We start from the raw sequence: 72089 nt of genomic DNA, 5'->3' as shown, positions 1-72089 counted from the left end.
GCGGAACACGTGGAATGGGGAACAACAAGTGTAAATGTGGGTGTTACATGGGAAGTACCACAGTAAAATACTTGCAACACCCAAACGCGTTCTAACATCACGTATTCATGGAATCGAACCGGGCTCACCGGCGCGTGGAAAAAGATGTGCTAATCCGGAAACACGTCTGCCATGCAAAAGCAGGCATATGCGTCACGGCATACTAAAAACAATGCTTAAAAAGGGCGTGAGAAAAACCAGTGCGTGTATACTGCTACGATGAATGTACCATTTTTCGCAGCAGTGATCGTGAGACACCGCAGGAGGAGGAGGATAGCCAGAGCATGAATTTTTTTACCGAGGACCAGCCTTTTTGGGATGTCTGATGACCAGATCTATGGCAGGCATAGGTTTCCACCTCATATCTTATTATACCTGGTCACAGAGTGGGAAGATGACCTCACATCACCCACTCTGTGCTCCCAAGCACTGAGCCCCTTGGAAAAGGGGCTCAATGTACTGCATTTTTTTTGCCACTGGGTCATTTCAGCAGACAACTGCCATAGTCGGGGGCATTTCACAGGCCACACAGTCATGCTGCCTACACCAGGTGTTGGCAATCATGATTTCAAACCCATCAGTCCGCAGGCACATATTCATGCCCAGAACACCCGCAGAAAGGCAGGCCATGGTCCAGGACTTTTACGGGGTGGCACACTTCCCTAAATGCTTCGTGCCATTGATTGCACCAATGTGGCCCTACATCCACCTAGGGCCACAGAGCACATATATCACAATCGCAAGCACTGGCATTGCAACAATGTGCAGGTTGCATGTGATGCAAAGGGAGTCATTACCTCTGTATATGCAAACTATCCAGGGGGTACCCATGATAGTTTCATATTCAGAAGGCCACCCCTACACCGGGCCCTGGAAGCTGGGGAGGCATGGCATTGGTGAGTAGAAATGTCCCTGCAAATGCATGCATATCTCACACAGACAAAACCACACCACTGACAACCCATCTCACCTCCACAGGGGACAGTGCCAACCCTCTAGGCACCTACATGACGATGCCAATACGAAACCCCACCACACCACCCCAGGGAAGATACAACGCAGCCCATATTGCAACTAAGGCCATAGTGGAACACACATTCAGAGTGCTAAAGTCACGCTTCCGCTCCCTTGACCACTCTGGTGGAGAGCTACTATATGCACCACCAGTACCGTGCAGGATACGTGTGGCAGCATGTTTCCTGCACAACATTGCAACACGGTGTGGCGTACTGGTGCACATGGTGGTGCCCACCACATCCCCAAACACATGCACGTCACCTGAGTATGGGAGGGGAAAAGGCACGTGGCAAGGCTGCCTGTACCCAGCTTGTTGCACCATTTTTAACTTAAAATGCTACCCCTGTGGACTGTACACAACCCTGGCACATTCCAGGTGACAATCAATGATGACAAGGGGACAATCATCTGTCCCAACCTTAACACCCTGAGAATATGTCCTTGGAAGTGCTACATTGTGTGCATCCCTTAGTACTAAAAGTATCTCAATCAGTTGTGCACAAAAGGAACACATGAGAGATGGAATATGCCACTAACACCATGCCAAAGTACACATCTAAATGCTGGTATGTCACCTAAACCCTACCATACTTCAAGTCACCTGGTTGACACACCATGCCATGGCATGCAATGTCCAAACTGAGAAATAAATGCCCAACACATAACACTACTGTCACAAAGCGCTCAACAATCAATGGAACAAGTTCAGAAATAACTCACTCTCACTCATCAATCTAATAATGTACACAGGAACATCAATTGGCCAGTACAACATACCAGAAACACAGTACCCAAGAGGGAATCTGTCTGACTGTGACCATACATAATTGCACATGTGCCTCAATGTGTAGTGACCTGCACATGACACCCTTGTATATTTGTGAGGCTATGCTAACCAAAGGGGGCAAGAAAGCGCATACGGCAGGAAGGCTAACAATAATGGAGGTAGTCAAGCCAATACATGAAGATGGAACATGAACAAATGATGGATCTCAATGTACAAACAAAAAGGGATACTAACCATGCACTGGCCAAACAATCATGAATCCCACTAGGGGTGTATACACAGGTCGGACTTGAGACTGCCCACAGATAGAATGGAAGCCCATTGCCTCTGTGCAAGTTACTTTTACATGCTGCTCTCCTTGCAAGCCCATGTAAAGGGGAAGCAGGAGTGGCATATGTGTCTGGAATTTATAGTGGATGCCCTCGGCTGCCACACAAAGCAACACACTGTCACATAAATGCACAAAACAAAACTGCATCAGAGGGAACTTGCTGACTACTGTCCCAGAGCATGTACAATGGATGTGACATGACATGACATGTAATTCACAAACTCAATACACACAAGTGTCACAAGGTGCTACGATGCAAGGGTGCTGAAATAGAGTGAAGCCAGATACACCCATCCCATGAGGCCAGGTCACATTGACATCACGCGAGTGAATAGTCACGGTGAAGGTGATGCCTGGGGTTGAAAATGGGAGCGGGCAGTGCAGTACATTGGAATGGCATAACAATAAAATACAATGACATAATCAGCAATGAAAATGCGGTGGACTGGTGGAAGTAGAAGTGCAGACATCAGGTGTCAATTGCTGGTAGAGGGTTGTTGGGATACAGTAAACAGCCACCAAGTGCGGGGGATGGCAGGAAGGCAGTGCATGGGTACACAAGGTGGCTCAGAGGCCCGTGTCAGAGATCAGAGTGTGGGCAGGTGACTAGTGCATTCTCTCAGTCATCCAGGACTCCAGCAGGGAAGAGGAGGAGAGAAAGCACAACACATGAGGAAGCATCAGAAGTGCCTCCAGACCCGGAGAAGGTTCACCTCCAGTTCCATTGAGGCAGGCAGGCTGGACCAGAGGGAGGCCCCAGCCAAAGATAGACATTAACCACCAACTAATTGCTATGAGAATAACTGACACTGACGGAGTAGGAAATGGATGATCAAAGACCATGAGAAGGGAATGAATTTGGAAGATGGAGTTGAAGGAACTGTGGCACCAGGACCCATAATGCCCTGTGGACAATGCACATGGATTGGAAATTAACAGTCGTGGCCACTGGGAGCCAGTTCCATCATCACAGCCCTAGGGCGATACACTACCTGGCCCCAAGACAAAAGGACAATTCCCACAGTCCAGGTCTGAATGAGTTGCAGAGGGAACTTGGTAGAGGCTGGTGCAGTACCCCTCCATAGATGTGAACAGTTTTCTGGAGACAGGGAGCTGCTGGGGGAAGGAAAGGAAAGGAAGAATACTCCTGAGGAGGTGCAGCTGGCAGGATGACCCTCTGAGAGATGTCAAAGATGTCCAGAGTGAAGGCGAGTGTGGAGTGGAAGACTGTCACAGGCTATCCGCTGTCACAGGTTGGAGCTGGAAGAGGGCCAAGAGAGGCTGGACAGAGAGTGACATGAAAGGAGTTAGCAGGTGTGATGATGGGGTTTGTCCCGGTGTACAGCGCATCATGCGTATGCAGTCTGCAGGACAAGCACGTGTCAGTCCACCATAACATGGTTCACCCATGGCAGTCATGTAACTGCAGGCAGAACTGCCAGAAAATCATTACACTTCATCCAAGCAACATACACATGTCCTGGACACACACTCATCACCACTCACCAGACATTCCCCCATAAATTGGCAGGTCTCCCATGCCTTGGATTTGCTCCACATCAATCATATCACTAATGATCTCTGCATGAGGAGTGAGTTTTTCGTCCTCTTGTGGTGGCCCACCTCCATTCACCAGAGTAGAGGCGTAGTTGGCACCCAGTTTATCTTTGGTTCAGTGCCGGAGGTCATTCTAACGCTTCACTGCCACAGAAGCTTTGCGCCTCTCAATGACCAAGGCATTCATATTATCTGGGACACACTGCCAGTGGGCCATACGCGGGGCAGGCCTATGTGTGCTCCCTGCCTGCATAAGCAAGTCATGTTCATGTTCGTGTTCCCGCACATAGTCCATGAGGATCTGGAGTGCCTCATCACTAAAGCTCCACTCCCTCGACATGTGGGTCTCGTGTGCCGTGTCTTGGGACTGAGCCTTTTTGCCTACTGCATGCTTTGCCTTCTTGCAAGGTTGTGCAGACCCTGAGTGGGTGGGACCATTTGTGTCAGTAGGGGCTGGAGCACTGGTGGCCTTTGCTGTGGCATCACACACTGATGGTGTGACCGTATTTGCCCTTACAGGTGGCTATACCTGGGTGCCGGTTCCAGGATGCTTCACAGCATGTCCCTTTCCCTTTGATGCACGGATAGCATCTTCCACTGGGTCTCTGTGGACCGGGGTGGGAAGCACTACAGGCCTGGCTGGTTGACCTGGAGGCAGGGTGGTGAGGTCTGCAGCTGCCCCTGCAGATCCTGACCCTGGTGGGTTTGTACAGCAGTTGACACTGATGAATCTGGACCCTGGGTGCCGGTGCCAGGACGCTTCACAGCATGTCCCTTCCACTTTGATGCACGGATAGCATCTGCCCCTGCGTCTCCGTGAACCGGGGTGGGGAACACTACAGGCCTGGCTGTGTGACCCAGAGCCTAGGTGGTGGTTGCGGCAGCTGCCCCTGCAGCTTCCTGACCCTGTTGGGTGGGGGGCATAGCTCTCCCTGCATGGGCCCCGGACACCTCAGACACCTCGCCCACCTCTGCCACCTCTGCCAATTCCGCCACCTCAATTACCTCCACCATCTCGGCCATCTTTGCCTCCCTTTGCACTTCTTGCCCTCCCAGTCTGCAATGGGAGGTGCAGATATCGATTGTCCTGGGCAATTTGAGTGAGGGGGCAGTGTACGTGATATTAAAGGGTTGTTTGCAATCAAACTGCAAACACAAATGGAAATTGGATCATATGATTTGCAATTTTTAATCAGGAAATGGTGCAGCCTGAAACGTGTTTCGAGATGAGACTCTTCTACTGAGGCTGCATGTTGATTGCACAAAGAAAGTTATAGGCTACATATAGTATTGAAACATACAATATGCCAATGTTCCAGACCCAAAAGTCAAGGCAAGGTTGGCGGTTATTTCAGACCAATGTTGTGGTGCAATCAAAACTACAATTACAAATTATCATCATATTTGTACATGAAAAAGCATATTTTCTTTTTATTTTAAACCAATTTATTAAATATTAACAGAAGAAATCAGTGTAACAAAGAGATCAAGTTGTGCCAGTAGAACAAAGGATATTGAATGTCCAAATTAGTATGCATGTATCCAGTTCATGGTCGATGCAATGAAATAAAGAAAAAAAATAAAGATAGCTAAATTAGCATGAGTTCCAATGTTGGTCATACAATCAAATTTGTGTTGAGAAATGAATACATTTATAAGGTTGTACCTTAGAGTCTTGAAAAACAGGTAAAGGTCACTAAGGAGACACAATTACAGTGTATAAAAGATTATTTATATATTAAAAACCAGAAGGTGCTGAAGGGTAAAATAATGTGAAAACCATGTGAGAAGGAAACTTAACTCACTTACCCATGTATTGATGTACGGTTCAAATAAGTATTGTGACAATTCACGGGCTCAACTGGAAATCAAATTGAATTATATTAGCAAGTTCCATTAATGTTGACCTTTTAATTAACGTCCATGATATATGCATGTATTCATTTGAAATAAAAATGAATAATAAGTAGAAACCATACCTATATTAATGCTGTTGCAGATCACGCACTGGAATAAGCGTGGTAAATCTGGGTGTAGTTACGGATCAAATCAAGTGTTCAATGGGTACGCATTCATTAGTACCAAGAAGAGAAGAGCAACCACTTTCATTAGCACGTAATTGGACCTGTCTAGACAGACTGATGCGCTTGTGAAGACCCTCATACGCTGGCTAGGGGTCTGTGCAAAATAACTATACTTACCAGCGTTTCCGCTGCTAGTGAGGAACTGGAGCCAGCCGAGCGCAGCTCCTGCTCAATATTATAGAGTGTAGGACGCACTCTGCCGGTCAGCAGTGCAACGCTGTGTCCTGTTGTAGCCGCCATCTTGAGAGTACGTATATTGTGCATGCGAGCACAGGAGGATGCTATGGATAATACTGCAAATTCATTGTGCTCAAATTATAAAGGGGCTCATGGTGTCCAGTCAAAGTTTCAAAACAATAGTTTTGAATGTCAAAAGTTCCGACAAAAGTGTCGAAAAAAAAAAGTTTTGAATCTATTATTTTTATATTAAAGGTTTTATTTTAATTTCGTTTTGTAAAATAGGTGTTTAAAAAAAAACTGAGGTTGGGGGGAGGACCCCCCCAAAAATAAAAATAATTTTTTTTGCCACTTTCGTGTCGGAACTTTTGGCATTCGAAACTTTGCCTGTCCTAACTATCACTAGGAACCTTCTGCCATGTCTACAAGCACTGGGAGGACTACAAAGCTAGGAACCACAACAAGGCCCGGTGCTTCCTCCAGGCTGGTGAGAACCAAGAGGGGCGCAGGGGCCATTTGACCACCGACAGCATGCAGGTTCTGGAGTGGTTCTACCCAGCACTGCATGCCCAGGTCATGGAATTGCAGCTCTGGGGTCGACTGGTAAGTGTCCATGTGTTGTTGTCCTCCACAGTGCATGTTCATGTTGATGTGTGGTTGGGGTGTGCAGCTTGACCTTATGTCAGGCATGCTTCTTCTATGCATGTCTGTGTGCATGTCCCATACAGTGCTGCATGGGTGTCCATTCAAGCATGTGTGACATCAAGGGTGTTCCAGTTGCAATATGTGATGCACTGCAGCATCTAACAACGTGCACATGGTTGCATACATGTGTATGGACGTGGCCGTGTGAGCAGTGTGACCCATGGGTGCTGTAGGCAACATCATGGCCATGCATGATGTACATGTGCATGTGTCTGAATAGTGAGTGTGTGATTGGCCAACACTCCTGGATGGATATTACTGGGGCATTTGAATGTGTGCTTGACTCTTGCTGCCAAATTGACATTGAGTGGACTCTGATCTGATGGCTCCATGCCCTGCCTCAGGACTGTCAGGTGATGTGGGTGAATGTGTATGTCCCATTATGCATGTGAGGGGCAAGGCCATTTTGTAGGTGATGACAGTCCCTTGTCCATGGATGTGATTGAGTGGTGTGAAGGACGGTCATGTATGTGCTTGTGTGTTAACTGCATGTACCAGTGTGTTGTGGAGGGTGATTATGTTTGTGGCCTTTGCCAGTGCAATTCATGTGCATATGTTTAGTGCCATACACACAAATGTACAGTACCCTGATGTATTTTTGCTATGTCTCCCTATCCACAGCAATGTTGGAAGAATAGGGCGGAGAAGGTACAGTGGAGCAAGGCAGCTGGGATGCCTCCACCAGGAACAGACGCAAGGCCCAGTCGTGCTCCCAGCAAATATCATCTTTGGGGAGCAAGGAGACTGGAGCCGCATCTGAGAAAACGCCCACAGCGGCTGAAGGGAAGTCCAAGAGGGCAAAGGTGGTCGCGGACTTTTCTGCAGTGGGAGAGACAGGTGAGATCACACAGGGGCAATCCACTGCAGAAGATGGTGGGGAGGCATCCAGGTTGGAGGGGTAGGAGGAGGAAGAGGAGGATGCCGCATCAGCCCAGCCCATGGGTCCCGGTGGGGTCGATGAGGTGGGTGTGACTGGTGCAGTCCAGACTCTGGGGTAGGAGGCAGTGCATGTCGCTGTTGAGGTACCTGTGCCTATTCCTGCCCCAGGGACTGTGACTGCGCCAGTATGCACCTGCGGGCATGCCGCAGGCCGGACCCATCCGCAGGTGGCGGATGTTTTCACATAAATGGAAACACCAATAACTACAGATGTCGCCATTTGGGACAGGGTGGCACCGTTGCTAGCCGGTATCATGAGACGTACAGGCACCATTTGTGATGATGTGCAGGCTTCCAATCAGGGGCTTGCACATCCTCACAATGAGGTTGTGCGTCTTGTGAACTGGCTAGCACATTTCCTGGTCTCGAATTGGGTGCGTGGGCTGGCCACTTCAGTGACCCCCTCCTCGTCTTCATCCTCTGTGTGCCAGTTGTCCTCACTGCCGCCTCCCGGCCCAGATACCACCAGGGCCCCCTGTGAACCTCTCCCAACCCCGGCGGCCTGTCTGGTGGAGATCATATCCCTGCCAGAGTCGAGGTTGTTTAGCCGAAGTGGTCACCACGCAGATCCAGCCGGCAACAGGAGCTGTGGCATTGGAGGGAAAGCAGGCATGTAGGAGAAGGGCATGTGCACAACAGCCCCGGGAGTGGTCATCATCCATGAGGCTGTCTTTAAGGAGCAGGCACCGGGCTATTTGGCAGCAGCAGGCTCGGAGTAGGAGGCTACATTGCTCGTGGCATACTAACTCAGGGAGGCAGGTATCAGCCATCAGGCAGAAGGCAACCATGGCATAAAAGATGTCTTCTGTGTTGGAGCGTTCCGGGCATCAGATTGAGGCAGAGCGGCAGCGGGCACGGGAGGCATGACTCACCAAGGCCAGGGCGGAGATTTCACTGCGTCGGGCAGAGAGGCGGGCTGAGGTCCACAAGGAGACTTGGAGAGAGTAGGTGAGCAGCATGTTGGAGTCCCTGCAAACCCTGGAGGTGAGAGCAGAGGCCTCATAGGGAATTGGAGACAGTGTTTTGTGATGCCCTGGCAGACATATTGAGGGAGCATGGTGAGGAGGAGGACTAGCCTGCTGACCTTGTAAATAATTATTTAGTGACAAGTTTCATTTTTTTTATGATTTGGAGTTTTTGGACAACACTCCACTTTTTGTACATAGTTGTTTCTGTGTGATTTACCTTTTGTTTTCTTTATGATTTGGAGTGCTAATTGGACTTTGCTCCATGTTTCTTTGTACATAGTTTACTGGTATTTTCTTTTTTTTATTGCAGGAAATCATGTTTTATTACATTTGGATGATTTTTTGCGGTTACTTTTATGGACGTGGACCTGTTGTGAGACTTTTCCTTTTTTTATGTACATATTTGGAACTTTAGTTGGGACATTTGAACAATTTCTTTGTTTCAAAATGTCCATATTTTTATTTATGTTTTGCAGTTTGTATGAAATTAATACAACTGGTTACTATATTTTGATTTCAATTCTCACAGTAATGGCTTCATTGACTTTTCTTTCAAATTGTTACTGATTTGTTTGGTGTCACAGGTAAGGACCATTGTTGGTCATGTGTGTGCTTACTTGCATGCATGTGTCATGTTTGCTATCCATTTGTGTGGTGCAGTTACACATGTGCATGACCACTGGATGTGTGTGAAAGGTAAGGTTTGGTATGCACACAGAAGTTTAATTTGCTATCAGATGTGCACCATCACTGTGTATTGGTCCTCATTGTGTTGGGGGGTGGGGGTGGAATGATTGGAGTGTGAAATGTTCGCGATATTTGGCTAGGAATTGCTTGATGCAATGTGACGCAAATGGTGTGATTTGACTTTCACATGCATGTGTTTGTGCTGTTTTCATTGTCTGTACTGTGGTTAGGCATCTTGCACTGGCAGTCACTTTTGGCATTTCTCTGTTTTTGCATTTTTCCACACAAATGCAGCAGTCTCGGTGGCGAGTGCCCTTTCTGATTGCCATGTATTAATTCAGTACTTGAGCCACTCTCTTTGCTTGTGCTTTTGGTACTCCTCTCTCCTGCTGAACTCATGTCGTAATCTGCAATGGTCACGTGGTTGTCCTCTGTATTTGGGCAAAGGTCCCCTTGCACACCACTTGCTCAGCTGCACTGCCTCCATGGCATCCACTACACTTGTAAAAGTTTTATGTATGGCAACAGCCACCTACCTGCACTTCACACCTGCTGTCTGCACTCAGGCTTGAACTTGACACATGCTGGCCGCAGTTTCTTGATTTTCATTATCATTCTATTTGCAATTTCAGGGGTAAAAAACTTGTATCCAGTGTGCTCCTTGATCGACCATTCTCCCAGGTTTCTTTACCTGGATAATCATTGTGGGTTCTACCATTTATCATTTCCATATCCCACATTTCAACAAAACTAAGCCAGTACAGTCCCTCTGGGTCTTGATTTGTATGAATCATTGTACTTTTAGGTCTTAACTGGGGATTACTTGTTGTCCCAGCTCCCCCTATCATATGACAATTAAAATCCCCCACGATAATGACAGATTTATTTTCCTGATTCAGCGTCCAGTTTATCAATATATCGGTGAGCGTTTCCGAGATATTTTCACTCTGTATAGATCCTGGTGGGATGTAAAGGCTTAGCAACATCATTTTCTCTGATATCCCTTCAAGTGGGATTTCTAGCTCGACTGCAATAACAAAATCATCTAATTTAGTGTCAATGCGGCACGATTTTACAATATGTTGAATGCCAACAATTAATCCCCCATACGGTCTACCCCGTGAGCCCTTTTTAGCAGGAGATTGGTATAATGTGTAGCCATTCAACACTTTCAGGGCAGTGAGCCATGACTATTGAAGGCAAATACATGTATAGTTAGTTATATAACACAGCAAGCCTTCAGGAGAAAATAAATGGCTAAAGCCCCTGCAGTTCCATGAGAAGATCGAGCAACCTCATCCTTTATGTAGTACCACTGGAATGGACACAGCCAACCATTGTAGAATATTTTGAATGTCGGTCATCTGGACCTCCATCGCTACTGACTCCTGGGGCACGCTGGGCCAGATCTTGGGTTCTGTTGCCATTCTCCTTGGGCATTCTAGGTCTTCTTTTTCTGGATCAGCATCAGTTTCCACTTCAGCCTCGTAGATTCTCTTTATACATACGCATCATTTTGGCGGTTGCCAGGAATTTACAGTGCATAGCCGATAAGTTAGTATTTAGGCCATTTAGTGGTTCTACATATTCAAAGTCTTCAGATCTCAAGACTCTCAGTTGTGGAATAGAATGCAGTCTGGTCAAGAATTCAGTTCTCGTGAGCCAATCATGTTCATTTTTCTGATATAGGTTCTTAATAATACAAACACGGATATTAATTGGTACTGGCTTCAGTCCGTTACCCATAGATGATGGTGTTTAGATTTCCCTTGGCTGAGGAATTGATCTTCTACTGCCGGGTGTGGAAGAAATCTTGTCTGCTTCCTGCTAAAGTTGCGACGTTATAAGTTCAGGTAATTATTTTTCTTCGCCAATTGTTTCCTTATCCTTCTCGGGAATGAGCCAACTTGTAAGACACCCTGCCCTTTCAGAATTTCGCTTTTTGGCCCGAGTAGCTTCCTTCTTGTTTTTTTTAATGTTTTTATCTGGTGGTAGCGTCTCGGGGAGTGGCGATGTGACGCTACAGGGCCGTTTCCTCATTGCCGCCCTCTTTGCTAATCTCCGTTGTTTACGGAGAAGTATATCACTGAATTTTTTGTCACATTGAGATCTGATTCTGGGTTCACAGTTGGTTCATTAGTCATCCGAATTGCTTCAGAAAGATTATTCTCAGCCTCCTCAATGAGGTTTACATTAGGTAGCTTAAGCGATGCAACGTTTATAGTATTCTCCAATATTTTAGTAAGATCTTTAGTGCAAATTGCAATGAATCCACTGATGACTGTAGCTCAAACAAGGCGTTAGAGCATGAAAAAGAGTGAAAATGTAACTCTGTTTCTGAGATATCTGGATGTGCGACCAAATTTGGAGATACGGATAGTCTGTCCGTAGTTATCGTAGACTGTAGATGTTCTTTCATTGTCACTCCCTGGGCACCATTCTCGACAGGTCTAGCTAATGCAGGAGTCATCGATCTTTGCATCGACAAGCACATCTCCAGGATGGAATTATTTGAAAATCTCTACCTCATTCAACTTGTCTTGGGGGATACTGCCATTTAAGCCGGTTTACTCCCCTTTCTCAGATATGCTCAAACTCTTATCTGTTTGTACATTAGGCGAAAGAAATGATGCAATCGCGCTTATACTAACTGGTTCTTACTTTTTGAGTTTACTTTTGCACCCAACTCTTTCAGCCCTTTATTCTGTTCTTTCATATTTTCCCTTTGCAAGTTGTAGTTTGCTTGTGGAGACTTTTTTTGAGTTAGCATATTCACTCTTTTCAATTTTCCTGCAACAGGGATTTGATTTTCCAAGTTTACTAACTAAGTTACAGACCCACAAAAGCTTAGCAAATAATGGACTAAGTGGTGCCTTGAATTAGCTGCGTGTTTAGAACTCACTGCTGATTTGAGTGCTTCTTGTGTGAATTACCGGGATTAAAGGAATCTCTCCCTCAGTCTCCCGGTTTTACTAGTATTCACACACTGCACTCAAAGCCTGGTAGGTCAATATACACTGCTTCTCGAGTTAATAACAAACACAACAGTAAGTCGCTGTGCCAGACCAGTAATTATAATGGTCTCGGCAGCTGACAGACAAGTCGAAAGAAGCCAAAGGTCTGAGAGGGGAGGGGGGGCTAAGAAGACGACGTGTGTCGGGCTATCAAACTTTAAGAGACACACTCGCAAAATATGGCGTATAGATTGTAGCGCAAGCTCACACAAACACAGGTAGATATTTTACCTTGGTAATATTTTACCTTAATGCCTTCATTACATGTAAGTATCAGAGTCGCTACCCCAGGCGGGCTGCACTGACTCACTGAAACACTGACCAGCTGCAGCAGATTACCCGCTTTCCTCAGCACCAACAGGCACACAGGCACACAGGGGCACACAGGGGCACCAATAGCGGCTTCAAGGAGGGTCCATGAGGGTCCAAGGTGGCACGTCCATGGGGTCAAGCTGCTACTCATCTCGTCTCGTCTTGGTTGGAGGAAAGAACTTAGGTGCTACAAGCAACACGCAAACATACGTGCAGCTGAATCAAACTGCACTGGAAACCAGGCGCTTCTGAGATAAATATTTATATATATAAATATGTATTTATACATTCTAGCATTAGGTAAAAATGAAAATCTTTCTTCCAATCTAAAACAAGGTCAATTGTCTTATGAGTAAAAAATGTTTGTGAAGTGTGTACACCACGTCAGTCACCCTGATCATTCTTCTTTTCAATTGGAAGAGTATGCATCATCCAATGGTTCAATGATTAACACCCAGAAATCGAATATCATGCTAATGCGTACCAACACAAGTAAATCCACGTAGAATTTTAAGTAGAAAATGTAGACGCTTGCTTTTAATATAGTGAATTAATTCAAATATCTTGCACACAATATTAATAATAACTTGACAGATCAACCATATAAAATTGAGATGAAATACAAAATGCAAACACTGACATCCCAAGGTAAATTAACCCAAATCAAGTTTGGAAAATTCTCACATGGCCCAGTTAATAATTTCTATAAACTAAAGTTTGTTCCAGTGATGGCATAGAGAGCACAGGCCAAAATTTCACAGAAAAATCCAAAATGGGAACTGTTAGAAGGCATATATTGGAAAAAGTTATTAACTTTACCAAAAAGTATACCTATAGCAATTATTCAATATGAAAGGGGACTGGTTTCTTTGGGTTCCATGGTAGCCTGGCAATCCATATCGTTGTTTAGGAAATGTGTTATGGCACTGACAAAGCAGACTAACTTAATCCTGCTTCTTTCTGCTGCATTAGAAGGAAAAGACATGATAAATCATTAAATACGTGGTAAATCTATTGCATGACAATCCTATAAAAGGCAGATATTAGTGAGCAATTACTTGTTGAGAGGCCAGACAGGGCAAGAAAAAAAAAAGCTATGGCTGTGGAACTTGTGTGCAACTTGGAATAAGTGCAATAGTTACACAATTTTTAAAACTGGAGAATTTTAACTGAAAGCACTTTACCGAATGCCAATGTATCTAATAAAATTCCCAGATGACAAATATGCTGCAATTTTAATGAGAATATGTCTTAACCTGTGGCCAACAAGAGTACAAAATAGAATTACGATCAAAAACAGCTGAGTTCATTACAACTTGTAGGTTTTGCAATGAAATAGATCACATGGAAACATTAACAAATCTGTTTGTAGAATGCCCACAATTGATCTCATTAAGAATATAATTCTTTCACAAGCATTTTTGCAAATGTATAAAAATAACTCAAGACCAAATGTGGTGCAGTATTTTTAATGTGAATCACATATCTTTAAATATCACAACTATTAATTATCTGGTGGCATTAAAGATTCACACTGAACCTACTGCTTCAAACCTTTCAGGAAACTTGATTTGAAGGGATCTTTAAAACGATGTCTACTCTGATCTAACCATATAACATTCTCAATGTACTACACCCCAGACTCAATGATCAGGAGCGTAGATCCACTTTTGAAGTAAGGTGTCAAATTGTTGAGTGTAATTGTACTATACTCCAGAGTTATTGATCAGGGGCATGACTACATATCGTTTGCTATGTATTCCATTAGTAGTGATACATATTGCTAATAGCTGAGTGCAATATCTCGTGAAATCTCGGAAATGTCTTACTGACCATCTTAAGATGATGTTTTAGAACTATTATAAAATGTCTTGATTACCATTCGCTAAACCCAGTTGAAGCTACATTGGTGTTGTAAACCTAGATTGATGGCGAGATATAAGACTGTTGAGATAGGATCTTAAAATGAAATGAAGATATATATGTATTGTTTTAATGATGCATAATATATCAATTTTAAAATCTGATGAAGACATATATATTTATTGTCTTAGAATGCTGCAAACTTCATATCCTAAAACTGGCTGAAGAATTATTTATTGGTGTTCTTTTAAGGGTGTGTATCTCTTGTATATCTCACTGATATGTTTATCCTGCACTTACTGTTAAATTAATTATTCCAGTGATCAAAAACAATGTTTATTATGTAAATGATTATATTTGAAAGGTTGTGATCAACAACCAAAATAAATAAAGATACAAATGAAATAAAATAAAAAATAAGTGCATGTCATGTTTTTGATAGAAACTTCACAGTTTTATGAGAGGTGATTTTGATTCTTACAGAGAACAGCTTGGGGCCACCAGTTTGGTGGTTTTCAAGGGATACTTATATTTAATGATTTTGAATGGCTGTTCGAAATTGGGGCAACACTGCAGTGATCACTTTGTTTTTCTTTGCTTACAACTTCAGAAATGTTCAGACTGAGCCTGTTTGAGTGCGACATATAAGCTATAGGACTTGGGGAAAGGCACCAACTTGCCACACTGTGGCTCATGCCTCATGTTCACAGAGACCTGGATACAACCTCTATCTTCCTCCTTCCTTCCACCTCCCCTTTGGCACTCACCATCTACCCAATCTTTTCTAACAGCTATACTATCACCTATCCTCCATCTCTCACGAGGTCTGGAAGATAAAAGCTTAAAAAGACATCCTGACCACTAACCCTAGCCTACCTATCATAGACACCTATGTCAGCACAACTTCCAGACAGATTTTCACTGCTATCATCTTTTCTGTCCCCTCTCCAGAACTATGGACTCCTCATTTTATCTCTACTCTCTTTCCTCTCACATCTTCACTCATTAATGGTGGCACTAGATGGGAAGTACTCTTGGTGGGCTTCTCATCATCCAGGTGTATCATTAATGTCTACCACAATGTTACTATCTTGGCTCAGGGTCCTCAACCCAATCTCCTTCTCTTTTAACCGGCACCTTCTGTCCTCATCAAATTCCTTCCCTCATCTGCTACTCCTTCTTCCACTTTCTCTGTCCCCCCCCTCCGACTGGTGTATGACACCCCTGTATCCTTCCTCGGAAAACCTTCAAAAGCAGTGATCCCTTGCATCTAGCCATGCAATTGCTTGATATGCTATAAAACACTCTGCTGACATTTGCCTTCTCCTTGAAGACCTTGACCTCGATATCGTCGCTCTTACCGAGATGTAGTTCAAGCCAGCTCAGTCATTGCGTTTGACGCACTTCTCCCTGCTGTCTATGAAATCATCTCAATGCCATGCCCTAACCGTGCTGGCAGTGGGGTTGCCCTGATCTTCCCTGAGTGGGTCCCCTCTTCTCTCATACCGACCCAGCCATACTCTTCCTACAAGAGCCTGGTTTGCAAATTGGTCATCTCTCTCACTTATGTTTGACCATTGCAACTATCTACAGGCCACCTCGCTCTAGCAACCTGCTCCTCTTGGAATGGCCTCATTTATCCTCCTGTCTCCTCTCATCCACCTCTAAACTCCTTTTCCTGGGTGACTTCAACATCCACCTTGACTCCTCAATCATGGCATCCACTCTCCTCTGTGACCTTTGCACCTCGCTATCCATCTCCATTCTCCCCTCTGGTCCTACCCACTCGGCTGGACACACTTTTGATGCCATCATCCACACTGATCTCGTGCTCTATTCCTCACTCACCACTCTTCTCTCCTGGTCAGACCATTCTCTCCTCCCCTCTCACCTGCACCCTTTTTTGCCATCTGACTGCACCTCCCCCAGCCATGCCAACCTCGTTCATGAACATCCATCCGAATAAACGAGTGCCAGCTGCTGCTTTCGCATAACCCTTCATTCCTCATTTCCCCACACTGCAAACGCTACCTCTGACTCCACTCTCAACAACCTCCATCTTTCCATCACCACCACCCTTGGCATTCTTGCCCCAATCATGGGGATCCACCTGAAACATACCTCCAAGCATAACACCTGCTATGACTCTGAACTTGTAGCCCTGAAATTCAAGTGCAGAGCTGTGGATCGGAAGTGGCAGACCTCAGGCCCACTCTCTGACAAACTGGCCTGTTGCCTGCTCCCAAGGCAATACCAACTTTCCATTCGCTCCAAGAAAAGGGCCCACATCCAGGCTTGCATCTGCGGTGCATCCAACAACATGGCTGAACACTGTAAAATCTGCAAGGAATTAGCTAACCATTCTTCAGTCTCCACTTCACCTCTTCCTTCCCAGGCTCTCATCAATGCACTGGCCACACATCTCACTCCAGAAACTCAATGTACATCCCGAGAACCCTCACTTCTCTATCCCCTTCACCTTCCCCCACCCTCCAGCCTCCTATGGTGTCCCATCCCCCTCTGACTTTGTCTCCTCCTTCCCTCCTATGATGTTGGATGAGGTCACTAGTGTCCACTCTATGGAAGATCTTCTCCAAGCAGGTCTCCCTCTGTTCTTTCAGAACTATTATGGGTAGAAGTTGCTCTCTTGCCCTAGCATGTGCTGATGTCTGCAATCATTCTTTTGCTAGGGGGTCTTTCCCTTCTTCCCTCCAGCACTCTCTTGTGCGCCCCCTGCTGAAACAACCTTCTGCAGACCCGTCCTGTCCAGCTAACTACCACCCCATCTCTAATACCCGTACTTCAGAAATTATTGGTGAAGCTGGTCTTCCCCTAATGGACCCAGCATACTGTGCTTGTTGGTTGCATACACAACCATCAATCTGGGTTCCAAACATCCAGAGGCATGGAAACTGCTCTTCTGAACACCCATGAAGAACTGCTTGCATCTCTTCATCCTAACTCTCCTGCCGTTCTAATTCTACTTGAACTCTCCTCTGCATTTGACAAAGTCAACCACTTCATCCTCAAAAAATTGCTCCACAATACCTTAGTTATCTCGGAGCAGGCACTGGACTGGCTGAACTCCTTCCTCAATGACTGTACCTCCCACATTATGTTGGACTCCTTCTACTCTCCCACCTCTATCTCCACCTGTGGCATCCTGCAGGGCTCTAACCTTTCTCCCTAGCTCTTTAACATATATCGTGCCCCATTTGCACACATTTCCACCTACTACCCTTACTTCCAGTGTTATGCAGATGACACACAACTCTTCTTAAAACTTCCCTCTGATCCTCTGCTTACCACCTCTATCATTCCTGATTGCCTATCCGGATCCAGTACTGGTGTGCATCCAATAATCTCTGCATCAATGCCAGCAAGACTGAGATCCTTCCCATTGAGACTCCTGCTCCCTCTTTCTTTCCCTCACTTTGGCCACCTTTTATGGGTTCTCCCCCTTCTCCTTCATCTGAAGACAACAACCTTGGAGTCATCTTTGACCACTCTCTTTCCTTCCTCCATCACATCCAGGACCTTGCCAAGAAAGCCCAATTTCAACTCCACCTCCTTAATGGAATCCTTTCTTTCCTCACTTTTTCCCAGAAGCTCAATGTATCTAGAGCTCTGGTACTCTCTTGGCTTGGCTACTGCAATAGTCTCTTTCTTAATCTACCCTCTTCCTCTCCACGTCCCCTCCAGATAATCTATAATAAGCCTGAAAGATGTATCCTTGGCCTCAAGGCCAGGGACCACATCTCTCCAGCCCTAAAAACCCTTCACTGGCTCTTGGGTTGCTTCAAGGATCAAATTCAAATCCCTCTGTATCATCCATAAGGCTGTCTAGTTCCGGGGCCCATGCTATCTACAACTGGCTCTCACTAAATACACTCCCTCCAGATATTTACACTCCTCCGACACCAACTCTCAAGCAAATGTCAAGCGATTCCCTAAACAGCGATATGGTGGACAATCTCTTTCCTCGGCTGGCTCCCTCTTATGGAGCAGCCTCCCTCTTCCTCTTCATCTTGAGCCGGATCTCCTCAAATTCTGGAAGATACTCAAGACCTTTCTTTTCACCTCCTCCTCCCCTCCCTCTCTCCTTTCCTAAACCCCACAGGCACTGAGATTGGTGACCAGGGCCTTTATGTGTCCATCTGGGTCCTGGCCTCCCACCCACAATTGCCTTCAGGCTCCGACCACTCCCAGGCCTTGCCTTAGGCACCCAGTGGCCTGTGCTGTCACAGGCCCTCACTTATCTATTGGCAGTTGACCACTCTCACCAAATGATATCTGCCAGTCACTTAACAGGCTGCAACGTACTTCCTAGCACTTACCCCCTTCATCCATCTCGTCTCTGCATTTGCATGCTCTGAATGCTCACATGGCCCAGTAGGACCACCTCTCACTCTAATTGTTATATTTGCCTTTCATTCTCATGTTCCCTCAGTCTTGCCCTCTGGGCGCTTTGAAAGACAGTGTACTTGATGTACTTGCACCATACAAATGCACAAAAAATAAAATAAACTAAATAAAACCAGAACAGAGCAGGTACATCTTAATTTAGAGGAGGTTCTCCAATTAAATTCCTTGACTAAGGCTGTGGCTATTTTATCCTATATACCCATAATCGAGAGAACCAAGTTCAATAATGATATTGGTCTTTCACAATGCACTGTACATATTTATCCTGATTAAGAAACAGAGAGGGATGGTTAGCAGGGGAACTGTGTTCCTTTATTGATTTTTCCTGGTCAGGTAGCAAGCAAAGGTATTCATTCCAAGTTCGTTTTTGAACAGTATCTCAGCAGTTCCAACCCTATCGTCTAGGATTCAGAGACTCAGATGTGTGTGTTGCATCATGTTCAGGCTCTGGGGCCATTCCTAGGCTTCTCTTCATTATAATGTTTGTGGGTTAAGGTGTTCTATTACAGAATATTGGTCATAGGGTTGTTGTGAATATATTTTGCTGAAGCTTCAAACTTCTCTCAAATTTCTGTGTATTTTTCGAGTCTGATTCCGTTGATAGGTAGTGATGTTTGGTATTCTCCAGAGGTGACCCTCTGCCTGTGCTGGGGTAAGGGTCAATTTCCTAATGTATGCCCATGTTATCATGCTGTGCAGGTCTTTTGGTGCTAATGTTACCTCAACAATTCTCCATCCATAGATCATCTTTGGGGCTCAGGGTGACAACCATGGGTACTTACCCACTTTCAAAAAGTCAAATTTCAAGAAAGCACCTCATGCAGTTGGTTGTCCACTTCCGTATTTTCCTTGGCCCAGTTACACCAGGGCTCTGATGGTCCTGGCAACATCTTTTAGAGAGTTGATTAAGGCACTTTTGGGACCCTCTGGACTTGAGAATGAACAGAAAGAGGTTAAGATATCAATAACTACAGTACCTCTGAACATGCTGACAGAGCGAGTCTGGCTTTGAGTCTCTTCACTTCTCCTTGGATATGATGAGGATTATCTGGGGTATGATCCCAAGTTAATTGATGTAGACATATTGGAGGACTTTCGTCCAAACGCCGTATTACAGCCACAAGGTATTCATGATTGTGTTTTTCTTTCCTTTTTCAAAGCTGGGAAACAAGTTGTAGGATCTGCCTTTTTTTCACTTGAAGTTGACCCAACTATGGACTTGTAAACTATTCAATTAAAAGTGCTGCCCATTGTCCCTGCCTCGTTTTATATTGCAATTTCCAAAACGGGTGCTCCGGGCTGTGATACTGTACTCAAAACATGGGACTTCGGCATCCTTGATAGGCAGAGGACCAATACCTTCTTTATCTCATGCTGAATTTATAATGTAGATGGGGCATCAAACTTTTAATTGGGGTCCTCTCATCTATGAGTATATGCTTGCGAATGATTCTTGAAAATGACATATGATCCTTTATCCACCTCGACCAGCCATTGCAGGAATTGTAGTTTGGACATGACATTTGGCACAATCACTGCCATGTTTATAGAACTATTGTTTCAATTATGAACAAACATTGAATGAGGGTATAGTTTAAATACAACAATTATTTTATTCAAACATAGTTTAAAAACATCAAAGTACGTATACATAAACAACCTCATAAAATGAATGACACCCTTCAGAGGAGCTCTATAAGAATCTGTAAGACAGTTGTTAGAAAGTTGTCTCGCCTAGTAGACTGTGGTTGTTATTACTAATTGTGGGACTTATGTATAGGTGTTTGAGTTCAGGTGGTACGATATTCTCTGCCTACGCCTTCTAGTGACGTGTGCATATGTTCCTTCTTTTTTTGCATATCCTTATTTTGAGGATTATTTTGGTGGATATTAGCACCTTCTTGCACATTGCACTTTATGAGGTATTTGTGTATGTATTCTGTGAAGTTTTTAAGCTGTAATGTATTGTGTGAATAATGTGCTGCTAATGAATTACAAAGAGTTGTCAATTCTTGTAAATAACAAATGCAGGCTGCCAGCTGTGCGGGATTCACATCGGAGTCTAGTTCAGATTCGTTAATATTCTGGATTTATGGAAGTTGGTTTTTCATTATTGAAGAAGTGGTCTTTGATGTGCATACAAAACATCAGCAATGCTGCCACTACAATATTATCAACAGAGAGTGATCTGAGCAGATGTATATCAGAAAATAAATAAGATTGATGTTTAGTTGAGATTGAAAATGTGGAAAGAAAGTTTGGAGTGGATGAATAAGGGCAGATATCCTATTATTTAGGGGCAAGAAGTGAAAAAGAACAAAAGTGAGAGGTTGCACATGGGGATTTGGGAACATTGACGAGATGAAGACATTGAAAATAAAGTGGTTGCTTAAGAGAATAACAGGACACAATAGAGGAAAGTTTGCTGGAGCAAGACCATGCAGGCATATATATACAATGAAGGAAGGTGAAATAGCAGACCGAAGTGAAATGTTAGAAATGATATCCAACGAAGAGGAAATAGATAAATGTGCACATAGGGAAAAATAAGACACTAAGACAGATAGCTGAATTATAAACAGAATGAAGAGGAGTAGGACAATACTCCAAACAGATGGGCCAAGCAGTAGTCAAGACTAGAGAACAATATGGAAGAAATTAGAAGTGTTGTGGCATGAAATGAGAGAATAGAATAGATGTTGTGCAGGTGAAAGAGAAAGATATGAGCAGTATTGGTAATACGAGAGGAAAAGGAAAATAACAGAGTCAAAGATTACACCAAGATTGTGAGTAGCAGAAGAGAAAATGGGTAGGAATAGAAGAAAGAGAAGACCACAAACGAGTGCAGAAGGAGGAAGAAGATGCAGAGAGGGATAGAATTTCTGTCTTGGAGGTGCAAAAAGTGGGGAATTCACTTCTGCCATTTATTGAACTGGGTACCATTTCTAGCCATGCGTCACATTTAGATAGAATTGTGAAGATTAGCCATGCGTCACATTAGATTAGTGACGTTTAGCCGTGCATCACATTTAGAAAGAATTGTGAAGAATAGCCAAGCGTCACATTTAGATAGAATCGTGAAGATTAGCAACTGAGATCAAATTTGAGAGTACCCAATGTACTAACTCCCCCACTCCTGCTCCCATCCTGACACATCCCTTGTACTATACACGCTCATGGGCTAGCCAAACTACACACAAAACACACTCAACATAACTAGCACTTGCATTCAGCAACAATCCCAGGCACTGGACCATACCCCTACCGACACAACAAGCATGTGTGCACAACCATATCCTTACACTCTGACAGTCAGGGACAGCTAAGCAATTATTAAATAAAGTACAATATTCAACTCCACTATAACATCTGGAACATGTCTTAACACACAAGAATGGTTTAGATCACAAAAAAGTACAAAAGTACAAACCTTTTGATATCGGACTGAATCTCAAGGACCACTAGCACTGTCTCTAGGTAGAAGCACACCCTGTCTCTATAAGGGATTGCTATCCCTAGACCGACGATGGTGTGCCGCATATCTAAAAGGAAAGAGAGAAGAGACTGTCCCTTTAATCAAAATCCAATGTTATTGGGGTATATGGTTAAAATACATACAATAGCCGACACATAGGGCGAGTTCACTTCTATTCTCTAATATTTTCACATTCTGAACATTCTAAAGGGAATTTCATGTGGATATAGAATTATTTTATTAACCCAAAGTGCAATATGTTCAATGCATGCGTGATGGGCGTTATCCATTGTCTAAAATTTCGTGTTAACCACAAGAGAGGAGAAATGTGTGTAATGCTCAATGCACCAGCCACTGGGCAGTTATTGGATTTTAAAAGGTGTATCCCTGTTGCTTCAAGGATATTGAGCCAGAAAGATGTCGACCGGTTTCGATGACTTAAGTGCTTGAGGTCATCATCTTCAGGACCATTGAGTTGAGTGAAGCTATATATGTGATCCATAGCTCTGGATCGGACACCAATTCCGTGACCTAGGGGAGATATTGAACACGTGTTCAAATAGGTGCCATGAGGAGGAGAGTCATTGATTATCAGGCTACCACTGCCAACAGGTAAACCATTTTGAAGAACGTGTACCATAACTTGGGCCACAGGACAAGCTTCATAAAAGGGTTCTCAGGCACCCCACACTGGCACCCCACAGTCATACATGATTTCAGACTAGTTTAGTCATGAAGAAAACTGGATAAAAAAGCATATCTTAGGACTCAATAGTAATGCATTAGAGTCTCCTAAGGTCCAGTATATAGGCTTGCTGGGATGTGAGCTGCTAATTTGTGTAAGGCTTGTCTCGCTGTATATGAGACAGAAAAAGGGGGGAACACAAGAGAAGGGCAGTGCGTGAGTAAAGGCCATGTGGCTGCGCCGCCTATGCATCTCATGCAAGCTAATGAAGGCGAGCGTCCCCTGATAGCACGACCCTCCCCGCAATGAGAGGCAATAATGGACTCTCCCACAAATGGGAATAAGGCTAGGACCAAGTGCGGGTGAGCTTAAGGGAAGCTTTATCTAAGTCAAAATAGGGCATGCAAAAAACTCTGCAAACTCAGAGAGCGTTCTGTCTGACAATCGCAAAGACAGGGGTTTATATTTACAAAAAGTGTCACAGGCACCTACACACTATAGGGGGCACATGTACATGGGGATTGGGTGGCTTGACTAACTATATGTGTAGCTGTGATGCGTCGCTCCGTGGTTGGTGGACATCGCCGGGTGCCAACGTGGGGTGGGAAGGTCAGCTGGGCTCATCCAGGAGGCGCTGTCCGGTCAGGCGTGGTCAGTGTCACTGATGGACGTCTTTCTTGGCTTTCTGCCCTAAGGGCCAGGCACACCCCATTCATTCAATACTGCAATGTCAGTTGCCCTGTAAATCCTACAATAGGTTATTCTACAGGTTAATACAACACAGGAGGAATGCGCATTAGGTGGGGTACTTTGGCGATACATCAATACAGGGTTGCTGTTATCCCGTTGACTAGGTATCATAGGCCACGGGGTCGGGTCTCAGGGTACGGGGTAAGCTGTCCGAGCTTTGGGTCTCGTTAGAAATCAACAACTGCTCCAAAGAACAACTGGCAGCCCTAGCAAAAAACAATGCAGTCGTGATAAAACCAGCCGATAAAGGGGGCACCACTGTGATAATGAATACAATCGACTACAACAATATGGTGGGTGACCTGCTTCGGGATGGAAACAGCTACAAAGGTTTCCCCATAGACCCTACATCAAATATCAGGGCCTTGATAGCCCATATCATTGAAGAGGAAGCAGCAGAAGACCATATCAGTTTGAGGGAAATCGCGTTCTTGACATCAAACCACCCACGCCTCCCTGCCTTCTACGCCCTACTAAAAATCCATAAGGGTGTTAACCCCCCTCCTGAACGGTCAATTGTATCTGGCATAAACTCCATACTGGAACCCTTATCCCAGTATGAGGATTTGTTCCTCAAAGATGAGATTCCCAAAAGTGTGTCAAAGATTCAACAGCTATGCTCATTCTTTTCAACAACTTGATATTCAACTCAGAGACCCAATGCCTGGTCACCATGGACATTGATGCGCTTTACACCAAGATCCCACAAGCAGACAATGTGGCAGCTGTTCAATGATTACTTGAGTCTTACATTGAGTTGTGCAATGTGCTCACCTCTTTTATAGTACAACTGCCAGAGATAGCACTCACCCAGAATTTCTTTCTGAATGAGGAGGCATATTATCAGCAGATATGGGCTCAGCTATGGGTTCGCCGTGTACCCGCTGTCTGGCTAACCTATATGTACATCAGTTTGAACATGAACACGCTTACTTGGCGACTAACCCGTTCAAACAGCACATATGTACCTGTACATCGATGATATCTTTCAAATCTTTGAAGGCTCTGCAGAAGATCTCCAAGCCTTTCATACCTGGCTTAATGGATATAATCCACACCTGAACTTCAGCCCTGCGTCAAGCAAGCAGGAAACACACTTCCTAGACCTCCATATCGTGGAAGAAGATGGTCACCTCACATCAAATGTCTACCAAGAAAGCCCAGATCGGAACTCTTTCCTGGCATACTCAAGATATCACTCACAAGCACTACGTGACAACGTTCCCTTCGGACAATTCCTGAGGTACAGACATACTTGTACCCAACCCAGGGACTATGTGGTCCAGGCAGACATCCTCAAGAAACAACTGGTACAGAGGGGATACCCTAAAAGGATCGTAAAACACCACATGCAAAAGAGCCAGAACCATCCCAAGAGATATTACTTTAAAAAACAACCCAAATCAGCAGGGATAACATGACAGCTGTTTTCAGCTATTCCACTCTCTTCATTACATTGAAAAGAAAACAAAGGAACTTTTGCTAATCCTAAAGACGGGATCTTGTTCCCTGACACCTCTCTTCTTTGAAATCAAACATAGACAGAATCTCAGGAATCAACTAGTGCATACTCTCCCCAAAAATGACTCCCTGGAAAATGTGAGGAATGGACAACAAACTCTATTGGTAAGTGCCCCCTTAACAGGACAAACACCATGTGGCAGATGTTCAATGCGCACACAACCACAGCCCAGTACCAGCATTGACATTGGGTGGAAAACACCATGGCAACAAAAGTCTTTTAACAGCTGCAACAGCACAGGGGTTTTGTACCTCCTGACTTGCCCGTGTTCATTGCGCTATGTGAGGATAACGGTGCGACCATCAGGAAAAGACTGCTTGAATGCAAATTATGTATAAGAACCCTTAAACTCACAGCCTCTATGGTGCCACACTTTAAGGAAATGGGCCACAAACAATACTGGATGTTTTGCTTAAACACCTGCTGAAATGGCCTTAATGAAGCCATTCAATGGCATGATTTAGCAGTATTGTTGTGAGAAATGGTCACTGATTCGGTGTGAGTCTGGGACCACTCGCACGCCTACATGCAGAGCCAGTTTCTCCAGTACATGACTTCCTCCGGGCTAAGTGTTAGCCAGGGTCCATGGTAGCACAGACCTGCCACATGCAGCCCTCCATCAGCTAGACGATACAGGCAGCAAGCTGTGTGAAGGCTGCCAAGGATATTGGTTCAACAAGTCATCATTCTGTGCATAGAGTTAGGGGTCAGAAAATCAACCCGGGAATAAGAAGCACATGGGCACCTACCTTTTAGATGCTCTATACACATATAATTGTGCCTTTGGCACAGATGACCATAGGGGACACATGCCTTAGTTGTCATCCCCAAAGTCCATCACTCTAAGTTGGCCGCAGTGTAGAGCCATATAAATCTGCCCCAGTACCAACAAACGCATTTACTTTTTAGATGCCTATGCATAGACATCAGTTCCCTCAGGCATTCCGGCCCAGACCGGTGCAGTGGTTACACTCCTTAGGTGCCATACCTCAGCTCGTCACTCAAAGATGGCCACCCTGTAGAGTGACCCACTTCTGACAGTTAGGGCCCTGCCCCCGATTCAAATGCTTTATGTTGGTTGCGGCAGCAGCATTGCTTAGCAACCTTCTCAAACACAGCACTCCAACAGACGGACGCGGCAGGGATCCATAGCAAGCGACCTGTCTAGTCCGAAAAAAGTAAGCAGCCTGCTAGACTTATACCTCCTGGGATGGGCCCACAACTGAGACCCAGCCATGGGTACCAGGCAGCAAATATTGTTTACATACCTTGTTGATGGCATAAGCCCTCCCAATGACACTGCCTGCATTAGTGCATGGGAATCAAGGTTGAAGTAATTTTTCAAGCACAATAACTAGTGACTGTGGCCTCCAATGCAGTACTACCAAGCCCTACGGTATCCTTCTTTATCCATTGTTTTTCATGACTATCTGAAGTGACGTATGACTGCCGGGTGCCAATGTGGGGTGCATGAGAACCCTTGAATGATGCTCGTTCTGTGCTCCAAGTTATGGCACACGGTCTTCAAAATGGTTTACTTGTTGGCAGATGTAACCTTATGTCACGGTCCTGGTGGATCGTGAAGCCTCAAAAAACGCAGTACCATAAAAGAGAATATCAAGACAAGTATCACATTTTCCCCAATTAATTCTTCTGGTCCTTTCTATCATAAATAGAGTTGCCATGGAGACATTCACACCGTAGACACATCTGACCACGATGTGTTCCACTGTGGTTTGGCGTTCGCTGTGTGTGACATGACTAGCACGCACCTTTCCAGCCAGCATGCTACACCGATACTGCATAAAAACCTCCTGTGCACTCATAATGCTGCAACTGATTATAGTTGGCGTACTATGTCCTTTTGAGTATCCTGACCCCTTTGTGAAGCTTCAAACCCCTGCCTCGTCCCTGATGTTCCTTTCTGCCTGCCCAATTTGTACCTTTTTGACCGCATATTGACGAACCTACGCCTGCTTAACGGACTGTCTTCCTAGTTCACGGACGAATGCTAAAATAAAACAGGTACCATGTGTTATCGCTTACAGACAGTTCCGGTCACGCTCTGGTATTCCCATATCAGTGCGATCAAGAGGAGTTGAATACTCCGTGTTCATCATGTTTCAAACACTCCACAGCTGCTACCAGAATGTTAGCCTCCTTGCCTTATGTTTCTAGGACATTCTGATCTCCCAGTATTCAACACTTTACAGCTAAGTGCACTTTCTGGATGCTTTGCAGGAACATATTCAGTGCACCTACCTGACTGTAGTGCGTCCTTCGCGCTGTTCGGGTGCAGTTCCCATACTAACCTTCCCTATCCGATGTCATTGATTCTCTCTGGATTGAACTCCTTAACCATATTCTGACAACTGTTCCATATTGGTAAAACGTATCGATTATTAGCTCCTTTTTTCATCAGACACCATTCAGACACAAGGGAATAAAATAAGCCTTATTTTCCCTGTCTTCTATTGTAGTGAGCTTGGATCTTGTTGAGGTCCAAGCATCTCCTCCCCATGGGTTGACCCAAGATCGAACAACATAGCGTAGGCTGGCCTTTTGCTTGTTATTCTCTATTGTGTCACGAAAATGTAATAGGGCCTAATCTCTGTTTATTTTCTTTGCAGCCTGGGTTACAGCGGTGTAGTGCTCCTGCTCTCTCATTTAATTTTCCATTTTTTTCTGGTGATTTCTGAATGAGCAGAAGGGTGAATCAAAAGTAAGATCTCCCTCATGTGAGGAGACCCAGGCTAGGACTAGTTGGGGTTCTAAGAGTGTCTGGCTTGCAGGAATCTGGATGTTTCACTGTCTGGGATTCGGCTTACAGGGATACGGTTGCCTCAACATCTGGGATACTGAGTGAGTACTGACACCTTATAATCAATGACTCTCAACCTCATGGCACCTAGTTGGACAAGTGTTCATTATCTCCCCTAGGTCACGGAATGGCTGCCCGATCCTGAGCTATGGAACACAGCAAATGAAATCTTCACTCAACTCGAGGGACCTTAAGATGATGACCTCAACCACAAGTCATCGAAACCAGTCGACCGCTTTCTGCCTCGATATTCTTAAAGGAACAGGGTTAGGGGCTTATAAAATCTAATGCCTGCCCAGTGGCCGGTATATTGAGCATTACAAACATTGAACCTCTCTTGTGGTTAACAAGAGATTTTAGAGAACAGATAGCGCTCATCATGCATCCATTGAACATATTGCACTGTGGGTTCATAGAAGAGTTCTCTACACAGATGAAATTCCCCTCTGGAATATTTAAAATATGAAAATATTAGACAATAACAGTCAACTCCCCCTTGGTGTGAGCTACCGTATGTCTTTTAACCAGATACCCGAATAATATTGTTTTTTTATTATAGGGACATTCTCTTCTCTCTTTCCTTTTAGATAGATGGCACACCATCGCCTGTCTAACGATAGCACCACCTGATTGGGACAGGGTGTGTCTCTACGTAGGGATAGTGCTAGTGGTCCTTGAGATTCACTCCAACCATAACATTAAACACCAGCCAATATAGACATAAAACAAACATACAAACACACACACACCCAACATAACAGACATTCACATTCAACAAACAACTCAGGCACTGGGCCTCACCCTTATTCATATACCAAGCCAGCACATGCAAATGATCGATCTGCAACCCACACACACAGGCAACATTTTCTCCTGGTTCTGGGCCTTTGTTATCCCTCTAACCTCACTAATCAACCTTGTCTTACAAAGCCACACAAACACCTGGAGACTGCTCCTGGGTGGTAGCGATGCGAGTTATAAGTAAACATAACATAAAACACTATAGAGAGTCTCTAATACCTTGTAGTAGACAGTGGAGTGGACTGGTAGCAAAAAATATTAAGTTATGTGTCCCATGGGTTAGGCCACTGTTGTATTTTCTCATAGAAAACCTTTCCCAGAGACAAACATTTTCCAAGAACTAACAGTTGTTGTCCTTGGCATAGGCAGATGGGAACACAATGGTAATATGGACATGTTTTAATGTGGGAGAGCAGTGGGATTTGGGAATAGGTTGGCATGCCAAGATGCCTGGTCACCCAGGGAGGAATATCACTATATCTAGTTGTTGCTCTCTAGGTCTTGCACTCCTCACTGACTGCAGGTTAGGTAATCTGTGATGGAAAGCACCTAGAATGTTACTAATTGTTGCAGTATCCAAATAGGGTAGGGCAATTCCTGGTGTTATTAGTATTTATAGATAGGAGCCAATAGGAGGGTTAGAATGTACCTACACGTAATGTCTAGAACGTACACACATGTATGCTAATTTTTGTGGTTTTCACCTTCAATACTACAGCCCAATGTGAGTGGATTGAGTTTTTAGTTTTCCAGTCTCACAAGACTGGTTGACCTCCTAGCCGTTATTGCATTTGCATCCAAGCTTGGTTTTCTTGCAATGTATGCATCTCTTTATTGCTACCTGAAAACCACTATGGGTTTAAAAGGTCATGTTTCTAAAATCAAGAGGCAAAGGAGTTCCACAGTCATGATCAATAAATGAAGAAACCCCTGTCAGATGGAGGTACCACTAGTGCATTTTCGTCTGCTGATGTAAGCGATCTGGTTGGATGGTAGAAAGAAATCCTAAATGGAAGATCCCCTAAGTATACAACAGTTTCTGTCACCTTCTGTGCACATGAGGGTTCCTCAACAATTGATTATTGCTTTTTGTTCGTCCAACTTTGGAGCCTTTTTAGGGATTTCTGGGCAGGCTTTATGGTGGAAAGCAATCATGATCCCATTCATAGTATTCTCTCCTAAAACTCTGAAATAAACCATGAAAAGATAGTTTTCAAAGGGATTGCTGCTTTCTGTGCAAAATCTAGGCTGGGATGGGCAAACTGTGATACAGCTAATTATTTTCCAGTTATGTACTCTGATATATTGGAATACCATCAATACATATTGGGGCAAAACGTAAGTCTAGTGAGAAGATGTAATGCTGCCTCTGAGGCATTAAAAGTTATAAACAATATCTTACCGCATCAGGTCTAATAAGGATATCGGACCTCAGGCCAATACAAGGTTTGACAACGATTGCTGCAAAAATGTCCAGTATGCATATGAAAATGAAGTATAGGGAAACCAACATATTACTCGCTTGTACGTATCATAAGGAGGTTGTATAGGGAGCTTAAATGGAATAAGAAGGCCCAGCATGTGACAAACGCCTGGGGAGATCTGGAACAAGCAAATTTGAACTAGGACACTAGGGTTTTTTGGGCTTTGATAACATGTGGTTTGGACAATATTCCAAGTCTAAATAGTCCTATTTGTAGTTAGACCTGGAAGTCACATTAGTGCAGCTCAGATAGAGAGGTGAATCAGATCCTATAACATGTGAGTACAACAAGGGAGGAGGTTATTATGAATCCAATTCAAAAACTTTGGCCCTAGATTCTCAGGTCTTGGTGGAGACCGCAGGACCAGTTGGAGTTCCACTTGACCTTTTTAAAATTGACAAAATGGTTTGGGTTCCCAGCCTCTGTGTTTGATTTAATTTGATCCTGAAAATGTAGGCCATCCCTGACTCCTGGATAATAGCAGATCTTCAAAAAGGGAATAGCGATGACCCTGCAAATTACAGACCCATCTCGCGTCTGGACTCCTCAGAAAATACATTCTCAAAGTTGGTTCTGACTGGAATACTGGAATAGCAGATTCATGCTAACATCATCACTCAAGCTCAGGGTGGGTTTAGTATTGGGATTGGTCCACTGAACATGGCTTTCATCTAATGCCCCTGATTATGAAATATGTGTCACTTTGGAAGGGTGTCCTAAATGCAAGTTTTGTTGATCTTGAAGCCGCTTTCTATACAGTCGATGGGATGATATTATGGGACACTATGAGGACTCAATTCATGATTGAGCTAATTCATTCCTTGCACTATGATACAAGAGGCAGAGCTTGCTTACGTTACAAGGGTCAGATAACCAAATACTTTGTGATTGTTAACAGTGTGAGGCAAGGTTGTGTCCTTGCCCCAACCTTATAGAATCATTTTATTAATAATGTAGTTTCCTCCCTCCCGTGTAAGGACGATGACTCCCCAAAATAAGGTAACTGAATGAGTGCCAAACTTGCTTTTCGTTGAAGATGCTGTAATTCTCTCTCAAACAGAGAATGGTCTGAGGCAATGAATGGAGGGTTTGAAGAATGTTGCCACCAAAAACTTTTAACCATTAATGGTTGACAACTAAGATAATGATCATATGCAAACAAAAAATAATGCACTCTAAGATAGTCATATGTGTTGCCTCTCTCGAGCTACTCAATTCATTTAATTATTTTAATTATTTGAGGAATATATTTGCCTGTGATGGGTCATGGAAGCCTAAGTTGGAGAACAGAAAAATGTTTTAAAACAGGTATTGGCAGGATACTCAGTTTCTCACTCTATGCCGGTAGCCACTTTGTTGGAGCCTCGCTAGAAGTCTACCAAGATAATGCCATTGCTGGAGCACGGTATGGTGGTGAACCTTGGGGCTATGTAAATCTGCTCACCTTACAAAGAGCGGAGAAAGTATTTTTTAAATTGTTATTAAGGATTCCGGCTGAAACATCATCAATACTGACCCAGAAAGAACTAGGTAAAAGACCTATCTCTGAGCAGTTGGTGTTAAAACCTCTAATGTTCTAGGAAAGGATTTGGGTGAACTCTGCCCTGTCTATATGTAAAAACCACCTTACAGAACTGTGTGCATATCCAGGTTCAGAAAATCTTATTTGGTTTCATCAGTTAGGACAGGATTAGTAGCTCTGTACTTGGATCCTCTTTGAGACCATACAACTAATATTACAAATCGAGATCTCTGCTACCTGAAGGCAAAGTACTGAGATAGTATGACATTAAATTGGTAGAAACAACAGCAGTTGAAACCTCTAGGATTGCTCTTTACCTACAAGATAGTAACTGCATGGCCAGGGAAAGGTATTTAGAGAAAATCAAAAATCCCAAGGGCTGTTTATATCATATATTATATTGGCTCCTTTCCCTTGGCTGAGAAAGTGGGGGAAGGGAAGGAATCTAATATGAGCAAATTATGTTGTGCTTGTGGACCATCAAGGGAGACAACAGTACATTTCCATGTTTAAAGTCCATGTTACTAGGCCCTTTGAATACAAATAAAAAGGGCAGGGAACAGGTGGCTTCTAGCTCAGTTAATGAGGAGGTTGTATTTGTAGGGTCTCATTTAATTTGGCAAGCATGGATCATTAGGATGTGAAAGGAATACAAAAGGTGTGATGCAGTGGCATGTTTGTATGACACTCTGGTACATGCTTTTAGAATCTCAAAATGTATACCTTTTTTAATATGTGTATGTTTTATATATTTATGAAAACATGTTGTAATTGGCTATTAATTGTATTATTGCTTGCAAAAACTATTGTTGTTTGAACAAATACATCTTATTGAACTTAAATTGTAATCCTATCTGCTAAATATGTGGGGGTATATCCGATTGAACATTTATAAACTAAACAAAGGCCTACTGCTAACCAATGTAAAGAGGTTTGAAATGTTGACACTGATGAAAACTTAGATACTCTGAAAACCAATCTAACAGCCATATTTTTGGCTGATTGAAATTGATATTTAGGAATGCCAATTGGAGTAGCATTGGCAAAGTCTAGTTTTTAGTTCACCAGTGAACTCACCACCAATGGAATATCTGAAAGGGCTATAAAAGGGGAGAGTTGAATGTAATAATCATATGATTTGATATACAGATTGAACCGTTGCTCTGATTTGATGATCCCAATCCAAATCAGACTGCCAGTAACATCCCAGATGCTTAACCTAAGAGGCATAAATAGAGTGTAAGCCAAAACAGGCTGGAAGATATGTCTATAGCAATCTGATATTTCATTAACTGTTTTGGCCGAGTAGCATGATTTTGTATTTTGTAGGATTAAGTTGCAGTTTATTCAAGGTCATCCACTGCAGAATCGTATTGGTGCAGTAGATGATATTTGCAAAGATGGGTCTTCAACCCACTGGTAAATCTGGGTATTATCTGCATATGAATAATACTGAGATTACATTTAGACAAAATACTCATAAGAGGTTGAATATGGATGTTAAGTAAAATTGGTGACGACAAAAACTTTGTGAAACTCCACAGTGGACATAGATTTATTTTGATAGGAAGTTTCCCAGTTTGACGCATTGGCGACAACCCATCAAGAAAAAGAAAAAAAAAAACAGACTGTTGCTTTTTCTGACACACCTGTTACAGTAGAGAACCTAGAGAGCAAGATACGAAAGTCCACCATATTGAATGCTGCAGAGAGGTCCAGTATAATCAATAATGTGAGGGAACACTAGTCAGCCTTTTTTTTAAAACATTACCCCACACTGCAACATCACTGTCTACTACCCATGCAGAGGGCAGAAGCTAGATTAAAAAGCATCTAGTATTTGACACATATCTATATGAGACTGGGCACCCTCTTGATTTGTGCACTCTTTATTCTGGTGAACACTATAGATCCATACCATCCTGCCATATTGTGATACTTGGGAATCAGAACCCTCCCATTTTGCTGCAATGGCCCTTTTTGCCACCATAAATGCAGTTGATAGCAATTTCTTTTCCCATGGTGGAGGTATCTTTGTATCCCCAGACATTCAATCGTACTATACTGGGGCACCCTTGCATATGGAGACCCAGTTCCTAGGACATTACATTAAAGATTATCTTCCAGTAGGGTTGCAATCTAGGACAGCTCCAGATCATGTCAGGAATGTTCCTACCTTAGCCTTACATTTGAGGCAATTTGTGTCTGCTGCCCTCCCCATTTGGAATAAGCCCTCCCTAGTAGTATAATAGATTTAATGTTGTATCTTATACTGGACTAGTCAGATCCTGCTGGAGAGATTTACCTCTCTAGCTGCAATTTGGGCCTCTATCCAGTCCTCGTCTTCCAGAGGGCCCTGGTCCGCCTCCAATTTATTTTTCAATTTTCCCAGTGACGGCAAGGTGAAGTTGTTTATGCCCTGGTATTAAACAGCAATGGATTTCTCTTTCAACTCCTCTGTCATTAAGTCGGCCTCCAGCAGTGTGCGCTTTGGGAGATCCCATCTTTCATGGAATTCAGAGTGTACGGCATGTCATAAGCGTATATAGGCATATGCATCTTTGCTGGTCAGGTTTTATTTGTCTGGTAATCTCTGGTAGGGCACATGCTCCTTCTGCTGAATTACATCTCCCATCTTTCGTATTCTCTTAGCAATCCAGTTTGACTTGTTGCCTAGCTTCATGATTTCAGTCAAGTTAGGGATTTCCTATCGGGACACGTTGTTGAGTTCCTCAGTATTCCAGGCACATTTCCTGTTGCGGTGTGAAAACAGAAAAAGAATATCGAGGCTGAGTACCCCAAAATGAAATACACCGAACACAGGTTACAAAGGAACATACAAAGTACTTTATTTTATACTGAAGCCAGTTACAAAAAAACAGAGCAAAATCAGATAGCTATTGGCCCTCAGTACAGCACAACGAACTCCAGCGTGGCTCAGTGTGTTCAGTGAGAGACCCTGTACATTAGAATGCATTCGCATTTTATACATTTGGTGGGTGCGATGTCCAGCCCCACTTCGGGTTAATATTCCTTTTAATATATCACCGATCTAGGGTTCGTGCCAAGTCTCAAATAACCGCATATAACTGGTTTGCCTTTAATACATGTATCAAGAAGTGTATGCAATAACTGTGTATTCTAAAGTTTTCCATGCAGGCCTTCTTGAACATTAATACAATGTAGTTAAACAGATGTTCTTCGTTCAGTATTTGGATACATTCTCTCAACATATCCTCGTGGATATGTTTTCATTGTACGAGTAATCCTTCTACACATAGGTCAATGAAGGACAAGGTCTCGGTTCATGACCTCAACAAGTGGCCAGCAGGAAAATTACATATTAGCTATGTACAGAGGTCAAGACGGCCATGTTGTGTTCTGGAATCACACCGTCCACCATTGTAGCTCACAGGGTGACTTTTACACAACGAATCCTATAATGGTGGTTTGACCTAAAATGGCAGCTTATATGGATTTTTGGTCAGGACCTTGCCACACAGATTTCTTTCGCAAGTGACTTTCGAGCAGCTTGGCGTAGGCCAATATTAAATATATGTATTACAATAGGAGGCACGGTATACTTTCTATTTCGACAAACCCTCCTTTTGGTCTATGCCACGTGCTAAAAACTACTTTGGATCTCCTTGCAAATAACTCCATGCATCATTGTCCATGCTCCCTGAATCACTATCAGAAATATCTATTGCCATTAGGTCTTTTGCTAAAATATCCTTTAATACGTATTCTTTGGAAGTCTTATCTGGGGCATACACTTTATGTCCTATCGAACCCCTTGCTTGTGCGCAACATCCCCCTAGTATCGAACACATACCAGGCAGGCACTGAATACAGCAACAAAGAAACAACAGTATTCCAAAAATAATCAATAAGACCGAAAGCACCTTCCAACCCCAAGTCCCAGAACCAAGCGCTCAGATCCCAGTTTCCCTCGGGAACATGCACTTCGGAACTAAGGACGTGCAGATTCTGTATTGCCTTGAAGATAGTTGGGGAGGAATCTGGTACGAAAACACAGCAAGCGGACCCCACTAATTTGCATACTTCACCACGCTCAGCTAGAATGACATCTAATGCCATTCGATTTTGAAGTGCTACTATCTTATCGCCTTTTGTTCTAACGTCATATTATAGAGTATGTCCGTGGTCCAGTTGATGGTTCTCTCCAGTACTCTCACTAGTTTTCTGATAACTTCTGAATTCGCTATCTGCCCCTAAAATGGCACAACTGATTTTGCAATATCTCCCAAGACTTGTACTGGGGTGTCACCATTCTCATCCCGCCGTGGACGAGCCTTTGAAACTTCTTTTGTACTAGCTATAAACACCCCAGTTAACAGGATCACTAAATAACAGGTTCCCTGCCAATCCCTGGGCAACCACAGGAATGCTACATTACCCCAGACAAAGTAGATAGGTTCGCCTACATACAAAGGTCTGTTCTCCCCAGTCAAATTTGCAACGTTGGCACAACCTAAACATTTTCCCATTGACTGAGTTCCATTCATCTGTATGCAAAAAGAAACTGAATCAGGGCTATGGTTAACAGTGTAAGAAGGTTGCATGGCATCCTTATCGCCTATCAGAGCCATTTTAAAGGAAATCATTTTAAAGGAAATCAAAGACAGTTTGTCAGAAGGCCTAATAGAAGCAACATTCGCTTTACTCCTATTTGCAAAAAGTGAGCATCCCAGGGGAGTCAAAACACGTTTCTCAAAAGTATTCAAATTGGTGCCATCAAAGTTTCCTGAGATGCTATCATTCCATTGGCCAAAGAACAGTGCTCTAAAAGAAGCATAGCAGGCAGTTGTCAAGGGTAAAGGATGAATATACCAACCTAGCCCCTTATCCCCATGTTGTGGTAAATGTGAGAAGACCCAGAAGTTGGATTTATTAAAAATGGCCTTTGTAGCATTCATGATAAGTAGTAGAGTGTTATTGTGGTACCTTTGTTTGTGGCGGGAATCCCAAGGGGATAAAGTGTGCAAATGTACAAAGGGAGTAGGAACAATGGGTGCACTTTCAGTAGACAACAAAAGTTCTAAAGAGTGAGTTTCCTCGAGGTAACATAATCCTAAGGCAGTGACTATTAAAAACACAAATATCATTATAAGAATACAGCAATACGTTTTCGGGGCCCAGGCATTTTGTCCATTGTCCCGGTTGGTCACCCCCTTGTTTACAAGTCCAATACGAGCGGTGGCGGTAGCAGGCATTGCAGTCATCGGATGGAAACCCCAATGTTCGTTCCTGGTGACCCCCCGGTCGCGCGACTTCTTAGTCCTTCCACAACGCTAGCCAACAGAATCCCCTTTTCTCAAATTTGGGCAAAAGCAAGCCCTCGATGACTCTTTTCCTGCTCTGAATGCACAGCCGAACCGTGCCGTAAGTCTATCTTCGTGGTCGCAGGTTATATCGTACTTTTCCTGGTACTGATTGATCCGGAAACAATATGTTGTCACTTCCTGCTGGAAGCAACGTGTCAGAGGCAAGTGAAGAGGCTGAATCTGAAACAGCCGTTCCGGGTGCAAAATTTGTGGAGAGTCTGGAGACAAAATGGCAGCTTCCCCAAGCCTCCCGTGCTCAGAGATATTCTCTGACACACTCTCAGTGCTGCTTACTGCTTTGGGATCATTGGTTGCAGTATTAGCGAGGGGTTCTGTTTCTTCTGTAGCGTGTGGCAGGGGTGAGGAAGTTTCTTGATGTGCGACGCATGGATCCAGTTCTTTCGTCCAGCTACCCGCACCGCTGTCTGGGTGACCAACAGGACCTGGAATGGCCCATGCCAGCGAGGCGCGAGGCAGGAGGTGCGCTGAAATGATTTGACGAGCACCCAACTCCCAGGCCATATGCCGTGGCCCGGGCCCTCGTATCGTACAGGTAAAGCTTCTCGTACCTGGTGATAAATCAAATACAGGTTTTTGGTAAATTGGCTACAATAATCTGAAAGTAGTACATTTTTAACATTTTTTAAAGTTCGACATTTTGGAAGGTTCCAGATATTGGCAGGTCTCCCCATTACCACCTCAAATGGAGAGAGCCCCGTCCTAGTTTGAGGGGTTGTACGCATGGCTAGTAACACGATCGGTAAGGCATCCGGCCATTTTAGTTTGGAGCCGGCACACGTCTTAGCAAGCTTGTTCTTGATGATACCGTTGTGTCACCCATCATCATCAAGTTTCCCCAAGCCTTCAGCCCACCTCTTAGACTTTTCCATTGTGGCATCAGCTTGGGTATCCCGTACAGACCCAACACCCTCATCCATTACATAGGCATCTACAGTCTCCCTTGAAACATACATCTCGGTGAAGAGATCTGTGGCAGTTTGTCTAGCTATCTGATCAGCGAAAGCATTCCCTTTTCCAATATCATCTACAATCTTTCGATGTGCTGCACATTTCATAACTGCTAACTGAGTAGGGAGTGCAAGCGCTGAGAGTAGTTGCACTATTAGGGAGCCATGTTGAATCTTGGTGCCATGTGAAGTTAGGAACCCTCTTTCTGACGAAAGTCTCCCAAAGTTGTGAACCAGCCCAAAGGCATACTGACTATCAGTACATATATTTACTGCAAGCCCTTCAGAAAGTTCACAAGCTCGGGTCAATGCTATAATCTCTGCGGCCTGCGCAGAATTATGCGTAATTCTCTTAGTTTCCACAACCGTGCTCAATGTAGTGATTGCATAAGCGGCTGTGGATGTACCATCCGGAAGTTTAAAGCAGGAGCCGTCACAAAACAGCTCTCTTTGCGGATTATCCAAAGGAGAATCTTTCACATTAATTATACCCTTTTTTTCTTGTTCGGTCGTATACAAACAATCATGTGACTCTTCATCGCCGCAAGTAGTATCTTGCGGAAAATGTAGGAGTTCAGCCGGATTAAGAACACACCACCTCTTAATTTGAATGTGAGGAGCAAACAAGATCAATTCATATCTTGTCAACCGTGCAGAAGTGAGGTGTTGCGATTGAGTTCGGCTGAATAAAACATCTAAAGAGTGAGGCTCCATCAGGGTTAGCTCATGGCCTAGGACCATTCCCTCCCTCTGTTTTACAGACGCGGCAGCAGCGACAGCGCGCAAACATCTCAACTTCATTCTGTAACTTTTCTAACTCCTTTCTATACCCAAATAACCTCTCGACATGCTCATTTACCTTCTCCACAGTGTCGCTAGAAAGCGCTAGAGTATTTAGATCCCTTAACCCTTGTGGAACATCTGCATTATTTAATCTTCCCACATTATACATAACTGAATCCCTAAACCTTCAATACAAACATTTTTCTCAGGAAAACTATCCGTATTACAAAGTGTGGCAAAAACGCTAGCTTGATCATCCTTCTCCATACAATGCTTAGCCCATGCAATTAACTCACGTTTCTTCTCCGGCGGTACAGTATTACGAGTGACAACTTTTGTTCCTGTACCTCGATCGATTACAAGCGGCTCAGGACCACTTGGAAAAGAGGGAGCAGGCAAATTCGATGGAGGTACTATAACTGGTGCGATAAAAAGAGGCGGACGAACAGGTGGAGGGACAAAAACCGGAGGAATAGTAACAACAGGTTGAGCAGGAAGAGCAGGAATAACAGCAGGAAGAGGTACAGCAGTGGGAAGAGGAACATACGGAGGTGGCGCAGAGGCACCAGGCCTTCGTTCATTCAATATTTTGTCAATAAACTCATCAGAAATATGAAGATCTTTAGAAGGATAGATTTTCTGAATTCCAAGTGAGAAAGCCGTATCCATATTTTTAGTCACCTCAGACTGTTTGTTTTGGTCATATAATAATGCTTTTTCAGCGTTCGTTTTATGGCGACGTGAATGTTTCTCTCTACCTTTAAGTTGTTGCAACGCTTCTTTTTTCCAATTCTGCAAAACATCAAATGCTGCAGGTCTAGCCTTTTACTTTAACAAGACTGACTCCAAATATTCAATGCGAGGGATCTCAAAACTACCATTGATTGGTCACTGAAGGTCGGAGGCATGTCTGGTATGTCTGTGCCAAATATCATTAAATACTATACTTCCAATGCCATACTTACAGTATATAGTACATGCCGGCGACCCCTCCTGTGGTGCGGGACGGCTAAATTCCAAAGATTGTCTATCACTGCGGAATAATGCCCTAAAACAGGTAGACAATTTCCCAGGCATATCTCAAATTCTTGGTGTTACCTGGTCAATAATTGTGTCTGCAGATACAATGCGCCAAAATTCAAATTGTCAGGGTTGAATTAAGAATCGGGTCACGACTCACCTGACCAAACCTAAGGAAGACCGATCGGTACTTCTAAGAATCTTACCTAACTAATCCTACCTCGTGTATGGTGATTTCGGCAAATCTGCCCGCCTCGATAAGTGAACCCTCGTCAAGATGCCGTCTTGGACCACATGCTTATCGTCCAAGGATCGGGTCATGCAGCGCTGTTGAGGTGTTTCGTCTCATTCAGGAGGCTCCTTATATCACACCGTCCGATCCTGGTCCGATAGCGTGCGTCAACCTTCAACAATCCGGCATCAATCTTGAGGGTCCCTATTCGGGTGCCAACTGTGAAAACAGAAAAAAGACTATCGGGGCTGAGTACCCCAAAAGGAAATACACCGAACACAGGTTATAAAGGAACATACAAAGTATTTTAATTTATACTGAAGCCAGTTACAAAAAACAGAGCAAAATCAGATAGCTATCGGCCCTCAGTACAACACAACGAACTCCAGCGTGGTTCAGTGTGTTCAGTGAGAGACCCTGTACATTAGAATGCATTCGCATTTTATACATTTGGTGGGTGAGATGTCCAGCCCCACTTTGAGTTAATATTCCTTTTAATATATCACCGAATTAGGGTTTGTGTCTCAAATAACCGCATATAACTGGTTTGCCTTTAATACATGTATCGCCTTTAATTCATGTATCAAGAAGCGTATGCAATAACTGTGTATTCTAAAGTTTTCCATGCAGGCCTTCTTAAACATTAATACAATGTAGTTTGACAGATGTTCTTCGTTCAGTATTTGAATACATTGTCTCAACATATGCTCGTGGATTAGTTTTCATTGTACGAGTAATCCTTCTACACATAGGTCAATGAAGGCCAATTTCTCAGTTCATGACCTCAACAAGTGGCCTGCAGGAAAATTACATATTAGCTATGTACAGAGGTCAAGACAGCCATGTTGTATTCTGAATCACATCGTCCACCATTTTAGCTCACAGGGTGACTTTTACACAACTAATCCTAAAATGGCGGTTTGACCTAAAATGGCAGCTTACATGGATTTAAGGTCAGGACCTTGCAAAACAGATTTCTTTCACAAGCGACTTTCGAGCAGCTTGGCGTAGGCCAATATTAAATATATTTATTACAATAGGAGGCACGGTATACTTTCTATTTCGACAGCGGCTGCTTCTAGCTGTTTCAGTCTCCCCGTAAGAAGGTGGATAATTCTTCTTTTTGCCAATCGCTGTGCCAGGGTGCAAGCCCCTGTATACTAGAACTCGAATCTTGACATGTGGAAGCCTGGTACTCACTGAGTTGTTTAGCAATTTGAGCCAAGTTATGTTATGTTATATGGCATTTGTATAGCACCTACTGCCATTGGTATGACCTCGAAGAGCTGTGTGGATGAACGCCCTTCAGAGGACTTTTTGTGGGGCTCAGCTGTATTCTATTGGAGGTGGTGATGAGTGTTTGGGGGGTGTAAAGTTGAGTCATGTTTATTGCAGATGTATGGTGGTGGGTGGACTCTGCCCTGGGTGGGATGAAGCTATGTTTCATTGTGATTGAGTGCTTGATGTTCAAGGGTGACCTAGTTAGATGTAGTCTTGCAGAGCTTATTACAAGTCCTGACTGAGATGCATTCAATTGGAGCTATGTCCCACTTTGTCAACTCCTCAGGGGCCTCCGCATTCCTTTCAGGGCTGGGCAATAGTTCACCCAGGAGATGGACTAAGTCTCCAGCAAGTGTCTCTCCCCTGTCAGCTGGTTTAGCGGTTTAAATGTCCCTGCATAAAGTATTCTCTTGCAAACACTAAAGCACAACTTGTGCTCCTGTCCTTAATCGATCTTCATTACTCGGCTCAGCTTCCTCGTTGCAGTACTTTTGTATTCAGGGAAAGGAATGTCAGTTCTTGATGACTTGCATGCAGAGTATGGGACAGTATTCTCAGTAGCCTCCAAAGGTGGGTGAGGGGAGTTATAAAAATATTCCATGAAGGCATTGGCAATGTAGAGGGTATCCCTGAAGGAAAAAGAAGGATACCATGACTCATCCCATGATGTAATGTCACTCCCCTAATGGATGCCTTGCCCCATGTCATCCTCCCTCATATAGCCGCCCCCAGGGTCAGGATCAGGTACCAGCTTCTGTCCCCATGCCACATGGGGAGGGGTAACAGCTGGGAACGGAGTGATGACAACATCAATTTCATCCGATACATTTCCCCTAATGCTGCTGGTTCTCTCTGTACCTATTGGGAAATGGGAAAGGAAGTATACATGTCCCTGTTCTCTTCCTTTTCGGTGTTCTACAGTAAAACAATAGGGCTGCATGTCTAAGACCCAACGCATGACCCGTGCTTTGGTGTACTTGCCGAGGCTCATCCATGTTATCAGTAAGCAGTCTAAATATCAAGCCGGTGAGATAGTAGTTGATGTATGAAACTGCCCATTTTATAGCTAGGGCCTCCAGCTCAATGGTTGCATAGTTTATTTTGCTGGTGATATAAATTTCTACTGATATGAAAATCAGGTGTTCAATGTCATTATGATCTTGTGAAAGAACGGCCCCTAGCCCGACATCTGTCTGTAAAATGAACTTTTTGTTCAAATCTGCCACCATTTACACTGGTATATTGCACAGAATATTTTTAAGTTGTTCAAAACGGTTTTGGTCTTCATCTTTCCACTTTACCTTTTAGGGTACTACATTCTCATGTTTTCCAGTGAAGCAAGACAAGATAGAAGAATAACTGCAGATGAATTGTCTATAATACTCCACTAGTCCCAAAAGTCTCTAAGATCTTTCTTGGATTTGGGCACTGGATTTTCCATGACAGCTTTCACCTTTTCACGTTGTGGCTGACCCAGCCCCTTACCCACAACAAATTCAAAATACGAGGTAAACGGTGGTACCGAATCGATCAATCAGATCACCTATCCTTAGCATAAGATAACTGTTGATTGACTTAGGACTTCTTTGTCTCAAATGTGGGTGCTTTCTATCTATTGTTGTGTCTCTAATTTAGGTACTTTGTATTTGTTGCTGTGTCTCTGATTTGAGCATTTTCTACTTATTGTTGTGTCGCAAATTTGGGCACCACTTTCTACTTGTTGCTGTGTCTCAAATGTAGGGGCTTTCTATTTATTGCTGTGTCTCAAATTTAGGTGATTTTTTGTATTGCTTGGTCTCAAATTTGGGTGCTTTTTTTTTTTAAAGGGGATAGCGCGAACACAGTCCCCCACTACCAGAAATAATGCAGCGGAGTATCCCGCATTTGGGGACATCGCAGGGGTCAGCAAATCCGATGTGCAATGGGTGAGTGTCACCCTGGGAGATCTGCCTGTGTGATCACAGATGCTCTCCTGCCAGGTAAGTATACATTTGGGTGCTTTGTATTCATTGCTGGGTCTCGAATTTGGGCACATTCTATTTATTGTGTCTCAAATGTAGGGGGTTTCTATTTATTTCTGTGTCTCAAATTTAGATGCTTTCTATGTGTTGCTGTGTCTCAAATGTAGGTGCTTTCTGTGTGTTGCTGTGTCTGAGATGTGGGTGCTTTCTACTAGATTTCTACTAGTTGCTGTTTATCAAATTTGAGTTCTTTCTATTCATTGCTCTGTCACAAATGTAGGCATTTTCTATTTATTGATGTGTCTCAAATTTGGGTGCTTTCAATTAATTGCTGTTTCTCAAATATAGGCACATTCTTTGTGTTGCTGTGTCTCAGATTTGGGTGTTTTATGCTTGTTGATGTATTACTTTGTCTCAAGTTTGGGTGCTTTCTATGTATTTCTGTGTTTCAAAGGTTGATACTTTCTATTGATTGCTGTGTCTCTGATTTGGGCATTTCCTGTTCAGTGCTCTGATTCAAATTTGGGCACTTTCTTCTTGTTGCTGTGCCTCACATTTGGGAGCTTTCTATTTATTGTTGTGTCTCAAATGTAGGCATTTTCTATTAATTGCTGTGTCTCAAATGTGGGAGCTTTCAATGTATTGCTGTGTCTCAAAATTAGGCGCTTTCCTTGTGTTGCTTTTTCTCAGATTTGGGTGTTTTTTACTTATTGCTGTGTCTCAACACTGGATGCGTTCGACTTGCTGCTGTGTCTCAAATGTGGGTGCTTTATATTTTCCTGATGTATCTGCTCAAATGTGGTTGCTTTATATTTATTGTAGTGTCTCAAATTTGTGTGCTTTCTATATATTGCTGTGTCCCAAAATGTGGGCACTTTCTATTCATTGCTGTGTCTCAAATGTAGGAACTTTCTATGTATTGTTGTGTCTCAAATGTAGGTTTTCTTTTCTATGTATTGCTGTCTCTGAAATGTGGGCGCTTTCTATTTATTGCTATGTCTCAAATTTAGGCACTTTCTATTTGTTGCTGTGTCTCAGATTTGGGTGTTTTTTTTAGTTATTATTGTGTCTCAAATGAGGGCACTGTCTACTAGATGCTGTATCTCATAAATTAGGTTCTTTCTATTTATTGCTCTTTCTCGAATTTGGGCGCTTTCTACTTGCTGGTGTGTCTCAAATGTGGGTGCCTTATATTTATTTGTGTCTCCTCAAATGTGGGTGTTTTCTTCTTATTGTTGTGTCTCAAATATAGGTGTTTTTTTATTTATGGCTGTGTCTCAAATTTGGGTGCTTTCTATTTATTGTTGTATCTCCAATGTGGGCACTTTTTATATGCATTGATCTGTCGCAAATGTAGGCACTTTTTATGTATTTCTGTGTCTCAAACGTAGGTATTTTCTATTTATTGCTGTGTCCCATATTTGGGCACTTTCTATTTATTGCTGTGTCTCAGAGATGGGTGCTTTCAACTGGTTGTTGTGTCTCAAATGTGGGTTCTTTCTATTTATTGTCCTGTCTCAAATGTAGGCATTTTCTCTTTATTGCTGTGTCTCAAATGTAGGTGCTTCTATGTGTTGCTGTGTCTCAGAAATGGGTGATTTCTACTAGTTGTGACTCTGATTTGGGTTATTTCTATGTATTGCTCGGTCTCCAATTCAGGCACATTCCTTTTGTTGCTTTGTTTCAGATTTTGGTGTTTTTTACTTATTGCTGTGTATCAAATGTGGGTGTTTTCAACTTGTTGCTGCGTCTTAAATTTGGGTGTTTTCTATTTATTGCTGTGTCTCAAATTTGGGTGCTTTCTATTTAGTGCTGTGTCTCAAATTTGCGCACTTTTTTTTGATTGCTGTGTCTCCAATTTGGGCATTTTCTGCTCATTGCTCTGTCTCAAATTTGGCTTCTTTCTACTTGTTGCTGTGCCTCAAATTTGGCGGCTTTCTATGTATTGCCGTGTCTCACATTTGAGCGGTTTATATTTATTGCTGTGTCTCAAATCTAGGCATTTTCTATGTATGACAACAGTTTGGGTGCTTTGGGAGTAGGGTAGACGGTTTGCAGTTTTGCAGGGGTGCAGCCATTATTTACGGGGGAGCTTGCATGGTTTTGCAGGGGTGCAGCTGTTAATTAGGGGGCACCTCACACAGTTTCACATGAGTGGAGCTGTTATTTACGGGAGAGCTTGCATGGTTTCACGGGGGAGCAGACTTGACTTACGTGGGGCTTGCGCTGTTTCGCAGGGGTGCAGCCTTGACTTATGAAGGATCTTGCGTGATTTCACTGGAATACGCATAACGCGCATTGGGAACTTCGCATAAAGGGACGCGCAAAGCGTTTTCAGCGCAGGGACTTTGTGGGATCAATACGCACTTTACTATATAACCGGGCCTTTGTGTATCTCTTTCAACTGATCTTACACTTCTTTTACTGTTGATCCTCCTTTGATTGACAGGAGGTACCAAGAAGGATACTGCTCCTGATTTTTTGTTGTGTTCGTGTTCGGGGAATTGCTTTTCTTTGTAGATTTGTTTCGACTGCTGCCACACTTTGGTGCTAATCTATGTTGCACCAAATGCACATATGCAAATGTTTTAATATATACATTCAAGATTGCAGGTGTATTTCAGTGTTGTCAGGGATTTTTAGTTTTGTGACAATTTTCTCACTAGAGAACATGTATTTATGTATTGTTGATTCATAGCGTAACTAATATTGCATATTTATTTCGAGGCACCCCAGAATGATGGTATAAGTCAAATCCACAGTATTGCTTCAGGGATTGACATGGCAGCGTCCATGGTGTCCGAAGATCTATAAGGGTGCAGATGTTTCTGGAATATTGAAGATTGTGCTGTACAAATTTCGAAAAAAGGCACTGTAATTTCCCTTTACGAGGAAGAAAAGTTGACCCATTTTATCAGATCTGCCATTACACGTCTACGAAAGGTTAATGCATCTGGGCCTTAATCTGATCTTAAATACCTCCAGGCGGATACAGTGCTGAAATTTACTATACATCTACTCAAAATGATAGCTTGAAACAGTCTTATGGGGAGATCCCTAAGAGCGCTGTTCCAGCGCCACTAAAACACAGGATTAATTTTACAGCTCAACATGGTACATTTAAAAATGCTTCATTACGTACGCTTGATGGCATTTTATTTTAATGTTTTCGCTCATTAATCAGGAAGATGTGAGCTTCTTCTCCATGAACGGACACCCTCACATTCAGTTGACTAATGTCGTGTGGCTTTTTCCTCTAAAGCAAATCAGATTAAAGATCTGCAGTGTCAGCTGTTTCCTTTAATTCAATACAGCAGGAAGCCCATTTTCATGAGTGCACCTTCGTGTGGCGGCATGACAGTCTTTGATTCAGCTACAGTAGTGGTGGATTTCAAGAGAGATGCTGAATTGCCGGGAGTGAAGCAGGGTTAGCCGGAGTACAGTGCATTCACGTACTTTCAGGATCTCAAGCTTGATTTCCATTGAACGGGATTTCGCCCTTAAATTAAACCAGCAATGTAGATCCTGCTGGCTGCATTTACACCATAGCTGTTATTTCTGTTCTGTTCTAAATCTCATAGAGGAAATGTGAAAACCCCATTTACAGTTTGCTCTTCTCTTCTCTTCCTTTGACCCTGCGTTTACAATTCGGCAGCAAAAATTATTATAACCTAGAGAGAGGGGACCATTTAAGCCCGGGGTTGCGACTTGCGCACCACACATAGACTGCTTGGGCTGTTTCTCAACCTTGCTAAAGGTTTCTGAATGCACTGATTATAGAGCTTAGAAAGGTTGCTTGCAAAACTAGACACAATCTTAAACTTGGGGTAGGAGGGGGTGGGGGGCACCGATGGGGCATCTTTAGAAGATGTATGGGGGCAGAACACATTTACTTGTGGGAAACATTCTCTGCCAGGAAATGTGTGTGGGAACTGGTGTCAAGTTTGCAACACATATTAGAATTCAAAGCACACCAGGCCACTGCCGATAAACATGATAGAACTGAAGGGCAAAATGCACATTTCTGTTGGTGCTTGCCAATATTGTAAAAATGTGGTTCTGATGTGGCGTGTTTCTGGCTTTTTCAGCTGCTAGTTCATTGTGTATGTCCACTGGCATTGTACAATAATCCCATGTAAACTGGAGAGTCGGTAGAGGTGTGTGTTTGCAGTGTCAGATGGGAGAGACAGGCAACTGACTACACATTATAATCCCCAGCGTTGTACCATAGCATAATGTAAAGGGTGAAGGAGGAATGTTTTGCATGAATATACAAAATAAATGTGACGAACTGTGATTTTTCAAAAATGAAAGCCAATGTTCCAGTGGTTGTTTGGAGGTCTGCTGAGTAAAGTATAATGACAACCAACACTTGAAAATCCTACTATTTCCCACCCTTACCAAGAGCATCTCGACACATCTCAACTCCAGCACCAAAACAGCACAGTTTAGCACCGGAGAACGTCGACTACCTAAAGACCCATGTGTCTGGAGTATATTTTTCTAAACACCACGCCAACCCACCACTGATATGTCAACACAACTCGCCTTATCCACTACTTTGCCAGGTACAACAGACAACTACAAAAACAATGCACACAGTGGTCGAAGTGTACGAAATGAAGTAGTGGAACTATGTTCCATGCTGGCCTGCCCCCACTCTTCACAAACCCCTTTGCCATGCCCCCTCACACGTGCAATCAAAAACCCCAAACAAACACACCTGGTGTTTATTTAAATTTTTTGTAAATCTTTATTTGGTTTATTGTTTACAAACCTTTTGCATTGAGATACAGTTAAAGTCATTGTGAACACTTAACACAGCTTAATAGCAATTGGAACAAGATCGCCAAGAAGAAAGAACAAAACACAGAAAACACAGAGAAGAGACAAAAAGAGAAGCAGAAACAATAACATTAAATGTTGCTCATTCTTTTGTTCCATTTTGTTGCATATCTGGTGGAGAATATAGAGGACGACTAGTTGGCTTTCGCGTCACTAATTTTCACAAATATTGCCAGCAAAAGTTTCACCAGCGCTAAGGTGGTGCTCAGACGTGAACCTCTCAGTAAATCCAGCCACCAGTCTTCTGCTGATCTGCTTACATAATTGGAGGTAATCTTGGACATTAGTTGACATCTTATAGTGTTCACTACTGGACAGAATAAAACCAAATGTTTCAATGATACTTTTGTCTCTGTAGTGTGACACAGTCTGCATTGTTGAGTAGACTTTGATCTTGAATTGACAATGTCACCAGTCGGAAACAAATTCAACCTGAACCTGAAGTATTGATCTCGAAATAGTGCATTTGAAAAAACTTCTAAATATTTTGGGATTGTGTTCAATTATCGACTGGTGTTTAAGGGACTGTTCAGTACAGTGCACTGAAGTGTACGTTTCAACTTCTTCCTACACTTTTATTTTAAAACTAAACCATTCTGGGATGGTTTCTTTTTGAATTAAAAGCATAGCAACAGTAAAACTTACAAAACAAAAGTAGAGGCGTTCTGCTGCCAACCACTACTGCCCACTTAAACCACTGAATTTACGTTATACACCTGGATCTCATTAACCACTAATCCAAACAACTCACAACGTATCTAAAAGGTACACACCACTCAGACCCCCATCTTTCCAGATTGGCACATATCACTTAAAAAAAGCAACCTTGCCCTCCCTCTTCCCCCGCTCCTATGACATCCCTCTGCCTTCCTCTTGAAGGTATGGAAGTGCCAAAAAACATGACAATTGAAGAAATTCTGCTGAGCAAGACTGAACAAGCATAGTGTAATAAAGCACTGAAAAGACCTCCACTCATTTTCCTGTGAGCCAGAGCTCTGATCAGCTCAAGCAAATCTGGTGGTTGGCAGTAATAGGGCTGGACAATAATACAGGGTCAGCTGAAGTCAGTCTGCCTGCAACACTAGAATCTTTGGTGCACTGTGAGACTGAAGAAAAGCCTGTGATACAATAACCCAATTATTAGGGATGGCTACTGGTGCCACCGACAGTACAACACAAAGGGGCAACATGCTGACCATACAATCATTAAATCTATCCCACTGTAAGGTTATTTTATTACTAGTGTTATCCACTTCTAAGACAAACACAATTGTTAAGTTACTACACAGAAAGGTTACGTTATTTGATCGAAATCAAATACTTTGGTTAAGCATTGAAGCCAGGATTATAACCCACTCTGCAATGTTGGTGTCTCGCCATATACATTTTGAGCTCTATAATATCTGGTTTGGCTTTCAAGATCTGCAGTAATACTGCTTTTGTCATGATCTCTGCTTCCAAAAGGTCAGGGTTTTCCCAACTCCCTTGGAAGCAGATCCATAACCCAGGTTCCGAGTGCCAACCAGTCCCAATTGGGACCTTTTTGACCCAGTCCTGGCGCCAGTGGCACCAGGCTCATAAATATGCCCAGTCCCAGCGCTGGAAGCACCGGGCTCATAATGCTTGGGTGGACTTACCTGCAGCAGACCATGCTGCTTACTTGCCTGCCAGTTGAGCCTCTGATCCTCTTCTGTTTGGAACTACTTTTCCTGTTGGGTGGGGCAGGAGCCACTCCCTAGATTCAGAACACTGGAACTCTTCTGGAAAGCAGGAACTCTTTTCTTACCTAGGCGTGGCTGTGGAAGGAGACACCTAAGCACTACAGGAGGCTATTTAAACCACACCCGATGGATGAATCTTGCTTTGCGTTATTCTGCATCCTCTGCAGCAGAACGCTCATCGTGTCTTCTGCATCTGATCCTGGGCCTAAGGAAAAAGGCTTACCATCCTGAATCCAGTCTTCAGCAACACCTATAAAGACAAGAAAGAACAGGTTAGCATTACGGTCTTCAGTGACAGCTCTTCACTTACCTGGTCCATCGGCTGTCACCAACGCCTCGCGCTGCATTCCGGCATCTGAAAGACAAAGGCTTACCTACTCTTCGTGCGCTCCGGAGGTCTTCACACTGCATTCCGGCATCTGAAAGACAAAAGCTTACCAACTCTTCGCACGCTCCGGAGGCCTTCGGCGCTGCATCCCGCATCTGAAAGACAAAACAAGGTGTGTTTAAAGACATTGGGGAACTTAAATACTCACGTGCCATTACTCCTTTCCACATCTAACCCAGTGGGTATTCCGGCACCCTGCAGCCGCTCCGAACTTGTACCTGCAAAATAAAAAGACAGTTAGAGCGCATCGTGAAGCAGGCAACAAGCGCTTACTTACGTGCTTCCAGGCACTTCTATTCATCACACGGGCTCCATCTTCAACTCACTTCAGCCCGTCATCCACCATCGCCGGAACCCTGCAAAACAAGAAACATCATTACTAAAGACTTTAAAGACATTAGAATTACTCGAAACTTACCGTTCGTGCAGTAAACGACGGACAGCAGTCCTCTGAAGTCAAGAGGCCTGCTCCCCTTATCCAGTGAAGAAACTGGTTACAGCACCCTGCCCCGAGGCAGATGGAGAGCACGGCGTTCACTTACCTAAGGTGAGAGCGTTAACCCTTGGGGTTCTACAGGAGAAGAGAAAGGGAAGAAGAGAGAGACATTCAATAACCCAGTTCCTTAATCCCATATTTTCTATCTGCAGACATCTTACCCTTCGAGTCAGACATACAGTGCACAGAGGTCCAGCCCAAAGAGCCAGCCGTGTGTTACACATCACCTTTGAAGATACGGTATACGCCCAGTCAAGACCGGCGGCTCTACGGGAATCAGGTGAGCGTTACAGAACGCAAAGCCTACCACAAAACTCCCGTCCAGGCGCTATGGAAACCTCGGATACCGACCAGCTAGCCCAGTTACTTGGGGAACTAAGGGCAGAAGTGCATGCAGCCCGCCAGGAAACGAACGCTCTAAGAAGGGAACTGATTATTTCCAAGGAGCGAACAGATGATCTCGCTAGACAATTGCTACAGTCACAAGCCGGACAGACCCCGTTACCCGCATCTGGGGGAAATCTTCCTTCTACATCCTCTATGAATCCAGTGCAGATCAACCTACCTGGGAATGTACCTCTGGCTCCGCCCGAACGATTTTCTGGTGACCCAAAGAGGTTTGCAGTATTTATCAATCAGTGCCGGTTGCATTTCTTATGCCGGCCAGCAGCCTTTCCAACTGATCAAGCTAAAGTAGCTTTCGTGCTTTCGTACCTTAGTGGCAACTGGTCGATCCCTCTAGTAAATCAAGATGATCCGGTCCTCCATGATTTTCAAGCTTTTCAGCTCAGTATGGAAAAACTGTTCGCAAGACATTCACAGGGGCAGGCCTTGGACAATGAGCTTCTTTCGTTGCAACAAGGTAATCAAGACCTTTTGGCTTATATTGCGTCTTTCAACAGACTGATAGTGGAAACTCAATGGCCTCAGGACAAAAGGATTACGCTGTTTTATAGAGGTCTACGTGGAGAGCTCAAAGATGTGTTACCCCAAGTAGTGAATCCCCCACAAGATTGTTCGGACTATATAGACTTAGTTGTTCAAATAGATCACAGATTGCAGAACAGGAAGGCCGATCGTTCCAAGTTTGATGCTCGAGTATTTTCCAAACCGCCAACTCCTTCCAAAGGAGTAGACTCCGGGGAACCCATGCAAATAGGGGGTCTGAAAGGTCCTCTAACACAAAAGGAGCGGGAAAGGAGAAAACAGTTGCAATTATGCCTCTATTGCGGAAACTCAGGGCACTTTCTTCGAGACTGTCCGGTGAAACCTGCCAAGAAGGCAGTAGGAGCTGCAGTTACCAAAGTTACAAACTCTGAGCAGGGAAACGACCTCACCCGACAAGAATAGAGGTCCTCTTGCCGAGCGTGAAAACCAGTTCCGTGACCTCGCATTTCGTGATACCTATGGTCCTCATTAGCCCTGATAATCCGGATCGATTACATGCAATTGAAGCTTACGTCGACAGCGGTGCCATCGGCAATTATGTGGATCATGAAATGGTTTTGAGGATGAATCTAACTCTTTGTCCCAAGGCTGTAAAGGACGCCATTACTACGGTGGATGCTACGGAGATAGCCTCCGGGCCAGTAACGCATACCACTCAAGAGGTGACGCTAGTAAGTCAAGATGGACACCATGAGAAGATCGTGTTCGATGTGATCAAGGCCCCTCAGTTTCAGATTATTCTAGGAATACCTTGGTTAGAGAAACACAATCCTCTGATCGATTGGCGAGCAAGAACGGTCCAGTTTCCAGAATGTGTCTCTACTTGTCACCCTCCACCTGGTGTTGCACTGGCAGCAATTTCTTCAGAGACTCCCCAGTTACCTCCCGAATACCTAGAATACCAGGATGTTTTCCGGAAGGATCAGGCTAACTCTCTACCTCCTCATAGGACTTATGACTGCCAGATAGACCTGATACCTGGATCTACTCCTCCTTGTAGTAGAATTTATGCCCTCACCGAGCCTGAGAACCTTCACCTTCGACAATACCTGGATCAATACCTGGCAAATGGGTTTATTCGTCCTTCCAAGTCCCCTGCTTCTTCAGCTTTGTTCTTCGTTCCAAAAAAGGAAGGAGACCTAAGAACTTGTATAGATTATCGCTCCCTGAACCAGATCACTGTTAAGAATAGATATCCGCTACCTTTGATCCCTGAACTCCTGGACCAAGTCAGAAAAGCATGCATATATACAAAGCTGGATCTTAGAGGAGCTTACCACTTGGTACGAGTAAAAGAGGGCGATGAATGGAAGACGGCCTTCCGCAACAAGTATGGGCTATTTGAATATCAGGTCATGCCCTTCGGACTTTGCAATGCCCCGGCCGCCTTTCAATATTTTATGAACGATGTCCTCAGAGAGCTCATAGATGTGTGTGTTGTTGTTTACATTGACGACATCCTCGTTTATTCTTCATCGGAATCTGAACATCGGAAACACGTGAAAATGGTCCTCGAAAGATTGCGTCAACACAAACTTTTCGCTAAGTTGGAAAAATGTGTTTTCAACGTGACTGAAGTTGAATTCTTGGGATTCATATTATCACCTGGCGGAGTGCGTATGGATTCAAAGAAGGTCGATGCAGTTCTCAAATGGCCATCACCATCCTCCGTAAAAGGTGTGCAAAGCATGTTAGGCTTCGCTAACTTTTACCGCAGGTTTATCCCCGAATTCTCTCGAATAGTCCAGCCCATCACTGCCTTGTTAAAGAAAAACAAACGTTTTGAATGGTCTACCGAGGCGGAACAAGCTTTCCAGGATTTGAAGACTAAATTTACCTCTGCACCAATCTTAAAACACCCTCGCCCCGAACTCCCCTACATCGTGGAAACTGATGCTTCAAGCCTTGCCATGGGGGCAGTTCTATCACAAAAGGACCCGGTAACCAATCAGTTGCATCCCGTGGCATTTTGGTCCCGCAAATTCTCGCCTCCTGAAATCAATTACACGATTACTGACAAGGAACTTCTGGCTATCAAGTCTGCCTTTAAGGCTTGGCGGCATTATCTGCTGGGGGCCCGACACACCGTTACTGTGATTACGGATCACCAAAACCTGCAATATTTGAAAACCGCAAAAGCCCAATCCTCTAGACAACTCCGTTGGGCATTATTCTTTGCCGAGTTTGACTTCATAATTACCTATCGACCTGGTACAAAGAACGGTAAAGCTGATGCCCTTTCTCGGATAGGAGTGGAAGAACACTTGATCAACCCTAAACCTGTACCAATCATTCCCGAAAAAAGAATTCTGGGTGTAATCGCCACAGAATCCATAGAGGAAGTTACGGATAAAGCCAGGCAACTTGTAACTCCAGCAGACATACAGAATTGGCATCTGCAGGGAAAGGACTTTGCAGTAAAGGACAACTTATTGTACTTCCAAGAACGATTATACCTACCCAGCACAGATTTACAGAAAAAAGTAATCTCTTGTTATCACGATTCTTTAATGGAAGGACATCCCGGTATGGCCAAGACCTCAGAAAAGATCAAGCGCTACTTCTGGTGGCCGTCTTGGAAAAAAGATATCAGAGACTTTATAATGTCCTGTGGAGTATGCGCCCAAAACAAGAGTCAAAAGGAAAGACCAGCAGGCCTCTTACGCCCTATTGACATCCCACCTCGCCCTTGGCATACGCTTTCTATGGACTTCATCACCGATCTACCTCCATGCTCCGGATACAATACGATTCTAGTAATCGTGGACTTATTCTCCAAGATGGCGCATTTCATTCCGCTCAAAGGCTTGCCAACAGCAGCAACTCTGGCCCGAGAATTTCTCGAAAACATCGTCCGACTGCACGGTTTTCCTTCGGTTCTAATTTCGGATCGAGGTAGTCAATTTATTTCTCATTTTTGGCGAAGTTGCTGTCGGTCGGCTCAAATTGATGTGAGACTATCGACCAGTCACCACCCTCAGACCGACGGACAAACCGAGAGGACCAATCAAACTCTGGAACAGTATTTACGCTGCATGCTGCAACAAACTGAAAAAACTTGGAAAGACATCCTTTGGATAGCCGAATATGCCTACAATAACTCTGTCCATTCGGGAACTGGGAAAACCCCGATTTTTCTTTTGTACGGCAGTCACCCTCGAACCTCGGAGTTGGATCCTCTCCAAGATCTTGAAACACCAGCAGTAGACTACCTGCATTCTACAATCACCCAAGCCTTTAAGGAAGCTGTTTCTCACCTTCAAAGGGCTAAAGAACAATACAAGAAAGGAGCAGATCAACATCGGAAGGAAGCCCCTCAATATCAAGTAGGGGATCAAGTCTGGTTATCCACCAAATATCTACCTCTAAAAGGGCCACGCACATTCAACCCAAGATACCTTGGTCCCTATTCCATCACTACCATAGTAAACCCAGTAGCGGTCAAGTTGGACTTGCCCCCGCACATGAAGATACATCCGGTCTTCCACGTCTCTCTATTAAAACACGTGCAACCTCAAACCCGACTAACTAAATCTCCAAAACCTATCCTAGTTGATGGAGAACTCGAGTTTGAAGTCAAAAGCATTCTGGACTCCAAGATCTCCAAATCTAAACTATTTTACCTAATTGACTGGAAAGGCTACGGCCCCCAAGAGAGATCCTGGGAACCTGCTGAATATGTCCACGCTCCTCGCCTAATCAAAAGATTTCACCGAACATTTCCTGACAAGCCAAAACCCCCGGAGAAGCCCGGTTTGGGAGGGGCCTTGAGGGGGGGTACAGTCATGATCTCTGCTTCCAAAAGGTCAGGGTTTTCCCAACTCCCTTGGAAGCAGATCCATAACCCAGGTTCCGAGTGCCAACCAGTCCCAATTGGGACCTTTTGGACCCAGTCCTGGCGCCAGTGGCACCAGGCTCATAAATATGCCCAGTCCCAGCGCTGGAAGCGCCGGGCTCATAATGCTTGGGTGGACTTACCTGCAGCAGACCATGCTGCTTACTTGCCTGCCAGTTGAGCCTCTGATCCTCTTCTGTTTGGAACTACTTTTCCTGTTGGGTGGGGCAGGAGCCACTCCCTAGATTCAGAACACTGGAACTCTTCTGGAAAGCAGGAACTCTTTTCTTACCTAGGCGTGGCTGTGGAAGGAGACTCTAAGCACTACAGGAGGCTATTTAAACCACACCCGATGGATGAATCTTGCTTTGCGTTATTCTGCATCCTCTGCAGCAGAACGCTCATCGTGTCTTCTGCATCTGATCCTGGGCCTAAGGAAAAAGGCTTACCATCCTGAATCCAGTCTTCAGCAACACCTATAAAGACAAGAAAGAACAGGTTAGCATTACGGTCTTCAGTGACAGCTCTTCACTTACCTGGTCCATCGGCTGTCACCAACGCCTCGAGCTGCATTCCGGCATCTGAAAGACGAAGGCTTACCTACTCTTCGTGCGCTCCGGAGGTCTTCACACTGCATTCCGGCATCTGAAAGACAAAAGCTTACCAACTCTTCGCACGCTCCGGAGGCCTTCGGCGCTGCATCCCGCATCTGAAAGACAAAACAAGGTGCGTTTAAAGACATTGGGGAACTTAAATACTCACGTGCCATTACTCCTTTCCACATCTAACCCAGTGGGTATTCCGGCACCCTGCAGCCGCTCCGAACTTGTACCTGCAAAATAAAAAGACAGTTAGAGCGCATCGTGAAGCAGGCAACACGCGCTTACTTACGTGCTTCCAGGCGCTTCTATTCATCACACGGGCTCCATCTTCAACTCGCTTCAGCCCGTCATCCGCCATCGCCGGAACCCTGCAAAACAAGAAACATCATTACTAAAGACTTTAAAGACATTAGAATTACTGGAAACTTACCGTTCGTGCAGTAAACGACGGACAGCAGTCCTCTGAAGTCAAGAGGCCTGCTCCCCCTATCCAGTGAAGAAACTGGTTATAGCACCCTGCCCCGAGGCAGATGGAGAGCACGGCGTTCACTTACCTAAGGTGAGAGCGTTAACCCTTGGGGTTCTACAGGAGAAGAGAAAGGGAAGAAGAGAGAGACATTCAATAACCCAGTTCCTTAATCCCATATTTTCTATCTGCAGACATCTTACCCTTCGAGTCAGACATACAGTGCACAGAGGTCCAGCCCAAAGAGCCAGCCGTGTGTTACACATCACCTTTGAAGATACGGTATACGCCCAGTCAAGACAGGCGCCTCTACGGGAATCAGGTGAGCGTTACAGCTTTATAGAATAGAAAAGGAGAAAAGGAGCCCCTAGACAGAGAACAAACATGGCTCAAATACCCTGTTCTATGGAATTTCATCCACTCAGAGGAGATATATAGAATGTACTTGCAATGTACAGAAATCACCTAAAGCAGCCTGACAATATATAAATCCTTAAACTGCAAAGAAAAAAAAATGGCCCTAATTGCAAAATGTCCGAACAACCCGGCAGTTCCAATGATTAAAGGGATTCAACAGGAACTTTTGCACAGAACAACTCCCTCAATCATTGCATGAGGAATGGAATGTGCAGCACTAATGGTACCCTAGAAAGCCAAATACTACAATGAAGAAAACAACAAATTCTAAAAGACTGGATAAACACCATGGACAAAGTGTCTCAGTTAAAACTACATCAGGATTTGACAGCTGAAAAAAAGATATGGGGCACAATTTGCCCGAATCCTGGAACGTGGACATCTTTTATGAGAATTTGTTTCAATCTATTTAATCATTGCAGTTTGTGCCCTCTCTCGTTCTGTGAGGCCCACGTGTAGAATTTGTGAAAGGGAGAACTGGAAAGAAACCTTTAAGCACCTTTTTACGGCATGCCCCTTCTTTTCAGAGCAAAGGACACATTTCTTTAATCATGTTTTAATGGTATACAGAACGATAACGGCTGATGTGTGGTGGGCACACATGATAAGAGGAGCCAAAATTTCAATAACAGTGGCCATGGTTGTCTTTTACAGATCGGTATTGGAAAAGCGGTGTCTATAAAGAACCTATGATGACTTATTTTGGCCTTAAAATTGATGGCCCACCTCTTCTGAGGATCAAACGCATGCGTGAAATTGAAGTACACTTCGGTTTTGCTAAAAGTGTTATTTGTAAACTACAAAGCAATCTTAATTTAAAAAAAAGCCTTATATTAGTGTTTTATGCAAAAATAATATAATTGTAGCTGTATTTTACAAATCCTGGTTTAAAGAGTAATAGTTGCACAATTAGTTCCAGACAAAATCTTTCTAAACTGGTACACAACAATTTGAGCCACTTTACAGTGGTTCGTAGTGGTTTGTGCCTAAAACCACAAGTTGTCGCATGAGGGCAAGCCAATAATCAAATCTGCAACTGATTCAAAATAGTTTGAATCAATACTAAAATGTCAATGGCTTGAGAATCGAATTGTGTGTGTGTGTGTGCGTGCGTGTGTGTGTGTGTTTGTGCATTTGGCTTGTGAAGTGGTCAAGAGGAAGGATCTGGGAGTGCACTAGGGGAGAGGGTTGAGGAGATTCAGGAATGAGAGAAGGGTACTGCTTTCCACGGCTGCCTCTAGCCAACAGATCCCAGAGGAGTAGTAGGAGCAGTCGCTGTCTTAGGCTGCTCCTCCCACGGTTCAGCAGCCTCCTTCAGGCACACCAGGACCACAGCAGGGGGGTTTTTGTTAGACACAAACAGATCCAGAAAAGGTGCGCCTGGAGGATTCTGGCTGGGACATTCCAGTATTTTACTTCTTCTGCAGGGGAGCCCCCAACAAGAAGGCTCACAAGGTGGTGTGCAACAATTATGGAGATGTGAAGCATAGGGAGAGGGAAGAGATGTCATGTGTGGGTCTCCAGGGGTCGCACCTACGACCACTGGGGTTTCCCTTGCTACCCCTGTGCTCTCCCTTGCTACCCCTAACAAAAATAAGTTTTAAAATTGAAGATCCTGGGCTGTGGCCAGTGTCATGTGGCTCTCTGTTTGTGGAGTGGCTGACATTTATGTTGAACAGGGGGTTCCACAAGTGTAACACTTTGAGCAGTGACCCTAAATAAAAAGAAATAGGAATAACAAATAATTTGTCTTTCTTGAATTCTATACAATAATTGCTAGACTCATTAAAGGGGTGAAAGAGTGTGTTATTTCGCTTCCCATCATGTCACTTCCGGGTGGGGTCAAATGACATCACTTCCTGTGATGTCATCAGATGTCAAGCGTCATGTGATGTCACGTCTGCTATCCCTGGCATTTTGGTGAAAGGACGTCCCTGGGAGAGGGGACCCCTCTTGGTCACCTCCTCTATGCTGAGGCACCTGGAAAGGAGACATTGTAACTATCATTTGCCTCAATAGCCACACCTATCACTTGCTCACAAAGAGGTCCCAGGCGAGGGCCACTGAGCTTGCTTTTAACAGGCTCATTGACCCTCACTGGTCACTAATTGGGGACACAAATACATAGACGGTTCCAGACGGGATAATCCCTTGTAGAGAAGCCCCTCGTATACAATTATTATTTGTCATCCCACATAAATAAGAGGCACAGTGAGAACATGTTAAAGGTCACCTCTCTAGTATGAAATCCCATAACACCAGAATTTTATTGTCAAGAATCATCACATTCGACCTATCAGTGAAAAAAAGGTGGAATCATGCAAGTGTGTTATTTTTCTGAGCGCGAAAACACGATGTGCATCTCAGAACAATTACATTTCAATACATGCATAGACCCAGCCATGAAAACCCACAAAGTAAAGGCCAGAAAACATGCGCGTATATTTTTGCCTGAGGTTTTATAGAGCATGCGAAGAAGGAATGATCTGAAAACAGAAACAAAATGGCAAAATAAGGCTGACAATAAATTAATGTGGAGTCTCAGATTTTATATTGAGCAACAAGTTACTGTTGCAGGGAAAATAGCAACCTGTGAAAAGCTGCTGAATGAGAGAGAAGCTGAAAAGAGTGACCCTGATACTAACCATGCCCTTTGGCCAGTGTTTCTAAATTAAACTAAATCACAACATAAAACTCTTTTATGAAATGAAAATGAATGAACTACAAAGATATTGTGAGCGTTTTGAAGTGATTTGTGATTAATGATGCAGGAACCAGGAGTAAAGATTTTTGGATGGTTGGGACAATGGTAGGATCACTTTGCAGGCTCAAACATCAATGGCATGACCTCATCATCAGTAAGTCAACACATGGCAATGGTCTGTCATTGACTACTAGAGCTATCTGTTTGCCAACCACTTGCACTGTAAAGCAATCCTTCTGCACTGTTTCGTGTCAGATCTATAGCAGCAGCGGTGGTTGACAACTCATCACCAGTGTCTGAGCTGCTGTGTTGGCTGTATGTTCCTTATTCTGCTGCAATTATGTGATCATTATTTTTTAAGGAATCATTCCTACATGCAGAAATGAAAAGTTCCTCCTAATTGTAATTGTAATTGTTTGTATGTAAAGCACTTGTAGACAAGTGAAATGCTTCAAAGTGCTTCAAGGCAGAAAAGGAACAAGGGGATAGCATTGGCATTCTTAAGCCTTGAAGATTCAAATGATCTAACAGCAATAACTAGCATACTAGGCCAGGGCATTTCTAATAGTATAAGTGCGTGACAAGGAGTGGGGGGAAAAAGGGGGGCATACAAGACGAAAAGGTTCATCAATACACCTATGCATGCAAGCACAGCAAAGCTGAGGAGGGGAGGTAGGGGAAGACAGGACAGATAAACATGCTAAGCCTGGTACATTCAAGGTCGTGCAAGTGAACAGACAGAAGTGCGGGGGAGGGGGACAAGTCCGCCCAGTCAAGCAGGGGTCAGGGTTAAGTGCAGAGTGGATGCTACTCTCATGGAACGTATTCTGTGTGCAGTAATGCAGGCAGAGTGCGTAGGCCCGAAGGCAAGTGCAGGACTGGCAGGGGAGCCTGGGACCTGAGAGGCTCTGGAGGCACACCTGGTGACCAGTCAGCTGACTGAAATAGGTTGGAGATGAGAATAAAGGGGGAGGCAGGAGAGGAGAGAAAGGAGGTTAGCAAGGGAGAGGGAGAGAGAAGGAGGAAGAGAAGTGGATGTTTTGAGCAGTTTCTGGACCTTAAGGAGGTCCGGCTCAAGACGGAAAGAGGCAGGTAGGCTGTTCCAGAGGGAGGCACCTGCAGAGGATAAGGATCTACCCCCAAATCTCTGCTTAGAAAGTGGCTCACTCACAGAGAGTTGGAGGAGGCCGAGCGGAGGACTCTGGAAAGAGAGCATTTATAAAGAGAACGTTGTAGATAGCGGGGGCCAAGGCCCCAGAAAGCCTTGTGGACTATGCAGAGGGGCTTGAACTTGATCCTTGTAGCCACAGGGAGCCAGTGGAGGGATTTCAGCACCAGAGAGATGCAGTCCCTGGGTTTGAGGCCAAGGATAAGTCTTGTGGTTCTGTTCTGTATAAGTTGAAGCGGTCGAAGAGTAGAGGTGGAAGATTGAGAAAGAGACTGTTGCAGTAGTACAGTTTGGAGAGGACCAGGGCTCTGGAGATAGTGAGCCTCTGAGGGAAGGTGTGAAAAGGAAGAATACCTCTGAGGAGGTCCAGCTGGTTATGGGACTCTTTGTGGACATGTCCGAGATGTGACAAGAGAAGGAGAGAGTAGAGTTGAAAATGACCATCAGAATGTTTGCCTCACTAGTGGGTGAGGGTGCAGGAACAAAGGTGGTTGGCCAGAGTTAAATTGGGAAAACAGGAGCAGGGGTCCCAATGAGGATTAGCTCTGTCTTACTGGCATTAAGGCAGATATCATTAGCAGCAAACCAGGACTGAATTGTGGACAGACAGTCAGGGATGAGTGAGGAGGAGGTAGAGGCCAAGGGTAGCCTGAAAGAGAGTTCTGTGTCATCTGCATAACACTGAAAGTTGGAGGTGAAGGCAGAGATCGTGTGGGCCAAAGGGGCAATGTAGACATTGAAAAACCAGGGGGATAGATTAGATCTCCCGGGGGCCATCACAAGTAGAGAGATTGATAGCGGAGAGGAAGGAACCAAATTCTACCTGGAAAGGAAGGTCAGAGAGAAAGGATGCTAGCCACACCAGGGCTTGATCAGGGATGCACAGCATCTCACAGAGATGGGAGATCAGGATGTTGTGGTTTACCATATCGAAAGCAGAGGAGAGGTCAATAGCCCTTGTCACACTGAAAACTCTCCCTGGCTGAACACTTGCAGGGGATGTTTATCAATCCCAGTGAAAGTGGCACAAGTGTCACAGGCCATATGGGGCACTTTCTGATCTAATACTGTAATGTGCTGTCATTGCTGCCCACACTGGTGACGTGTCCAGTAGATAGGCTTCAAGTATATCTGCAGCGATGTTCAGCTATCAGGTCTTGATGAATTATCAGTATTCAAATTTCCAAACCCTATGAGAGGGACGTGCCTCAGCATTTCCTCCCAGAGGAAAATGGTCATGTAGCTTGAATCTGGCCTCATTGATGTTGTGGCCATTGGTAGAGTCAATCTGGAGAATCCTAGTGCCGTTGGTAAACTTAGGAGTGCTTTCAGGTCTTCATGAAGTCTGTGTTCTTTCTCAAGCTGCATCCGTGAATGATTTCAAAATGCCTGATTATTGTGATAGTTGTTCAAAATCCTACTCCACTGAAACAGGATGACTAAAGGTAGCCACTTTCACCTTGAACTGTGGGTACAAACAAGCAGCAAACATCAGGCAGGGGCACGATATTGCATTTCTTTCCGGCTACTCTTTGATCATGAAGCAAGGTTGTAAGCAGGTTCTCGCAAGTTGTGCCAGCTCATCCTCACCTTCCAAGTCACAGGCCTTTAGCATGTTGGAGAACGTTAGTTCAAGTATGTACAACAGAAAGAGAACCTCAGTGAGTGAATCACAGTGATGGCTAAGGCTCTTGGTAGCCTCCTCAAAGGTTGCAACACTAAGCAGACATTAGACAGAAGCTGCCACTAATGTTGTTTTAAGAAAACGACATCCAGTGTTCTGCTGTATCTATGTCAATAGTGTTAGATGCCATTGCTCGGCCCTGCTCCAGGAGCCTCTCCAACATGTGCAAAGTGGGTTTCCAATCAGTGGCGACTGAGGTCCCTATGCTACGCAGTGGCAACATGGAGCATATCTGTAATTGGTGCAGGGATTCTTTCACCCGATATGGCAGGCTGAAATGCGTGTGGATCTTGTGTGCCACTGTAACCATTTTATTTGCACACTGGTGTTTTACATGTTGTACATGTGAAAGGCAGAGAATGTGAATAGTTTTGCCACTTTTTAAAGCAGAAATGACATGTGATACATTGTCTGCCAAACAAAGCACAACTGCAAGTTAAGGGGCCTTACCCAGCTTGGTTGTACCTTCTCCACCTTTTCCCGGACATCAACTCCCCTGTGGCTTCTCTCCAAAAATCGTTGCATACAAGGTGCTACCTGGTGTGACCAACATGTGTTTCTCACTGGCATTTATATGGGACCTCTCCTACCAGATAGAGAATGGAAAGGCTACACAATCTGAAGTAATGGCCATGTAGTCATTGCTCTGACCACTTGTCCGCATGTCCATAATAAGATGCATCCGTCTGTAACTGCTGTAGTACCTGTCAAACTGTGGCTAAAAAATGGGTGTACAATTCAGGTACTGCCTTGTGTGAGAAAAAACAGCATTTGGGAATTTGCCAGTGGTGATCAGCTATCCCTAAAAGCTGTCGGAAATAATATTTCCTGACAAAACAATAAAGCAAGTGGTTTGTTGCCAACATAATGTCGAGCCTTGAAATGAGCAGGCACCGTCGGTCATTTGACCTGTGACGTTTTTGTGCCTTCTGAAATGCTTACACAACACAGGTCTGATGTGATAGTGTGCTATTGGTGTGCATCGCTGAGGTACTAGGGGTCAGCCATAGTGTTATATTCCCAGGTAGTGCCACAGCTGTATGATATTTGAATAGTGGTGTTGTTTAGGTGGCACTGATGATATATTGCTTTGTATACAGCACATATCTGATATGTGACATTAATTCTGCCTTTTTCAAGATAGTATACACAAGGTGAGGCTGTTAATCTACTACATCTGGCTATGTGTCTGTGGCCACATTGTCCTTCTACTCTTCATCACTAGTGTCACTACTTTCTATCAGCAATGCATGTACGACTCCAGGCTCATATGGATCATTATCTTTAACATCATCGTCATCATCATCATCATCATCCATGTCATCCCAAACACTTTTGTTTTGTCAGACTCCTCCTTAGTAGATGGGAGTCTAGGTGAAGCGGTCGGGAACTTTCAATTCAATCTGGAGCTCAAATTGTGTTGTTCTTTCATGATCTTTATTACAAGAGATCTCCTCTTCGACCCCTGCATTAGTTGGTGAAATTGAAAGTGTGAGCTCTTCTGAAAGTCTGGGTGCGCAATAATTGTGATCCTATTCCTCTGCATATACTTGTACTGCATCCATCTCAGAATTACTTAAGAGGTGGCGGATGGGGTTGAATGTTCGGCTGTGATTATATTGATTGGCCTCATGATCTTCTGCCAACCCTGGTGCTCACAGCAAGTGTTGCAACTGGTGACAAGTGATCATGAGCAGTACATCTCCCCTGTCTCTAGATTGTTTCAGTACTCCATGCTTATTGTCTGCACCAGGAACAGTTCACTTAATTGAAGATATGGATGGTCACTGAGAGTATTTAACTGCCTCCCTGGATGTTTGTAACTTTTCCCATCCAACGTTATCATGTCACTGGATCAACAAACAAAATAGCTGCACCAAGGGACTTTCTGAGTGTCTCCCGAAGGCACATGTACAAGTCTGTGCAGTTCAAGAGTTGTTATCTTGTCTTGCATGACTTTCTGAATGTCTATTCTGCACCCGAGTGTCACCCCGGGGCAGCAGGGTAATTCACACAATTCACAATATGGATGGTCGCTGAGAGATATATCTCGTCTCCCTGGATGCCTATAACTTTCTTCCCCCTAAAGCGTCACGTCTTAACAAACACAACAGTAAAAGCTGCCCAAGGGGATTCTCTGAATGTTGCCCAAGGACATCTGCACAGTTCCCCACAGCTCAAAATGTCTTCACCAGAGTATCACCCTAAGGCATCTTTGTGTTGTGCATTTGTTCACTCACTTCTAGACTCTGTATCTCTTGCCTCCCTGCAGGTCTGTGATTTTACCCTGCCAAGTGTCACTGTTATTTTTTCCAGATCCCAGAAAGTCTCACAAAAAATCCAAAGCCTTGTGCGTGTAACCCACACACCAGACCCCCATGGTGATCTCACTCTCCAGGATTACCTTCCTCTTCACAGATTCTACTTGTATCTACATGTTCTGACTTCCCTTTTATAATATCAGATATTTTATAAAGAAAAAATATGCTGAATGAGACAGCTGCAAAGATCAGTAAAGAATGGCTCTGAGTAAACCATACACTCATTTCTTTTTTTCAGATCTTCTAAACCAAATTAAAGCAACATAAAACTCTTTTCTGAAAGGAAAATGATTCAACAACAAACATAAAGTACACTTTTTAAAGTGGATGTTGGGTGAAATAAAAGATGGCTGCTGATTAAGGAAATCATCAAGCATAGAAGGTTCTCTGGTCTGTCTCTGGCTCTTTTCAAAGCAATTGATGCAGGCAGTTAGTACAGGTCATATGACATTTTTCCCCTAAACTCAGGTATCCCATAAATCATTGCTAATGCCATAGATAAGTCATTCTAGTCCATTTCAAACTCTTATTCCTACATGTTCGAATGTGACTTAAATTGTTTTAATCACCTAAATTGGTGGTTTAAACCAGTAGCCTCCAATTAATTAAAGCTTCCTCTATGATGCTCTCCAGCCAATTGGCTTACAGAAAATGTGATACCCTTTCAAAATGCCATCTTCTTTTCTCATCCTTTGATGGGTTTACTAGGCTGTAACAGTAAGAGGAATGATAGCTCATGCTCACAATTGGAAGGTGGATGCCTGTGGTCTTGTGCAGAAGGGATGTGACCTAGCAGTTCAGGCTGGAGTGCCCCTTTTGGGGTGGGACCAAGCCTGATTTGCATGTTGTCTTTCCTTTTCTGTAATGGCTTGGCATGTTAAAGACTGCTGGTTTTGAGTGATGCCCAGAGCAGTAGCAGAAGTTAGCATTAATTCCAAACCTTCCAGCCATCACCTCTTTTGTTTTGCATAAGTCAAACCGAGTGGGATGGGTATGCCCAGATGTGGGTCTTGAGCCTGCTAGGGCTAAAGACCCAAGCTACTCCTTACTTATTACACCCAATGAGGCTGAACAATGTCAGGTGATGCTTGTGGCCTTGTGCAGAAGGGATGTAAACATAACTAATATCATGGTAAGAGCCATGAATGGTGCTGTCATCATGCAGAGGTATGAGCATATAATTCTGCTACTTACCAACATTATAATATGCAGTACAAAGTCTTGGACTTACAACCTGATGGTAAGACATTGTTCGATCCCCCTACAGTGCTTTACGGAAGTGCAAGGTGTGTGTTATGGATGCGAGACCATTGAGCTGCAGATCTACAAAACCATCTTGCTATAAGGCTCTTAAGTCTAGTCTGTCTTCGTCAAATTACTTGGCTGCGGCAGACTCTAACCCTTACTTTCTCCAGCAGTGAATCTTTCATGGATTTGCATACTTATGAATATTACTCATCGTCAGTCTGAGAATCCTCAGTAATATTAAATCGGTTTATCTTCAAAGCCTAAAAACTGCATGGTACATGTGTAACCAATTGCTATCACTTCGGGTCATCCTTCCCCAGCCACGGAGAGTAGAGCTCCGTAGCGCCACCCCTGGAGGCCATCCTCAGATTGTTACTGCATGTTTACGTGTTGGGAGTCCTCGTTGTTTCGCTCCTTAAAATAATACATTTTGTATCTCTTTTTGAGATACTTCTTCAATTTTTTTCTTCAACATCCATCACTTTTGTAACTGCCAGTACTGGGGATCCATTGTTGGTAAAGATCTGGACCATTGCATAATCTTCTTGCTGCCTGCAAGAAGAGCATTTTGCAGGACTTGCTCCAAGTGCCGCATCAGGAACTTTTTTGTAGACAATCCACATGAAAAATGCAACTATTGCGATCAGGATGTGTACAACTGCTCCATTTGCCAGGCCTTCCCTAAAACTCGAAGGATCATCATCACAGGATTGTGGGGTGAATGGAAAAGGGTGCCAGGGTCTCTCACTGGGCCTTGGTCCAGATTCATGCCCCTGCCAGGCTTAGCAGACCCATACAATGAACTCCCTCCACAAAGAAGTCGAGGTCACATAAGGAAACTTTCCTGGGGAAGAAACCTAAAAAGGGACATAAGTCACTTATTTCAACTACCCCCATCAATGGCAGGTTCCTGTTCTCTGTCTGAATCTTTGTTGACGGCCCCTTTCATGGCTGTGTCGTCTAATAACAGGACTGAGACTAGTAAATACTCATCCCACTCTTCAGAGAAGAGACTTCTGATGGCTACTCCATTGAAGAGCAACCTCAGTCAATGAGGCACAGGCTTAAATTGTTGTTTCACAAGCTACTTCGTCAATGATAATCCCATTGACTACTCCAAGGTTGACTCTGTTGACGGTGCATTGAACAAGATCTTCGTCGACGACTGATCGGTCCAAGATCGCTTTGTTGATGACTACTACGACAGTCACAAGGGTTGCTCTGCCTCCGAAACCAGCGTCAGCACCATTGGGGTGCATGGCAGAGTTGTGGACTCCACATGCTCCAATGCTCGCTTCTTTTCCTAGGAGAACAAGTGTGGACAAAGAGATACCTCCCACACTCTCCTCCACCCTGGGGCCTGCGGGGTCATCTGGAGCAACACCACTTGTCCAATCGATGCAAGAGGGTGTTTTCTCAGTTGATGGTGAGCCTCTGGGGGCATTATTTATACTCTTATTTCCAATGAACACCCTGACATCCTATTAATCACTGAAACATGGTTCAGCAATGAATATGGACCAAGCGCACATGAGGATTTCCCTCCTGACTAATCCCTGATCATACAAAATAGGTCCAGCAGAGCAGGAGGACTAGCCATCTTCGACAAACACCTCTCAGTCATAGTCACTGAAAATCTATCTACCCTGTAACACTGTATTCAAATAATTACTATTAAATATCTGCCTCCTCCCCTATTTCACCCACAGCTTCTATAGGCCTCCAGGCTAAAACATCAACTTCGCCAACTCCCTCTGTGACCCCCTAGCAGCTACTCCTATCCTGCATCCATCTCTCACTACATTAGGGGACTTCATCATCTGGTTTAACGTCCCCACCAACCCGATGACCTGTGTTCTCACTTAAAACTTGGAAGCTCACAGCCTGACACAGCTGATTTCCTTCCCAACTCACACTGCAGGGCACACCTGTGACACCTTATTCATCACATCAGATGTAATCTCCATCCTGCTGCCTCGTCTGCTAATCTGGACAGATCAGTATGCTATATTGTTCTCCCTCGTGCATGTTCAATCCCCTCCGCCCGCCATCCCTCCCTCTACCCCTCCAGCTGCAGTACCTCTCTGGAATAAAGCTATCATAAACCCTGATTTGGCCAATTCCTTTCTAAACACCCTTCCAGACCTCTGTCTCCAGGGAGGATGCCCCTCCATCGACCTTTTTGATCCTTGGCTCAATATAGCCCTGATCCCCCTTACGCTGACTAGACGACTTCCCATAGATCAGGCCCCAACCCAAACTGGTACACACCCTCTCTCAAACCCGTTAAAACCATCAAGCATTACCAAGAGCGAACTTGGAGGACAAACATCACACCTCAAAACAAAATCAACTTTGCAGGATTAAATAGGACCTACCTGAACAAAATTAGAAAAGCCCAATAAACCTTCTATGGAAGCGGAATCTCTAACTCCAATAAAAAGAGCAGGGAACTCCGCAAAACTCCCAATCTTTCTGGGACACACTATCTGACAACTTCACAACACCGCAATGGAGAAACACTGCTCCATCCTCACCAAACTACCTTTAGTTACCTTTTGGCTTCCTCCTATACTATCCTTCCTTTTCCAACTCTGACAGTCCTCTCCTCATTCACACCTATTTCCTTTTCAGATTTCCTAAAACTCCTAGCACTACGCCGGCCCTCAGGCTCCCCTGGAGAGCCTATGACCTGCTGCACTTCTTAAAAATACTCTAACCACAACATGTGCTGGCAACTTTGCTCGGGTCTATATTAACAATTCTCTCTCATCTGGTATCTTCCCGGAGGCCTTCAAAACCTCTAATGTCAAGTAACTTCTCAAAAAAACCTCTCGCCTACCCCATACTTCAAATTACTGACCTATTCCCAACACCCATTTCATTGTTAAACTCCTAGGTCGCACTACTTACGAGCAAGTCTCCCTATTCACAGAAGCCAACATGCTCCTCGACCCGCCCAATCTGGCTTCAGACACCTTTGAGGAACCAAATCCACCCTTTTGTCCATCTGAGACAATTTAAAAAGAACGGCTGACTCAGAAGGATGCACTGCTCTCATCCTCCTTGATCTTTCTGCTGCTTTGGACACCATTGATCATGCAATTCCCATGGGCAGGCTTCATATACTTGGCATCAGAGACTCCACTCTAAAATGGATTTCATCATTGCTTTCTAATCGATAGAAAATTATGCTCCTTCCACCTTTCACCTCCACCCCTTTGCCCTGTCCTGATAGGGGTTCTTCAGGGAGCCTCCTTGTCACGCCTTCTCATCAATCTCTACCTCAGCCCACTGCCGGCACTCATGTGCTCTCATAACCGTTCATAATATAACCATACATATGACTTCCAGATAATTTTAAAGATTCCCGAAACACCAACATTCCCCCAACCAAACTTCTCTACCTGCCTCTCTACAAACGACCACTGGATGACAGCCAGCAACCTTCTCCTGTATGGAGGCAAAATTGAAATCCTACTATGTGGCAAAACCACTCTAATCCCCCAACTGATATCCTGGCCACACACCCTAGGAGGAGCAACTGCAGCCTCCATCTCTGTAGAACATCTTGGATGCACAATGGACTCTGACATATCTCTCTCTCAACACATCAACTCCATGTCCAAAACTTGCAACTTCTACTTACACATCCCAAGGCAATTCTTCCCTTATTTCTACCACCTTCATAGAATATCTGCAACACTTGCCATTACTCTCTTCTGCTTAAACTATGCCACCTCCAACTATCTAGGTGTCCTGGCAGATCATCTCAGGAAACCCCAACAAATTCAAAACTATGGGGCCAGACTCCTCCTCTATCTCTCACCTAGATAATGTATCACCCTGCCCTGAGAGTACTACACTGGCTCGCCATCAGCTGACAGGCCATCTTTAAAGCCATGTGCATCACACAAGATAATCGGTTTGCCTGGATATCACATCTAGAAGACAGTAAGACAACCTGTCTATTACACCTACAAGATGCAATATGGTAGCTTGTACATATAAATGCACCACTTCGGTGGACATCTGCCGCAGGCATGGCTACCCGCACACACGTATGGAGCGACAATCGATGACAAATTTGGTCTTGCTGGGCACATAATGCTTCACCTCCTTAAACCAGACTAAGCCTCAGCACCTCTGCCATCAGAATAAAGTGACGGCTTATGACAACATTTGGTCCAGCTTCACACATAAGGAGTCTCTTGCACTCAAACACTCTCCTGACCTCCCTCAGCACCCGCCACATGCCTGATCTCTAGGGTTCCTTACTGGAGCCCGGCCAGCCCACCTCATTCCTTATCTTGACCAAAAAATTAACACACAAATTCTAAGCCTTTATGAGAATTTCTCGTATTCTGGACTGCCCTCCACGAGGGCATTCCCACCACAAGGACATTGAGACCATAGAAATGGGAAAAGGTGCTATACAAATGATGACTATAATACAATACTATTCAATACTATAGGTGGTGTCCCTCGTGAGTTTGCCCCACAGTCTCTGGTCTTCAAAGTTCCACTACATGTTTCTATTAACTCAGGTTTAGAAAAGGAGGAGGATGGCACAACCTCTTAAGTGTCCTGGAAAGTGAGCACGTGTATGCCAGAGGAGGAAGAGGTGTGTTACTACTTGCAAGAGGAGGAGGAATTCCCCATGATGGTGGACTAATTATCATTTATCTTGGCCCTGACCCAAAGTCACAGGACATGCAGCATCACCAGGCTTCCGAGGGAGGGGCTGATTTGTTGAAGTCAGACTCAGAAAAAAGAGGAGCAGAGATATATGAGGAAGTGACATTAGAGGAGGCACCCTTAAGCATGCAGTTAGGGGAGGTAGGCTTTGTGGCGGCGGAGCAGGGAGGCATGAGGCTATTAACACAGTAACATTACACTGGTATGTTCATGAAGGTGGAGCAGGCCTTTGTTTCAAGCACCAGCAAGAGTTTTTGGAAATTATTTCTGACTTGTTTGGGTCCCTTGAAAAGGAGAAGGAAGAGACATCAACCATAAAGGGTGGGTGTGCAAATGAAGTCGGGGACCAGGAGGGGCATCAGGTTAGGAAAATCTGGAAAATCACCAGCCTGTAGTAGTGCCGCAGCAGGCAATGGAACTACCTTAGGAAGTGAAGGAGGATGAACAGGTGTTGGGGGATTGCCATGTGCCTGTCTGCTGGCACATGAAGGGAAGGCAGGCACAGGCTCATCCAAGGACACCTGAACAGTTTGCTTCAGTTTGGGAGACGTTATCTCGTATTGTGAGTGACTCCCTGAAAATGCACCCAAGTGTCACCCAATGACACCTTTGATGCTCAATTACTTCAAGAGAAAGACATTTATTGATAGCTATCTCCTGCCCCTCGAATTGTCTGAGCCTTTCTCCCATCACAAGTGTCATGTAACTTTCAATACAATAGCACACACTTTGCAGAGGGATTCTCCATTCCTCCCTGCACCCAAATGTCATCCAAGGGCATATGCACATTTCCCTCAGTTCAAAAGACGTTATCTCGTGTTGTGACTCCTGGATTGTCTGCACCAAGTGTCACCCAAGGCTACTTGAACAGTTCACTCAATTCAAGAGATGAGCACTGACATTTATCCCTTCCCTTGTTGAATGTCTCCAGCTTTCTAAATCACAAGTGGCCCGCAAACCAGTCAACACAATAGTGAAAGCTGCACTAAG

The 72089-nt window shown here is 44.1% G+C and overlaps 1 non-coding gene across 1 annotated transcript; it reads right to left on the bottom strand.

Annotated features, from left to right (window-relative positions):
* Positions 1–43420: 43420 nt before the first annotated feature.
* On the bottom strand, positions 43421–43584 carry LOC138570416 (U1 spliceosomal RNA). Its single transcript, XR_011303477.1, has one exon. It is a non-coding gene; the product is annotated as a U1 spliceosomal RNA (small nuclear RNA).
* Positions 43585–72089: the final 28505 nt, after the last annotated feature.

The sequence above is a fragment of the Ambystoma mexicanum genome, chromosome 2q (assembly GCF_040938575.1).
Source record: "Ambystoma mexicanum isolate Mex_15411 chromosome 2q, UKY_AmexF1_1, whole genome shotgun sequence".
Taxonomy (NCBI): Eukaryota; Metazoa; Chordata; class Amphibia; order Caudata; family Ambystomatidae; genus Ambystoma; species Ambystoma mexicanum.
Note: the sequence above shows the minus strand (reverse complement) of the source record. Positions and strands in the feature narration are given on the sequence as shown.